This window comes from Equus caballus, chromosome 12, assembly GCF_041296265.1.
Source record: "Equus caballus isolate H_3958 breed thoroughbred chromosome 12, TB-T2T, whole genome shotgun sequence".
NCBI classification, from domain to species: domain Eukaryota; kingdom Metazoa; phylum Chordata; class Mammalia; order Perissodactyla; family Equidae; genus Equus; species Equus caballus.
The window spans coordinates 18,707,248-18,779,085 of NC_091695.1; the positions used below are offsets into that span (position 1 = coordinate 18,707,248).

Consider the following 71,838-nt stretch of genomic DNA (forward strand, 5'->3'; position numbering starts at 1 on the left):
TCTAACATTATAAAATTTTATAAAATACTAAGTGTGATATTCTTAATTCACGACAGTTTAAGGAAAAGAAAAATGATCAAAATCCAGTGCGAAAAATACAAGGGAAGAGTCAAAAGAGTTATTTCAGAAAAGGAAACTAAAAGTATGACAAAGATCCTACTCAAAGCTTTGTGCTTTCTTTGTCACCCCTGAAACTTTAAGCTCGTTTGAGAAAAGCACTTCCAGAGTGTAAAGTTAATTACTTTTGGTGCTGTGTTAAAGACTTTAGAATACGAACTGTTTCTTAATTCATCAGCATAATAACATATTTTTATAATACTAATGACCTTTCTGAAAATGCATATATAATCCTCAGAATCTGGTTACTAATTTCATAGTTCAGTAAAATGTTTGGAATACAAACACAAGCACAGTGACCATCAGAAGAACACCTCCTCTAATTGAAGAAAATGTCCTTAGTGTGCAATGCTTTCTAAGCTCACTAGAACACACCTGATAGTTTTCTTTTATCTTTCCAGTAGTGATTAAATCAATTCAAATACTAATAGAATTTACATTTCACAAAAACAAGTTTTAAACATTTGTGGATTATTTTAAAGTATTATAACCATTAAAATCTTTCCCCCCATAGCAAATGGAGAAAAGTCAGAAAACAATGATAAACAGTAGGGGAAAAAGTATTTTAAAATACAACTTTCCAGAAATGACCACTACTAAGAGATGCATATTTTATGATGCAAGGAGTTTTGATTGACAGGGAAAACACTTAATGGCAAAAAGCCAACATGGGGAATTAACTATCGGGTTTTAATAATTGTTCCTCTACCACTAACTTGTTCTATAACTTCAGGAAATATATTTTATCTCTTTGAACCTTCATCTACAAAATAAATGTTTTGGGGCCAGCCCAGTGGCATAGTGGTTAAGTTTGTGCACTCCACTTCGGTGGCTCGGGGTGTGCAGGTTCAGATCCCAGACGTGGACCTAGCACCACTTGTCAAGTCACACTGTGGCAGCATCCCACATAAAACAGGGGAAGATTGGCACAGATGTTAGCTCAGGGCCAATCGTTCGGACAAAAAGGTAAATAAATAAATGAATAAATGCTTTAAACCAGGTAATTTCTAACGTCCCTTCCAGCCATACATGACTCTAAAATGACTGATGTACAGATTACTGTCTCTGATTATATAGTCAAAAAAGCAATGGACCAGAAACTAGAAAACTTTGGACTTCAATCCTTTCTCTGCTTCTTCCAAGTTGTGGGCTCTTAAGCAAGTCACTTAACCTCTTTGAGCCTCTCACTGTCTTCATCCACAAAATGGCTAAATTGTTCTGGGATTAAAGTAGAATAACATATGTCAAAGTATGTGGAAATAATAAAACAATACATATTTTTAGGCACTGCTGTTGAAGTATATTGTTACTGACTATGCTTTGCTATTATCTTTTGATCTTACACCCATAGAATCATTTTGACAGAAGAGGGGTAATAGAAACTGGCTCATTAATCCTTTCATTCATCTTTCTAGTTGTCCCTGGTGAATGCTATAGTAGCTGAAGGGTAAACATTAGTGAGAAACATTAGGTATATTTTATATAGTTTATTTATATTTCAACTTCATCCCTACTTTACTATAAGAAAGATTAATAAAGCAAGAGTATAAAGGAATAATATTAATGAATATAAGACAATGCATATATTGTTTTAGTACTAACTGATTAGGAAATAATTACTTTGTGATATAGCTTTTACTGGACACAAATATACAATTTTAATCTTTACACCATTATTATCCAGTTCATCTAATTATTAGAAAACACAATATAGTGACATCTGGACCCTGCGTGTAATACAGACACTGAGTGAAATATTGTAAAGCTCATAAAGATTCTTAAAATTGAAAGAAACTAGCAGATAGTTACATAATTTTCCCATGAGTAGAGATCAGTAAAAATACATTCAACATACAGTTATTCAAATATTCAGATAATTCATGAAAAGATATGACCATTGTATAGAATCAATATATCATGAATTTGTTAACTGACAAAAAACATACATTAAATGCACAACTAACAGAGAAGAACAACAAAGACCCAGGAAGTGCTACTCAGCAGACTATATACTGTTGCTCTTCTCTAGGGCTTGCATCATGTCGGGGTCCAGGGCAATACTGACAAGCAATTCCATGTAGCTTTTAAAGGTTTCCTTCATCGTTCTTGTGTTCAAAAAATGAGTGACAAAGGGAGATGGAGGATCAAATGCTGGGAAGGAGAAAGGATGAAATGTTAAATATCCCTTGCTGACAACTTAAGAACACTTTTACCTATAACAAGAGCCTATAAACAGATTAAAGATTGTAGATAAAATTTCTTCAGATGCAAGGTTCTCCCCTCTGCCTTTAAACACCCCAAGTGAGACACTCTCAAAGCTTGTTTGCACATCACAATCACTGGAGATCTTTTAAAAAAAACCACATTGATGCACTTAGTACGACACAATCTTGTTTGGGGGGGGCGGGTAGTGGTGATGAAGCTTGCACATATACTTCAAAAAAGGTTCCCAGCTAACCCTAACCCTAAGCAACCCTAACCCTAACCCCAACCCCTAACCCCTAACCCTAACCCTACCTTAAGCCTAACTCTCATCCTGACCCTAACACAACCCTAACCCTACCCCTACACCTAACCCTAACCCACAACACTAACCCCAAACCCCTAACCCCTAACTGTAGCCCTAGCCCTAAATCCTAAGCCCTAGCCATAGCCCTAACCCTCACCCTCACCCTGGCCCTGACCATGACCCTGACCCTAACACTCACCTTAACCCCTAACCCTACCTCTAATCCTAACCCCTAAACCCTAACCCTAACCCTAAACCTAATTCCCTAACCCTAACGACAAACATCACCATACCTTTAGCCCTAATCCTAATCCCAACCCAGAACCTGTACCCAAACCTCGAACCTTAACCCGTATCTTGTATCCTTAACCCCCAACCCGTAAATTCGCCTTCACCCTTACTCTCACCCTCACCACGCTCTTCTCACCCCTTGCCTCTAATTCCAGACCCCATCTTAAACCCTAACCCTTTGCCTAAACCCTAAACCCTGACACCGACCCCAACCCCTACCCTAACCACATCCCTGACGCCAGCCCTAACCCTAACCCTTTAGCCGCAAATACTCCATAATTAATCTACCACTGAAAACTGGGTGAGTTACTATAGGGCAGCTGTGGGGACTAGCCTGGGGCCTTTCTCCCCAAGGCAGCAAGGGCACCAAAGAAGGGGGTCACAGAGTGGCTACATAGGGTCTTGGAACAAATGGCATCCGCCACATATGACAGGGATGTCCCTTCACTTGTCACCAGAGGCTTTGCTGACACCGCAGGTCAGTGAACACAGCGGGTGGGAGGTCTCAGGAAGCCGGGTCGGCACTCAATCCTGAGTTTAGGGGGAGATGGTTTTCCTTCCAGAAACGGCGATGTGGGGACGCTGCGTCCCCATCCTTACAGATCGCTCCTGTCTTGGCGACACAGTCAACGTTTAAAACGGATGCACGCGCACCCCACACGCCAGGCCCCTTCGGGAAAACCAGTGCCGGTCGAGTTCGTTTCAACCCAAATGGCTCCCTCGGGCTCTCGTCCACCCTGTTGCTTGTCACGTATCCATGAAGCCTACAGCCCTGATCCTGAGGCCGATCTCTGACCCAGGCCCCACTCCACTGTCCCCCCCCCCCGGGCCACAGGCCCAGACTTTCACCAGGACCGCGCTGCACCTACCCTGGCACACAGTTCTCCGTGAGCTGCAATTTCAGAACAGACACAGCCACCGCCCAGCGCACACGAGCACCTCCCGCGGGCTGAGCCTGAACTGAGACTAACACATCCGGGCAGGGAGCCGGGGGTCGACGGAAAGAACCGACAATCGCAGAACCCTGGCGGAGATGGAAACAACTGACAGCTGGCCGATGGCGCGGAGCTTGTCCGAGTCACAGAGTCCTGAAGGAAAGAGCAGAGGGGAGACAGAAAGGGCCGCGAGTGTCTGAGGGGCAGAGCTTCTACCGAGCCAGGTGGGGAAGGGAGGGCCAAGTGTCTACGGAAAGGACCGAGCGCCGACGACAGGGCGGAGAATCCAGGGAAAGAGCCACTGTTGGGCGGGGAGGGCTGAGGAATGAGGGAAAGAGCCGAGGGCCTAAGGGGAGGGCGGAGGGGCCATGTGGAGCGAGGAGGCGCTGAGGGAGCAGAGGCGGGGCGACTGAGAGCGCTGGAAGGCGAGGGGCGGGCGGGTGGGTGGCGGCCATAGGGGCGGGGCCGCACGTGGAGCCAGAGTGAAGTAGGGACTCAGGGACACGGGGATCCGGGGTCTCTCCGCAGAGGCCCAGGAGCCCCCGCGCCCCCGGCGGGCAGGTAGCATCCAGGGTCTCAAGGCCGCACGCCGGGATGGACGCGACCCTGGAAGAGGCGATGGGGTGGGGGTGGGGGCGCGTCTGGACCGTCGCGTGGCTGTGGACGGCGAGTGGCTGCCCTGTGCTCGCCCGCCGGCGTCGTGCGTGCTGCGTCTGCTGAGACGGGACCGTGTGCGGCGCTCCGCAGCGTCCGCTCTGCGCGGTGCTTCCCGTCGGGCGGCCAGGGCTGCGGACCGTTCGCGTTCACGTACCTTCGCCTTTGTTGGCGTTCCTTTGCGTTCTGGCGGCTGCTGCTTCCTGTGGGTCCTGGGCCCCCAAGGGGGCGCTGCCGTCACCCGGGCTTGGGGGATGGCAGGCGCGGGTTGTCCGCAGGGTGCCACTGGCTTCCCTCAGGAGCACCGGCTGACGCGCGCGTGAGGACGGAGCCCGAGCAGTATGGCCCTGGCTACGCTCCTGGCCCCACAGTCCCTCGCCGGAGGGGAGGGCGGCCCGGGTCCTGAGTGCCCGTCGACGGGGGAGGCGGAGGCCCACGCGGACCGCCGGAGCGGGTGGGCCGTGAGACGGGCAGGTGAGCACAGCCGCGCCATCCCCTCCCTGCATCCCTCGGGGCGCGGTGGGCCCCGCCTGGGCCCGACTGTCCGCGCTCCTGGCGGCGGCCTCCCTCGGGCCCACCCTTCCCGCCCTTGCGCCAGCCCTGCAGTTGCGCGGCCCCTGGTCCTGCCGGGACCGCTCTTCCTGGCGCACAGTCTGTGTCTCCCAGGGTCTCGCTGGGAGGAGGCCCTGCGCGCCGGCTCAGTCAGACAAGGGGTCCCTTCCCTGCGTCTACACCACAAGCGGCAGCCCGGCGCCCGGGGCGGGGGCGGGAGGACAGGAGCTCCATGCAGAAGGGAAGCAGAGGTGGCAGCCCTGTTCCTCCCTGGTGGCACTAAATGCGAACCGCGCCCTAGACCCGGCCGTCCTCACTGTCTCTACCCCAGCCATAACTCGATCCTGACCCTGACCATGAGCAGCCTGCCCTGGCGACTGTCCCACCTGCTAGATACGCAGATATCTAGGGGAAAAAGTAAAGCACTATGAGGCATGGAGAGCACAGCTGTGCTGTGATTCGAGTCTTATGGCCTATTGTAGCAGGCATCAAATGGAAAGAAATTGAGATTACAAGGTTTCTCTTTTGGAAAACTTTTCATAGTTGTTTTTGTAACAGCCAAGTAGGGTGTGAAAGAAGAGAAGCCCTGGGTGGGTGGCCAGTGCATGGAGTGGAGGAGGATGTGCCAGGATGGAGGAGGGCAGCTCCAGCCACACACAAGAGCCTGCAGAGCTGAGCTTGGCCTTTCTAGAAGCTCCTGTAGTCCACACTACAGCATAGGCCACATACTCATTCTGTGCATCGCTCCGTTTCCTCCTGTGTTCTGTAAGCAAAGGATGTAAGTATACTCACAGTCAGGGTCAGGCTCCTGACAACTCAGATATCAAACACTACCTGTCAGTTTGCTTCTCAAACTGTTTTAAGAGCAGTATAATTTATCCTGGTAAAGCAATTTCACAGACATAGGGAGTCTACTTAGTTTCACAGCAGTGTTGTTGAAGATGATATGAAGGAGATGTAGGTATTTTCCAGGAAAATGGGATAAAGTAGGCTTTAAGAATTCGTTACCAAAAAAGATGACAGGGGCCGGCCCCCTGGTAGAGTGGTTAAGTTCGCATGCTCTGCTTCGGCTGCCCAGGGCTTCACCAGTTCGAATCCTGGGCACGGACGTGGCACCACTCATCAGGCCATGCTGAGGAGGCATCCTACATGCCACAACTAGAAGGACCCACAACTAAAAATGCACAACTGTGTACCACGGGGCTTTGGAGAGAAAAAGAAAAAATTAAAAAATATTAAAAGAAAAAAAGATGATAAACTTAACCATTTTCAGATGTTTTACAAGTATGACATACCCTGATTAAGTGTTCAGAGGTTTATATCCCCTCCCCAGTGCAGCGTGTAGGGTTTGCTTTGCGACATACCAGGGAGAGATCAAAAGGGAGGGAGACCTCAGGGTGGGAGGGAGGAGTCACCACATATCCATAAATGACAGGCATCCTTGTGCGGGCAAAGTGAACTCTGCCAACATGAGGACCCTGTCCCCGAGTTTCTGCTCTGCTGCCCTCCAGCGGCTTCCATGGTCAAGTCACCTCCCAGCCCACGGCTGAGGGCGCCGACCATCACATGTCTGCTCCACAGCTGCAGCGAGACGAGATGGCAGTGAAGGGGTTGCTGCCTCCCTCCCAGATCCTTCCCGGAAATCGCACGCAGCCCTTCTACTCGAAACTTAGTCTAGTGAGCACCCCAGAGTGCAGGGCTGCCCCGGGTGCACGCCTGCTCTGTATGGAAGAGGAAGGCAAGGGCATGCGTTAAGATGGCGGCAGCTGCTGTGACAGTGTCATCCGACTGGAACTCACGTGGAATCCCGAAGGTGACCTGACCTGTGGCCAGTCCTCCCAGCCACTGCTGGATCTAGGGACTCAGGCTCTTTGTCTTAGAGATCTGCCCCCCTCCATGCCCCCCGCTGTGTCCCCTGGCCTGCTTTCACAGAGTGACCACAGGAGGACCCTGAGCCATTCTGGCCGTAGCTTTCTAAATGTTTTTTAGTTTAGTTTTTGGTACTCATGCAGATTTGTGTGGGTGAGGCGTCATTCTCAGACAGCCCCACACCCTGTTCATCCAGACCCATTGTCCTGGTCCCTGGTGTGACCCCTTCCCTTTCTTGGACTCTCACCACTCACACACCCCATCCAGCATGCAGCTCACTCCCCACAACTCAGGGCTCCATGTATGGTCCTGGATGACCAGGTATCCGGTGGGAGAAGCTGTCAGAGAAAAGGGGCGCTTGCATCTCCAGGGTCTGAGGTGTGTTTACAGTCACCATGGAAACCCCAGGGCAGGGTTTCGCAGGAACAAAGCTGCAGCTTTGGGAGTGACCAGACCACACCACATGGCCATGGCACCTCTCCTCTCCCCCCACCCCCACCCTAGGGTTTGTGTGTTCATGCGCCCTGGTCTCCTGGAGACAGCGGTGCAGTGAGACTGGGCCTGCAGGCCCCTTACGTATTTCCCACGTAGTGGACATACTCGTGGGCAAGTCGCTGCCTCCAAACTCAATCATTCAGTGTGTTGAACCAAGGCTCTGGGATGGGGTGAGGGGGCCGGGGCTGGAGGAGAGGAGAGTCATGGGACAGGTCTTCCCGCACAGAGGCCCAGGAGGGGCGGACTGAGGGGGCCCCCCAGGGATAGGGTCACTGAGAGTGAACTTTTGGGGACACTTTGTGACCTGCCTGGAGTGGGGGAGCACATGGTGAGTATAAATGGCCAGTGCCCAGGGCCTGATGCCAACAGAGGGGCTGACCAGGGGGGCATCACCACCTCCTGGGCCTGTTCTCTGGGCATCAGCACTCCCTCCAGAGAAGGAAAGCCAGGTCTCTGCACAGGTGGAAGGGCCGGGTCCAGGGCTGAGGAGGAGCAGGGGATCCTGGGCCAGGCAGCCCTACAGTATCAGGGCTCTTGCCCATCGTGGAGGCCACACCTGCCAGCAGGGTCCAGAGCTGAGTTCCAAGATGACTCAGTGTGTGAGGCCCTAGGACCTTTACCTATGACTGCCTTGCCCTGCAGTGTATGACATGGGGGCCGTTTTCTTTGGGCGAGTTCACAAAAAACAGGTGGACCTGGAGTTGGCAAATTTATCACCAGTAATGAAACAAATAGGTAAAACTTGTTCATCATTTGATGAAAAGCTTAAGTGTTGCAAAAATAGCTTTTAAATCTTCTAGGAAGGAAACTATCGATCATCCATGGCATGGTGCCTTGGCCTTTTCTCTGCACTCAGAATGCTGATGGAGAAATTCAAACATTGCTGAAAAGTCCACTGGGTGACTCGGGGCAACTGGGTTTAAAGACCGCGCTGGATGACCTGGTTCCACTGGGCACGTTACAATAAGGGGGAGTTTCGACCAAGTCCTGGGGCAAATCGGGCTCTTAAGGAGCTTGAGAGTCGAGGGAAGCCCTTGCCTGAACCCTTCCCAGCTAAGGGGGAGTTTGAGGTTACAGAGGTGCTGAGGGCATGCGAGGTGGTGGATGGGTTCTCTCAGGGACACTGAGGTCTGACTCTGTCACTCACCCAGAACCCTGACACATGTGTCCCCTAACTCGCAGCTGTGACCCTCACCAGGAATTCTCTAAGGCTAAGATCTGCAAACAGTAAACTATACAGCATTGCAGAAACCTCATGACCCCTGTAAACCCTGCAGCCCTCGCCTGAGACCCCACCCTAACCACAAACCCCAACCTGGGATTTGCCCAGGGCTGAACCCCAAACATAAGCTGCCCCAACCCTGACCCTAATCCCTACAAGTCAGTCTCTCTCTCCCTGTGGTTCCCAGGCAGAAACAGGCGTCACCCGGAGCAGCTGCCCTGCAGGGAAGCGCATGGGATCCGACGCAGGTGTGCGGCTCCCACAGAAACACCAGGGGCCAGGGCTGAGCAACAGGCCGGGTGGGGGGGGCTTGGAGAGGGTGGTCTGGGCAGGGGCAGGCTCTCGCTGGAGGATGGAGCCCACGCCCTGCGGCTCCTTGAGGTCAGAGGCTCCTGGGAACACTGGTCTCAGGGGCGGGAGCTGGAGGCCACATGGAGCTCTTGGAGTTTGAGACACTTCTGAGGTTCAGCAGGATCTGCAAGTTCTGGGCTCCTGCTAACATCTCTCTTTCCAATGTGAAATGGAAAGTCCCCTATCCCGATCTCCCCATGGTGCTTTTGCATCTGTGTAGCCTACTTCCTTTGAGTGGACTCGAGTCAAAATTAGATGAAGGATGGGTCTCTGCCTGGATCACAGGTGGCTTTGAACTCCGTGAGGTCTATATAAGAATTCTGAATAAATACATTCTTTGGCTGGAATGAAGGAGAAGTATCCCAGTGCATCTGAACTACGGTGACAGTCACTAGACTGTGTAGATGGGGACTGGAAAGTCTGAGTGTTATTCTCCTCCTGGGTGGGTCTGGTCACCGCCGTCTACCTGTTGTTAACTTGACCCTCAACAGTGCTGGAGGTGAGGAGGAACCACCCAGCTTCTGAGAATTCACCTTAATAAATGTCGTAGGAGCTGCTCGCCTCCGGAGAACTCACACAGCACTCGTGGCCCCTCCCCATCCTGAACGGTTCATGTGTCAACTCGTTTAGGACGCAGAGCAAACCAGTGAGGAAGGCACTATTGTGGGACATAGGCAGTGAGGGCAGAGGGTTCAGGTTTAGAAAATAGATGTATGTGATATATACGTATGAGCGTGTGTATACGAGGGGGTGACTTCTACCCACCGCACAGCACTGTTCTGAGGATCACACTGGACAACAGGTAGATTTATGTACATACACACAAACGTATATAAAGTCTCCATTTCTTGATAACTTGCCCAAGAACTCACGGCCAGTCTGTGGCAAAATTTAGATGTAGACCTGGGCATCATGGCTCAAACCTGTGCCCACTGAGCCCCTGTCCTTTTGACCCCAGGCTGCCCCTGGGGCTCCGGACTCCTGCACCAGCTCAGCTTCCCATCCAGCCGACACACTCCCTCGGGCTCATGCCCTGATTTGCTCTGTGGAGCCCATGGGGAGGCTCAGGCTGCCAGGCCCCCGAGGCCCAGGGGAAGAGAAGCCCGGCAGGCGCCGCCCTGGGAGCACATGGGTCTTCAGGTTTGTGGAGGCTCTGCTGACCTCTGACCTGTGAGGCCCTGCAGTGACCTTGCCTTCTGTCTCCATGAGTCTGAGCTGCCACTGGAGGGCGTTGGTGGCCCTTCTGCCTCCCTGGTGTTGTCATCAGTGACATAGCAGGGGCTCCATCCTTCCTGGGGTGATGGAGTAGGGGCTCCATCCTTCTTGGAGGGGCCCTGCCAGTGCAGGCATGCTAGTCCCAGGGTCCTCTGCTCCAGGGGCCTGGGAACCCGGGTGGGGGGCACATGCCCGGGCAGACCACCCTGTGGAAGGGGGTCGGCATTCACAACCAGAGCTGCTGCTGCCTCAGATCGTCCTCATGACGACAGCAAATGGACCCCGCGCCCTGGTGTGCTGGGCCCACCCTAAGCACCTTCAAGCCCACAAGAGCCCTATGGTGTAGACCATGTTGCGATCCCATTTTGAGACAGACAAAGGAGGCTTAGAGACATTTGATAACTTGTCCAAGGAATGACAGATAATTGGCAGAGGCAAGATTTGAACAAAAGAGGCAGTCTGCCTCCAGAATCCAGCTAGCCACCACGCTTCACTGATTTCTGCTAGAAATCACTGGAAAGAGAACTGCAAGACCGGGGAGCAGACAGAACGGGAAGGATTGAAATGCGGAGAGGAGTTGGGAACGGAAGAGGAAGAGTGGCTCCACCAGGGTGGCTGGAGTGGGAGGGGAGGATGGGAGACAAGAGGAGGGGGACCCACCCAAGGAGATTGGACCTAGGGCACAGCCTGAGCAGGAAGAAGGATGAGCCTGGGGTAGAGGATGAGGGGCAGAGAGGAGGGCCCAGGGTTCAGAGGGGTATTGGAGCCCTGGCCACCAGGAGCCAGCATGTTCCCTGGGGCAGTGGGAGCCCACTGCCCGTTCTGGCCCAGGCTCCAGAGAGCTCTGAGGCGGCCAGCTCCCCAGAGGAGATCGGGCAGGGCTCCGGGGTCTCACGCTGCCCTCCAGCGCCTGCCTTGAGGACTCAGACTCCCCTATTCCAACAGCAGTATTCCGGAGTCCTTGGGGGTGACTCTGAGGTGCACACACTCCCCCTGCCCTCTGACCCCTCCCTGGCCCACAGGCCCTGACTCCCCTCGGCCACCATGTGAGGCACGTCAGGCTGAGCCCATGCTGAGCAGAATCTGATCAGCAAAGGTGTGTCAGGGATTCCATCTGGACTGCGGGCTCCGCTTCAGGTGGCTGGGAGTGGAAGGACAGGGTGGGGCTCTCAGGGTTCTTTTTTGGGGGGGGGGATGGTGGGCAAGGAGTACCCTCAGGACTGCTGCCCCTTCTTGCGGTGTCGGTGTCAGCTGGCATTCCTCCTCTGGGCGGGTGTCTCCCCCAACCCCTCGTGAAGCTGACTCGGGCACTGTGCAGGGGCTGCTCGTCCACCTTCTCTCTGGCACACTGGGCCCGTGTGAGGCGAAGAGTCACCTCAGCCCAAGCAGCCAATGAGGAGCACATGGTTCTGACAATTCCTGTCCCCCGAGAGCATATTCTGGGCCAGGTCCCGGCTGCCTCGGTCACTGAAGAGACACACCAGCAGCCACAGCCTGTCCATCCCCTGACAGTCCCACGGGTGGGAGAGGAGACCAGGTCCCTCTGGGACACGACTCGGGAAGAGCAGCCACATCTACTTGGAAGGAGGAGATGGCTGGGAACTCTGGGACGGAATGACCACGGAGGTGTCGAGTGTGTTGGGTATGGATGACAAGACCAACCCAGCAAGGACATGGGAGGTCCCCTGCAGAAGCTGAGGTCTCTCACTCAGAAGTCAGGGGAAGTGGGAGGGTCAAAGAATATTCTGGAAAGACGGAACTGGACACACAAAGGTTGGAGGTGAGAGCATGGACGGCAAGTGACCAGACAGTCACTGCTGTTGGGAGAGTGGTGTGGGGAGGGTGTAGGCAGAGAAGCTGAGGGGCAGCCAGGGTGGGCTGTGTTCTCAGGGCCACAGAGGTACCGAAGGACATGGAGTGGGGAATGGCCATGAGGATCCGTCTCCTACAAGTGTCACTCTGGCTGATCCGTGGAGGATGGCGGAGGCATGAGGCGGGAGGCAGGGAGATCATGGGAAACTGGCGCAGTCGTCCTGGAGACGATGGCGGCCCGGCCTAGGAGAGTGCTGGGGACTGGGAGGGAAACGGCTGCTGTCAGTGATGCGGTCGGGAACTGGTGACAAGTGGGATGCTGGGGCCTGGGAGATGGAGGAGTCAAGGACTCCAAGGCTTCAGGCTTGCACCCTGCAGTGGGTTGAATGGTGGCCCCCCAAAAACATATGTTCGTGTCCTCATCTTCAGAACTTGTGAATATTATGGGATATGGTGATAAAAGATGTGACTAAGTTAGGGATCTTGAGGCGTTTATCCTGAGTAACCTGGGTGGTTCCTAAACGCCATCACAGAGATCCTTATAAGAGAGAGACAGAGGGAGAACAGAGACACTGAGAGACACAGAGGAGCCATGTGAGGACAGAGAGAGACAGGAGGGAGGCAGCCACCAGCCCAGGGACGCCTGGAGCCCCAGACGCTGGAAGAGGGAGGAGGGACCCTCCCCTGGAGCCTCCAGAGGGAGCACGGCCCTGCGACCCTTAACCTCAGACTCCTGGTCTCCAGGACGAGGGAGGATGTATTTTGAGGGACCCAGTTTGTGGTAACTTGTTGCAGCTACCTCAGGAAACTCACACACCCCTCCTGGGTGATGGTCTATCATCAGCTCCGGGGAGCAGGGTTTGGCCTGGAGAACCTGAGGAACTGGACAGCTTGGAGCTAACTCCACCTGGGTGGAGGTTCTGACAAATAAAAATGGCAAGTAATAGGATATATTGGAGTATATGAGGAAGCCATTTTGTGTAAACCTAATTTGGCCTGACCTTGTCTTTCCAAAAGGGCCTGACCAAGGCCATTGAGCATGCATTGTATATCTGCTTTAGAGATTCCCTATGGCAAGAGCAAAAGGCCCTTGAGATAAAGGTGCCACTTCTCTCTCCCTCCCAACGTTGGCATCTCCTTAAAGATTAAGTATCTTTCTTTAGGCTGGGAACCGATTGCAGCGCTCATCTGTGACTGCCCAGCCCGAGGCAACACACCTGCCACCCCGCGGCATTCACTAAGACAGCAGACCTATCTGCCGTTTCCATCAATTGCTGTGCTGACAGAGCAGCCCCATGACTTTTGTAAAAGGGACATTCCAATCATATGTGAAACATACTCTTTGAGGGTATATAACCACCTCATGTACCCCCACTTCTTTGGAGTGCTCTGTTCCTTTGTGGAAAGACTCTCCCGGGTTATAATCCTAAGATTTAAGCTCAGAATTAATTCACCCAAATTTTCACTTATAGATTGGTTATGGGTTATTTTTTGTTGACAGTTCCCACAGAGCACAGGCCCTTGGCTCAGAGCAGACTTGGGGTGGAGAGGGTGTCCAGGCACGGAGATGGTGCTTGAGGCTGTAAGAGAGAAGGAAGCATCAGGATAGTGTGTCCACTGAGGAGGCACAAAGAAAGCCAGGCTGGAAGAAAAGGTGTCGCTGATGGGATGAGGTGGAAGTTGAGGGGACCCCTGGGCAGTAGCTTCCAGCTGCTGGTGTGTCTAGAGCTGGTCGCCCATTTCCTCCATCTGTAAAATGAGGACCACTCAGGACTCCACCAGGAGAGCTGGGGTGGCAGGGAGACATGAGACAGAAGAAGGGGAAGGATTTTCTCAGGACGGGCTGGAAGGAACAGGGGACAGACAGAGTCACATGGAGGGGCCAAGGGGGCAAGGTTCATGTGACCCACCTGCAGGGAGATGGGTCAGGCGAGGGGAGGAAAGGCCTCTTACATGGTCATTGATGCGTGGTGGGTGAGCTGAGGAGTCAAAAGAAAGATTTCTTGGACTCTCTAGATCTGGCAGTAGTGCTCTTTTATTATTAATAGTGTGGAATAGCATGGGGACAGGACCCATGGGCAGTCAGGCTGCTGCGTGGGGACAGGGCCCACAGGCAGGAGGAGCCGCTGCTGCTGCCACTTCTGCTGCCCCCGCTGGCATGGGGACAGGGCCCATGGGCAGGCAGAGCCGCTGCTGCTGCCCCGAGTTGAGGGTTAGGGCTAATTTTATAAGGCATGGGTATGTGAGTTATCTCTTTACAAGACAAAGGAAAGAACATGACAAAAAGTTAAAATGGTATCAGTGCAGGTGGGGTCTGCTCATTGGGTGATCCCATGACTTTTAGACAAGAATTAAATCGGATTAAGTAAAGGTCAGAAGCCACCCTAAATCAGTTACATGAGATTGCCAGACAGCAACCAACTTAAGTTCTTGCCTTCCCCATTAAGAGTTTCTAGTGACAAATAAAAATGGCAAGTAATAGGATATATTGGAATATATGAGAAAGCCATTTGGTGTAAACCTAATTCGGCCTGACCTTGTCTTTCCAAAAGGGCCTGACCGAGGCCATTGAGCATGCATTGTATATCTGCTTTAGAGATTCCCTATGGCAAGAGCAAAAGGTCCTTGAGATAAAGGTGCAACATCCCTACCCCTCCCAACGTTGGTGTCTCCTTAAGGATTAAGTATCTTTCCTTAGGCTAGAAACCGATTGCTGAGCTCACCCGTGACCGCCCAGCTGGAGACAATAGACTTGCCTCCTGCTACGCCCACCAAGATAGCAGACCCACTACCTGCTGTGTCCATCAAGTGCTGTGCCGACAGGGCAATCTTGTGACTATTGTGGGAGGGACATTTCAATCATATGTGAAACACCCTCTTTGAGGGTATATAACCACCCTTATACCCCCACTTCTTTGAAGGGCTCTGTTCCTTTGTGGAAAAGCTCTCCCGGGTTATAATCCTAAAATTTAAGCTCAGAATAAACTCACCCAAATTTTCATTTATAGATTGGTTATGGATTATTTTCGTTGACACTAGGGACAAGGTAATCTCTCTTCTTCTTCCTGGTACAGAGAGGGACGCAGCTTTTACAGGTAGAGATTTACCTTACAAATGTAAATGTGTCCCAACAAGGGCAAGTTCCATTCCCCAGAGCCTCCTTCCCTGTCCCAGTTTATTGAAAGCAATCAGCCCCAAACAATCCGGATGCCAAAGAGACATATCCTGGGGTGGCCAATTTCAGGTCCCTACAAGGTCATCCCCCTTTCCTTAACAAATGCAAATATCTCTCAAAGAGCAAGCAAATTCCAGTCCTCGGAGCCTGCTTCTCATCTGCAGTTTTAAAAGTAACCAGCCTAAAATCCTCATCAGTCATGAAACCAAACAAGTCTGGACACAAGGGGCGGCTCTGTCTCCCCGAGTTTTCTTTCCCTAATGCACCCCGCCTTGACTCTGCTGAGCTCACGGCCTTGCCCAGCTCTCTGACCTCTGACCCCTGCCCCCTTTCTCTGCTCCTCTCAGCTATAGGCTGCCCCGGTCCAGACCACAAATCTCCAGATGTCCCCTGCTTTCTGACTGTGCTGCACCTCCCTCGGTGCACACTTCTCTGCGAGCTGCGATTTCAGAACAGACGCAGCCACCGCCCAGCGCACAGGAGTGCTTCCCGAGGGCTGAGCCTGAACCTAGATGCCTGCATCCAGGTGGGGAGCTGAGAGGCGATGGAAACAACCCATGGCTGGCTGAGCTAGCCAAGATTGTCTGAGTCATAGAGTCCTGACCAGGGAGCCAAGGGGCGACGGAAACAACCAACAGCTGGCCGAGCGAGCCGAGATTGTCCGAATCGCAGAGTCATGAAGGAAAGAGCTGAGGGGAGACGGAAAGGGCCAAGGGTGTCTGAGGGGCAGAGCTTGTACCAAGGGCCCCATGGGGGAGGGGAGGGCCGAGTGCCCATGGAGACAGTGAGGAGTGGCGGAAAGGGCAGAGGGTGTCTGAGAAGCACGGTATTGATGAAGAGAGCCGGGTGGGCAGGGGAGGGCCAAGTGTCTACGGAAAGGACCCAGCGCGGACTACAGGGCATGGGATCCAGGGAAAGAGCCACTGTTGGGCGGGGAGGGCCGAGGAATGAGAGAAAGAGCCGAGGGCCTAAGGGGAGGGTGGAGGGGCCATGTGGAGCGAGGAGGCACTGAGGGAGCAGAGGCGGGGCGACTGAGAGCGCTGGGAGGCGAGGGGCGGGTGGGCGGCGGCCATAGGGGCGGGGCCGCACGTGGAGCCAGAGTGAAGTGGGGACTCGGGGACACGGGGATCCGGGGTCTCTCCCCAAAGGCCCGGGAGCCCCCCCACCCTCGGCGGGCAGGTAGCATCTGGGGTCTTGAGGCCACACGCCGGGACGGACTCGACCCTGGAAGAGGCAGCGGGGCGTTGGCGGGGGCGCGTCTGGACCGTCGCGTGTCTGTGGACTGTATGTGGCTGCCCTGTGCTCGCCCGCCGGCGTCGTGCGTGCGGCGTCTGCTGAGACGGGACTGTGTGGGGCGCTCTGCCGCGTCCGCTCTGCACGGCGCGTCCCGTCGCGCGGCCAGGGCTGCGGACCGTTCGCGTTCACATACCTTCACCTTCGTTGGCGGTTCCTTTGCGTTCTGGCGGCTGCTGCTTCCTGCGGGTTGCGGGCCCCAAGGGGGCGCTGCTGTCACCCAGGGTGGGGGGATGGCGGGCGCGGGTTGTCCCCAGGGCGCCGTCAGGAGCACCGGCTGACGTGCAGGGCTTGAGGATGGAGCCCCAGCACGTTTGGCCCTGGCTACACCCCTGGCCACGCCCCTGGCCCCACAGTCCCTCGCGGGGGGTGGGTGAGGGTGGCCCGTGTCCCGAGTTTCCCCACTGGGGGAGGCGGAGACCCTCGCGGACCGCCCAGAGGGTGGGCCGTGAGATGGGGCTCGTGAGTGCAGCCGCACCGTCCCCTCCCTGCGTCCCTCGGGGTGCGGTGGGCCCCGTCTGGGCCCGACTGCCTGCGCTCCAGGCAGCGGCCTCCCTCGGGCCCAACCCTCCCGTCCTCTCGCCCGCCCTGCAGAGGAGCGACCGCTGGATCGCTCCCAGGCTGCTCTTCCCTGGGCATGGTCTGTGTCTCCGAGGGTCTCGCTGGGAGGAGGCCCTGTGCGCCTGCTCAGTCAGACCCGGGGTACCCTCCCTGCGTCTACATCACAGGCGGCAGCCTGGCGCCTGGGGCGGGGGGCGGGGAGGACAGGAGCTCCGTGTGCTGTTTGTTCCGCTGCGAGGAACAGATATTAGCTCAGGGCCAATCATGAAATAAATAAAAGAACAACAACAGAAAAAACAGAAAGTAGGACCCCACCCGGCATCAGAGAATAGAAGGTGAAAGATGAGTGAAGCTCTTCCTCAAGCTCCACATACCCAGGTGCATACCATATGTTCAGTTGTGCCTTGAGGCATCTCAGGAATGTCAGGCTGCACTGGAGTGGCAGAGGTTCCCTTTCCTCTGTTTCCTGAGAAAGAAAGAAAAAATGGAAGGGTTAAGTTTGGTCTCTTCATTGTAAGACTTTCACCCAGGCAAATAAAATGTTGAGGCCCTTCTATGTGGTTGGCACTGTGTTAGGTGATGGGGATATGGAGGTAGATCAGAAAGTTCTCTTGGCCCATTTTAAGAAGAGGGTAACTTCCATGCCATGGTCCTCTCACATTGCCTTGATTCGGCAGGAAGTAGCCAGATTGAACACGATGGCCCTATTCCCTACACCAGCATATGATTATGCGGGGCGTATAACTGACAGAGGGCAATTGATAGCAGCTCAAAACAAGGTTGACATAAGGGAACCCATATTGTAAAAAAGAAACCATATTATAACTTTAAATAAGGTCTGACTAACTAGCCCAGACCTGTTCTGTAGATTTTGTGGCCCCTCCCAGCTGCTTTAAGATGATAACTTTGTTCTTTTGAGTTCCTTAGGAATGCCATGACCCCCAGGCAGAGAGACTATGCTGATAGCTATCCTCAATGACAACTGAAAGGACAGGGTATAGGGCAGTTGCTCCATTCTCTGATGCATTTCCAGTAAAACAAAGGACTATCAAGAGCTGAGACCAGATGCCTGCCCCACCCAGAGACCAGCCACCTCCCCAACCTGGAGACTGGCCCTGGATACATAACTGGCCTGCAATCTTTGTTCTGAAAGATGGTTCTTTCAGACATGAGTCAGCCATCTTCTCTCTTGCTGGTGTAGGGACCTGAAATTGGTCACCCCAGGATATGTCTCTTTGGCATCAGGATTATTTGAGGCTGATTGCTTTTGATAAACTGGGGCAGGGAAGGAGGCTCAGAGGAATGGAACTTGCCCTTGTTAGGACACGTTTACATTTGTAAGGTAAATCTCTATCTGTAAAAGCTGCCTCCCTCTCTGTACCAGGAAGAAGAAAGGAGATGACCTTCTCTCTAGAAACTCTTAATCAATGCCAAAGGCAAGGACTTAAATCTGCATTTTATTGTGCTTCTCTGGTAACCTCCTGTAATTGACTTCGCTCCTCCTCCCAACGTTGGAATCTCCTTAAAGATTAAGCATCTTTCTTTAGGCTGGGAACCGATTGCGGCGCTCATCTGTGACCCCCCAGCCCAAGGCAACACACCTGCCACCCCTCGGCGTTCACTGAGATAGCAGACCTATCTGCTGTGTCCATCAAGCGCTGTGCTGACAGGGCAATCTTGTGACTATAGTGGGAGGAACTTTCAATCATATGTGAAACACCCTGTTTGGGGCTATATAACCACTCTGTGCACCCCACTTCTTCGGTGCCCTTTCTTCCTTTGGGAAGAAAGGCCCTGGGCCATGGTTCCTCATAAAGCTTTGTTTAATTTTCTCTTGCTATTCTCTCTCATGTGAATTTAATTCGTTCTCCGGCCAGACGAACCCACATTTGGGAAGAGGAAATGTCTTCCTCTCCTACACTGGCAAGCTGCAATGAAGTCCTTTCTCTCCTACCACCTTGCCTCCTGACTACTGACATATCTTGAGGTGAGAAGACAAGCCCACTTGGGGGGTAACGATAAGAAGAACCTCTTTAATATGGACTTCATTTTACAGTTTACAAAGAATTTTCAAATCTCATTGGACACTTTCTCAGATTTGGGAGGTATGTTTTCATATTATCAGTCCTATTTTATAGATGAGGAAACAGGCTCAGTGAATATAAGTGACTGGCTCTCAGGACTCAGCAATTAGTGAAGTCTGGACTTGAATCTTCTGGTAAAATGAACAAATAAACAAACCAACAAAACAACAAGCAAAACTTCATGCTCTTCCTGGTATGTCGTGGGAGTTTGGGATAGTGGGACCAATAGAACTGGTTTTAAGTTATGGTTCAACTTTCCACGGGTTGTTATTTTATCATTTTGAGCTTGGCTCAAAGACACACTAATCCCTTCAGCATATGGTCGATGTGAGGAGTTAGTGATGCAGTGTATGTAAAGTCCAGACCCATGCAGAGAATGTCCTTGAGGGCTCTCCTTGCATTCTGCCTCTTTGAATTCTAAACCATTTTCTATCTAGCTTTTAGTTCACTGGGAAAATTGCAAAACTACTATTCCCCCAAACATTTATCCCAACCACTCTTCTTTTAGAAAACATGGTCAGTTACTCATAGTCATTGCTTATTCCTTCCCCTCAAGGGTATTTTCTTGACAATCTCCATTAGAGAATAAGCACAGAGTAGTTTCCAAGAAACACTAATTTGATGATGGATGGTCTGCCTTCAGCCTCCTGGATGATGAACGCCCTGGCCTACATATTTCCTCTCACATAATAAAGAACAGTGATTCATCAGTGGGCACAGTAGGTATCATCTGCTCAGTGTCTAGAATAGGGCCGTGGTGGTCTGCTAAATACTGTGGTTAATAAACCAACAAATTGACCTCAGTTATCCTCTTTCATCATTAAAGATAGTTATAGATGTTCCTAGATCTCACTGACACATTCCTTGGGTGTTGAGGAACTAACAAATTTCATTGAAACAGAGAAAACAGGCATAAATATTGAAGAGGCGATGAGAAAAAGGCATTTCATATGAGCTGGAATCTGCCTTCAAAGTCAACAAAACTCTGTTTTTCCTTAGGACAGTCCCCTAGTCTTTGGGGAGTCTCTTAGCAACTGAGTTTATGATCTGTCATCTGTCATCATTGCAACTCAGCATTTGTTTCTTTGGAAGTGTCTTTTCTCTCCACTCAACTTCTTTTTTATTTCATTTTTGTTTGTAACACAATCGTCAGCCTCATAGTCCTGCTATTAATAGCTAGGCTCATGATTATTTCAATAAGCTTTTGATCTCCTTTTTTCTAGTATCTTCCCTGTATTATCCATCTCAGCTTTCATTGTGTCCTCTGGTTGAGCCTTTGGTGGACGCTGGGTAGAGAATTAGGGCCCATCCTACCCCTCAGGATTCACAGAAGGGTCTCAACTTCACTGTCTGATCCAACATGAAGTCCAGTCCTGTCTTGCTCACTCTCTTCCCCATCACACTCATTCGCGTCCTCTAACCTTTACAGAAGATGGTTTCGAACTTGGAATTCCAACCCAGGTATCCAAAGTCTACCTCTCCTCAAGGCTCAGCTCCAGCTTTCTCTTCCATGGAACCCTCCCTAAGTACCCAGCTCACACTAGGTGATGAGCTTCTTTTCGTCTCTTCTCTCTTTCCTTTGGACTTTTGAACTCTCATTGTATCTTCAATTATAACACTGTATTACATGCTGTTTTTTTTTTTTTTAATTCTGCTGGTGTTGAATTATTGCCAGTCTTTGTATCTTACATAAAATCTCCCTAGGGTCAGAGGACATGTTTCATCCTTTCTGGGTTTCCTCCTGATCCAGACTCTAGCACAGTCTGGGCTCATAGCAGATGCTTAATAAATGATTTTCTAATTCAGCTAGATGAATTGTCCTTTTGAAATTTTTATCTTCCCCTCTCTTTGATATAATTATTAGAAGTCCTTGGGTATTCTAAGGCAGTTATACGTCATGTGGTCTAGAATTAAGTTGCTTTGGAAATTGAAAATCAAAATGAAACAAAAACAGAGAGAATGAAAAGACAAGCATTGCTACTGTTATATGATTACTTCTAGAGTGTACCAATATGCACATTAACTCCTTTTTAAATGAGATGTAATCGACATATAACATTGTGTCAGTTTAACGTGTACAATGTGATTCGATACATGTATATGTTGTAAAATTTCTACCATAATGAGGTTAGTTAACACATCCTTTACCTCACATAATTACCATTTTGTTGTTGTTATCATTGTTATGATGAGAAGACTAAAGCTCTATTCTCATAGCAACTTTTGAGTACAAAATACAGTATTGTTAACTAGCCTCACCATGCTGTACACTAGATCCTCAGAACTTATTCATCTGAAAACTGAGAGTTTGTACCCTTTAAACATCTCCCTGTGTCCCCTGAAAACCACCACTCTTATCTCTGTTTCTACAAGTTTTGTGTTTCCAGAGCCACATAGGGGACACTGAGTCTTCACGAACCACAGCGTGTGATTAAGTACAATTTCAGCCCATGTACTTTTGTATGTGCTCCTCCCTTCTGCAGGCCTCTGACCTGGTTCGGGATTACATTCTCTCTCAATTGGACACTCCGATAGCCTCCTTCCTCCTTTTCCTGCTTTCAATTTCTCCTTCATTCTGCACAGAAACACCAACTTTCTGGAGTACAACTTGATCATACCACTCCCCTGCTTAGAAACCCTCACTACTACTCACTATCTTTGAATGAAATCTTCATCTCCGGATCTGGCATCTAAGATCCTCCTGGATCTTGTCCCATCCTCTATCATTTGATGTTCTTCTTAATAGTCCTTACATTTTATACAAGGCAAACTCCTTGCCTTGAGCTTCATACATAACACTTTGCTTGGCTAACCTGCACCTTTGCCAGAGAGGGCGGTCTATTTCATTCCTTTGTATATAAACTGCCCTTGATCTCTAATGATCAGTCCCATATTACCAGAGACTTCCTGATCACCTTATGAGAAGGAACCTCCTTTCTCTGAATGCCCACGTAGCACACCCTGATGGCATTTATCACCTCCCATCTTGGATTTAGTTATTTATGTACATTTATTTATTATTGCCTCAAAAAAAGTGTTGAACAGAATTGTACAAGATGCTGGGGATAAAGAGAGAATATACACTACTGGTGAGATAGTAATAAGCCCTCAAATGAAAAAATACAATATATTAAATATGATACTGGATGTTAATGAACTCTAAGTGATCAGATAAAGGTTGGCCTAGATCTGTCTGTGGAGTCTCAGAGGAGTGGAGTGGAGTTCCAATGTAAAATATGTTTAGGCATTAATTAGCCAGTTGGACAAGACGGGGAGTTGGGAGGGGGTGAGCTAGGTAAAGGAGAGGTGGACAGCTCAGATGGAGGGCATGGCCACAGGAGAAATCACATTTGAGGAAGGCACGTTGTTGACTCTGACAGGATAGGGTATGCTGAGAGAATAGCGACTGAAGGAGAAGACACTGGTCAGGTAAACAAGGATCAGGTTTTGCTTTGCTAAGATGTTTGGAGTTCAGTCTATTAGCAAGCATACTGAAAATGTCAATCAGGGGAATTGCAAGATTGGACTGTGGGTTAGACCCAGGTGGTGAAGTGGATTCCTCCAGAGACACAGAGAAACTTTAAGCAACCTGGTGGAGGTTACACATCTGATCCATCTTTGTATTCCCTGACTGTGCCCAGCACAGTGCCAGGCACGTGGGTTATATACAAATTGTATTTGTTAACAAGTGAAAGAAAATGAGATCTCCACTTTCAGACTAAAACACAAACAGAAGTATATTAGCTTTAAGCTTCACACTTCACCTGCATTATTCAGATCACACAAGTATAGGGCATCTTCTAGCTTCCTGAACCTTTTGATCCATGTCTCCTGTTCTTCAAACTCATTCTTCATCACTGAGTTCAGGAAAGGCCTTGAGACTGGCCTGATTTTCAAAGAGCTTGGGGGATCTTTGGGGGCTGAAGTCTCAGCAGTAGGATTTTCTGGGGGCAGATCCTCTTCTAGAGTTTTCTACCAAAACATCACAACTATCTCACTGGCAACACATTCACCACCTAGATCTTCTCCAGTCTCTTGGCCAAAGATGAGGCCGTACAAGTAGCGAGATTTATTGTAATGTCCGGCTTTGTAAAGCTTGGAGGATGAGTTTCAAGTCCTGAGTGCTATAGGGCTACATCTGTGAAGCCTTCCAGGATGTAAATTACTGTGTTGAAAGCTTTCCATTTTTTTAAGAGAAGGGTGAAATCATGAATTTAATCAGTTTGCATTTCTGATTTGCACACAGAAAAGGCTTTTGTAACTGGCTGAGACTTTTCTTGATGTTCTATACTAGTGGGATCCATGAAGGAGGGGCTTCAGGAATTGCTTATCACTTCTCCATGGGAAAACCTCTGGACAGTGAGACTGAGGTTCTTGACAAAGAGTGACTGGAAGAATAGTGACATTGTCTTAGGCTCATGGGCTCCTTGTAGTGGACCATAAAAAACTTCTAGTTCTGTCTGTCCTGTTAATTTAACTAAGGAAGATGAGGCCCAGAGAGTGGAAGTGACTTACTGAGATCAGGCAGTGAATGGTAGACACAGAACTATAAGGAGATGTAGAGGTTATGTCTAGCTCAGTTTGGTATCCTAATCTCATGTCTACTGCAAAATAGAGATGTTTTTAGAATAATGGACAACATAGTCCCGACAGCCATGACAGGCATTCTGTCACCTATCATGTACAGAGTGGCATCTATTGTTTGATCTTCACAACCTCACTTTTCCAGGAATTTTCCCTCCTGCTGAGCAATATGGTTAGGGAGAGAACAGCCATATCTACGTGTACAGTGCAGGACTGGGTATCTAATGCAAAGGGACCAATGCACTCATTGTTCAGTGATTTTGGAACGATTTGTGAGAGATGAAGACAGAGGGATATACAAACGGAGATCATTCTGTGTGAGAGGTAGGAACTCTCACAGGTTTTACACACTGTATACTGGAAATGAGAAAAGGCTGATCTGACCCAGAAAGATAGAGACAGAGAGAGAGAGAGAGAGAATGAAGCTAATAGCAGAGAGAAGAGAAAAGATATAGGAAGTCATGATGAAGTTCAAGTCCCTGATTTTACTTCACTGTTACTTGTTACATTTCTAACCTTAGGTAGCATAATATGCTTCTCTCTCCTCCCAATAAATTTAGTAGAGTTTCTTATCTTAATTTCAATCCAAATAATGTTAACTAACTCACCATAGAATTATGACTCTAACTTTTGAAAATCATCTGTGCTTCCCCCAACTTTCCAAATACCTGTATTTCTCCAATATAGTACCTTTGTCTCAAACTTCTCACATAGAAAGTATGAAAATCCCATAGGTCTAAAGAACAGGAATTGAGATTAGATGTCCAGTTTTTAGTTGGTTAACAATCATGGATTAACCTGCTTCTGGGAAATGTGAAGAATTGTTTTGTTTGAAATAATAGAATGGTACACGATATGGTACCCACATGGATAAAAAGCAACCAGTAAATTTTAAGAGATTAATATAAAAGAATTCTACTTGGATAAAATCAACTTTGGGAAGGGCTGAAAGTTTTCATAAAATAAACAGAGTAGTGATTCTTATACTTTTTAGAGCTTTAGATCACTTGAGAAATCCAACGAAGGCTTTAGATAATCTACCCAGGCAAATACACATTTGCATGCAGGATGACTTTAGACAGTTCAAAGAGGTCCTTGGATCTGAAAAAGTGATTTTAGTAATTTTATATTTCTTCAGATATATACTTCAACACTCTCTTTGACCACTAAAGACAGGGAAAGGGGGAATTTGTATGAACCTGAATTAGGCTGAACTAAGTAAGTGAGTGAGTAGTAACTAACTAACACACTCTAAACTGTTTTGGTCCCACTGTGTCAGGAGGAAGTCCACGTTCCGTGATTGGCATGTAAGACTGTTCGAGTTCTTGTTCTTGCCTATCTTCTTTCAATCCCACATATGCATCTTTTTCTCCAACCACATAAAACCAGAAAACACGAAGCTGTTTTGTGCCTTGTGCATGCTGCTTCCTCTGCACTAAAAGCCCTTCTTGCCACTCAGGCCTTGGATGGTTGGGGTCCTACTCAGTCTTCAAGATTCGACTCATATTCCACTTCTTGTGGGAAGCCTTCTCTTACAGACAAGCTGGCTGAGGGGCGATTCTTTGTGGCCCCTTTATCCACCTCAGCACTTATCGTGGAAGGTTGTAATCATTTATTAGAATGACTCTCTTTTCTACCAGAGATCTGGAGACTGGCCTGTGAGATAGTCATTTATGTATCCTCAAGGTCTGGTTAGTGGCCAGGGCATAGCTGGTTCTCAAGACATGTTTACTGAATGAACAAGTGAATGAATGAGTGATTTTCTCTGGGATCATAAGATAGTTGCTTTACCACACCTCTGCTTCAATTCCCCTTTCTAAAAAGTGGGACAATGAATGCTCCTTATGCAGGAATGTGACACAAATCAATTACTGCAGAGATGCCATAAAATCCTCAAAACAGAGGCAAAATAAAAGAGCAAGGTGTACTTTTTTATAATCTTATTCACAATAGATGATACTCAAGGAGAAAAGCATTTGCTGTTGTTTCTGGCATGGCAAGAAGCTTGCCAAAATTGACATGATTTTCTAAAATATTTTGAAGTGTGAAGTGCATGAAGAGGCCTCCTGCCATTTTGAGATGAATTATGGTCTAATCTGGGCATTTAAATAAAAACAACGACAGAGAAACTCAGGATGCTTTTCAATTCTGTCTGCATCTTTTCCTGGCAAAGTGCTGGGAATATTAAAATGTAATTTAACTGCTTGCCAGATTTTGTTTGCAAAATCAAAGAGCCCATTACATTTTAAAATGTGGTGTCTGGGGAAAAGGTTGCCCTCAGTCTCTGGAAGCTGAATTTAAGATGTTGAAATAAGGGGCTGGCCCCGTGGCCTAGTGGTTAAGTTTGTGCGCTCCGCTGCAGGCGGCCCAGTGTTTCGTTGGTTCGAACCCTGGGCGCAGACATGGCACTGCTCATCAAACCATGCTGAGGCAGCATCCCACATGCCGCATCTAGAAGGACTCACAAGTAAAAGATACAACTATGTACCGGGGGGCTTTGAGGAGAAAATGGAAAAAAATAAAATCTTAAAAAAATGTTGAAATAGGTCTCAGAACCACCCTTTATTTTGATGGCAGTGGGAGGATTGGTCACAGGCTTCAGAACCAGTGCACATGCTACAGGTCCAACTTCTTGCGACAGGTGCCAAGCCCATCACCAGGTGGTGGAGAGAGGTTTCTGCAGCGATATCAGTTAAGGCAGGAACCACCCCACACTTGAAGAGGTTTCTACCTCCCTTCTCTGCCAGAGAAGACTCTCAAAGTCAAAGAGAGTCTGACATCACGGTGGTGCGTGGAAATCAAAAACCAAGAAGGGGGGGTTAGCCCTGTGGCTGAATGGTTAAGTTCACATGCTCTGCTTCAGCAGCCCAGGGCTTCACCAGTTCAGATCCTGGGAATGGATCTCATCAAGCCATGCTGAAGCAGCATCCACATAGCAGAAGCAGAAGGACCTACAAGTAGAATATAAAACTATGTACTAGGGGACTTTTGGGAGAAGAACAAAAAATTGGCAACAGATATTAGCTCAGGTCCAATCATTAAATAAATAAAAGAACAACAACAACAATAAAAACAGAAAGGAGACCCCACCCAGCATCAGAGAATAGAAGGTGAAAGATGAGTGAAGCTCTTCCTCAAGCTCCACATACCCAGGTGCATACCATATGTTCAGTTGTGCCTTGAGGCATCTCAGGAATGTCAGGCTGCACTGGAGTGGCAGAGGTTCCCTTTCCTCTGTTTCCTGAGAAAGAAAGAAAAAATGGAAGGGTTAAGTTTGGTCTCTTCATTGTAAGACTTTCACCCAGGCAAATAAAATGTTGAGGCCCTTCTATGTGGTTGGTACTGTGTTAGGTGATGGGGATATGGAGGTAGATCAGAAAGATCTGGTTCCTGCCCTGATGGAGCTGACAAAGGGGAGGTAGGTGCTAAACAATTACTCAAAATTATTATTTAGTTACAAACTACCATAAACACAACAAAAGAAGATGTGAAAATATTTTGTTTTAGGGTAGGGGTGGGAGTGGTGGAGAACCAGAGGAGGCTTCTTGGAGGAAGTGACACTTGAACTGTGGATCCAAAGGATGAATAGGAATTTCCAGTCAAAGGTGATGGTGGGTGTTCACAAGGAGCAGAGAGTTCCAGATAAGCAGAGACAAGAGCCTGTAGAACTGCCCTGAATCAGGAGGACTTGCACAGTTTGAGGAGTGGGCAGCAGCTTCCTCCCATGGCCCTACCTCTTAACAGAAAACCAGGCATTTCTGCCCCCTTTCTCCACACAGGTGTATGCCTCAAAGATCAGGCAAAACCTCTCTCTTCCACTTTCCCTTTCCTATCAATAGTCAGAGGTTCTGAATGGGATGAGGTTTGAACAGCATCTCTAACCCAGTATCCCCACAATTGGCTTCGGTTGTATTCATAGCATTTACCACTATTTACATCATTTTATGTGAAGGAAAAGCTTTCTGTTTACTGCAGGTGAAAAAGTTTCAAGCTGCTCCGAGTCATAGAGTTTGAGAGTTAAGGGGATTCTAGAAACAGTATATAGTATACAGGCAGGAAGATGAACTTTGGTGTCAGCCCTGAATGCTAATCTTGAGTCTTCCCTTTCCCAGCTGCAAGCTTTCAGATCCTAATTTTGCCAGTTGTGACAGGGGAGAAAACCAGTGATTTACAGTAATGTTGTAGAGATAAAAAATTACCTACCTAAAATACTTAACACAGGGAAGATGCTCAAAAACGGATTCATTGTTTGTTGTTGTGTCATTATTATCATAACACCTTAGGCAAGTCTAGTTTGCTTAATTGAAGACTAATTACGATGGGCCAGGAATTGTTCTGGGCACTGTTCACATGCATCATCCCTGTTAGTATAAGATCTAGATCCTAGACCCTGTCCCAGGCCAGTTTCTCTGCACTTTTAAAAGTTTCTTTAGAAGAAAATACACACTAGTCTCCCTGGCCTTTAAGCTTCCCTTTCTCCCCCCCAACATCTACAAACATGGAAACAGGTCATGGTTTGCACATGTAAAAATCATTTGAGAAATCTGAAGCAGAGCTGATGTTTTTTCTTTCTAACACAGTGGGAAGGATCATCTGTGTAGTCTGCCATTTGAAGGTTTGTACTGGAGAAAATAAGCCAAGCTGGCTTCTAGAGATTTCCAGGTGTTGGAAGGGTCAGGTTTTACAATGCTTCCATGAGTCTGAGAGTTACACATCCAGCCCTGCCATCAGCCCACCAATGACTAGAAATTAGTGGTCTTGAGCACTGGCTGCATATTAGACCCAGCTGGGGAGCTTTAAAAATTCCCAATGATTAGGCGTCACACCAGGGCAATTAAATAAGAGACTCAGGGTGAGAACCAAGCTCAGCACCTGTGAAGAATTCCCTCAGTAATCCTAAAGTGACACCAGGGTCGATAACAACTGGTCTAAATAAAGGATTCTGGCCTCATTGGGTCCACTGAATGAAGCTTTGTGAGAATATATATATATATATCAATATACATATTTGTGAGAATAATATATATTAAAGATCTGTACATGCCAGACATTTCCCACACATTTTCTTACTTGAAGAATAATGCTCTGTGGTAGAAAGCATCTCCATTTGACAGATAAGGTAACAGAGGCAATAAAGGCTTCAGTTCCCTGCTTAAGATTACAGAGGTGGGGTTAGGTCTTGGATTCTAACTCATTCATTCATTCAACAAACATTTGTTTAATGCTTACTACATGCTGGGCACTGTTTTAGGCACCATGATACAACAATGAGTAAGAGAGAATCTTCTCATGGAGAGTGCATTCCAGTGGTAAGGGCAAAGAGAGACATAAAATAATGTCAAATAGTGATAAATGCTATAAACACAACCAAAGCCAATTATGGGGGTAGATAGAAATGCAGTTGCTATTTTTGATAGTGAATTCACCAAAGGCCTCTCTGAAGTGACATTTAAATAGAGCCGTGAATAGAGAAACAAGGGAGAAAGCCAAGCAAATGTCTGAGGAAAGAGCATTCCGGGATAAAGCTCTGGCAAGAGCAAAGACCTCAAGGGCGGGGTGTTTGGTGCATTCAAGCAACAGCTAAGAAGAGAGCAAAGCTAACCCAGGATGAAAAGGGAAGAGAAGTGGGTCGTGTCATGCCCTGTGATTTGAGTTGATTTTTTTTTGGCTTCCAGCATTTGTTCCTCCTCTGGTGATTACCCACTTCTAGTGTTAGCAACTATATTTTGCTTTGTGGAGACAATTCCTCACCCATCCCAGTGCTGTGGTTTGGTAGGATTAACCCCCAATTCCAACTCTAAACTTGGTCTCTGCTTAGTTAAAGACTAACGTGGTATCTCAATCACGATCTTGGTTCAAAGATGGGCATAAGACTCAATCTGAGCCTCAGAGGTGAGAGGAGTTAGCTGCTATAATTTCTTAGCTAGTAATGTTCTCTCCTTCCTGGAAGGACCTACCAAAAGAGGGAGCTATACAGATATGATGACATAGCTGCCATGGCTATTTTGCTATTGCAGAGGAGTGCCCACCTGGAGAAGTTGGAGGACTACCACGTAGAGCCTAGAGATTATGCCAACACCAAGTAAAGCAGAACAGAGAGCCAGAATGAAAGCAGATCCTTGATTTTGACACCTGAATGGTTAGATCAACCCACACCTGTAAGGCTTGCTGCTGCCAGACTTTGCAGTTACATAAAACAAAATCTCTTCATTGCCTATACCGAGTTTGGTTTTCTGTCCCTCTGTATAAGTAGTTCTAAGTAAGAATTACTATAGGTATTTTTTTTTCCTTGATAAAAGGGAAGCCAAACTCTTAGCCATTTTTCTGCCAAATCTTGAGTTACAGGTCTTCAAGAAATGTTTGAGGGGATCCATGAGCCTCTGAGGCTACCTTCCTTCCCTCCTAATTATCCCCCATCAGCAGCCATGCTATAGCCCTGCTCCATGGTTGCTGCTTCTTCCTCTCCCTCACTCACAGGCCCCACAATGAAGAGATGCAAAGTTGGGCCCACACTTCATTATTGTGAAATACCCCTTTAGACCTTAGACCATACCATGTTTGGTGGGCTCTAAACGTTTTGTATTTGTCCACATGAGAATTTCTTGGATCTGTGGCTTGAAGTCTTTTATAACTTTTGGAAATTTCTCAGCCATAATTGTTTCAGATATTGCTTTAGCTCCCTTCTCTTCCTCCTGTCCTTCTGAAACGGTGATTATATGTGTACTGGGTATTGTCAGCATTTCCCATATGTCTCATATACACTTCTTTTTTAATATTTCGTTCTCTTTTTTCATTCATGCTTATTATTTAAAGCCTCCAAGTTTGTGGTAATTTGCTACAGCAGCCTTAAGAAAATGAATACCCTCATTCTCAGTCGTCCAATCCTGGCATAACCAACCCACAATCCCCTGTTGTAAATTCCCTCTGTTTGAAATACCTGGTAATGTTTCTCTTTCTCCACTGAAATACAAAATGATATACCACCCCCGACTGAAACTCTCAGAAACTTGTATTTGATCCCAAGGGGAATTAGTGAACAGTTCATGTGTGTAGTTAATACCAATGCATATTTTTTTCACCTGTCATACTTAAAACTTGCTAATTGCTAAATATTTTGTGCAATTCACCCTTATAATTTCACTTAATATTACATCTTGGAAATCTTCCAGTATTGGGCCAACCATGTTATTTTACTGCCGAATACTTTTACCAATTGAATATACTGTAATTCAATTAAATGGTCCCTGAAGGATCGTTTTGCTGTTTTCATTTTTAAAAACACTTACCAAAAAAAATTCCTGCACTAAACTTATATGTAAATCTGGGAGGATTTTTTTGTGAGATATCAGTAACATAAGTACCTAGCTTTGGGATTCCTAGATCCAAGGGACTAGGTGACTGAAATTCTAATACATAATACCCACTCTAACTTCTTCTATAAGTGTATCTATCAAAGGGCTATCACCAGAGACTGCTTCATGATATAATAATATTTGGAGACTTATGCCTTTTATGATCCAACTGGCCTAAAAGAACAGCCATCAAGGCAATCATCACTCCTAGTGTTTCTTCACTGGTGAGGCATCTACATTTCTGGGAGTAATGAGATGAAACACAACAAGGAAACCACTGAAGCTAAGCAGCATAGTCAACAATAGTTCTGGGAAATGGGAGTGGTCTCAAAGAGCAAAATAACTGAACTCACCTGTAGGCAAGTCAGAGGAAGCTCTGCTCAATTACTCAAGAAAACTCTGTCATCTGTGCAAGGAAAGGAGCCATAAGATGGGTGAACCATATCATTGCACTGAAAGAATGTGCAATAAAGCTGGAAATTAAATTGATACTGAAGGAGCTTTTTGATACTTGTATCATTCACAGTGCATGCAGGAAACAGAAACTACTTTAAGTATCTCCACTAGAAAGGGCTTTACTATAGGAAATTAGACGTCCACAGAATTATTGCAAGAGCTAGTAGAATGGAGTTTGGTGTCTGCTGCTAGACTCAGGCTCAGGGTCAGGCCTCAGCAGATGTAGTCCAGAGATGGGGGAACTGCAGGAAATTCTGGCTGATGTCTCAACCCCTGACCATGAGGTTGGTGACTAGGCAGTGCAAAGTGCCTTTGGGCCACTGGAAAAACTGATGCCTACCAGGGCCTGGAGTTGCTACTAATGCAGGAAAATAAATATATGAAATGTCCCTGCTGCACTTCACTACCCCTTCTGCCTTTCAAATCTCATGCAACTGCATTACATTGATGGAACTTAAATCAATTCTAAAACCGTGGCATCAAGGGAGTTTTGGAAACGTTCTTTTTAGCCCTCTCAAATATGGGAAGTACTGCAAGACAAGAAAGAACGTAGAAGGGGATAGAAATGGGTGTTGAGTGTAAATAGATGACATTTGGTGAAGTCCCCAAGCAGGAATTTCATTGAACAATACTTGTGCATGTGACAATCAGGGAGTCATGTAATGCTTATGAGTACTTTAGGAATGCTTTGTTAGTGAAAATCACTTATACTTGCTTGTCCAGTATCCTTCCTCCATTTATATATAAATACATTCTTCTCCGGGATCATGGACTACTGTCAATATCCCATACGCTCCCTTAGCCTATGCTGTGGCCACCTTGTTTAATTAACTCTATCACTTTCTCCACCCATCCTTCCCTCCCTTCTTCCCTTCCCCCCACTCTGTGTCTCTGTCTCTGTATCTCTCATTATTTTTGGGTTCTGGTTCTTCCTGAAGTTCCATTTTCCCTCAATTTTATATGTCATTCCATAGCCTTTAAAAATATTTATTTTGCTTATGTTAACAAAAGGCAGTTTCTGTTTCTAGCAACCAGATGGCCACTGGTAAGAATTTCTATCTCCTTCTTACCTATCAAAAGTCAAGCAAGGGGGCCAGCCCCGTGGCTGAGTGGTTAGGTTAGCGTGCTCTGCTGCAGGCAGCCCACTGTTTCATCAGTTCAGATCCTGGGCGCGGACATGGCGCCGCTCATCCATCCACATTGAGGCGGCATCCCACATGCCACAACTGGAAGGACCCACAACTAAGAATATACAACTATGTACCGGGGGGCTTTGGGGAGAAAAAGGAAAAACTAAAATCTTTAAAAACAAAAAAGTCAAGCAAGTTGTGAGATATATGTCCTGGGTTTTCCAGAGGAGTTCTAATGTCATGTGATCTTATTCTCTTCAAATAAAAATGATTGTTAGATTTTTAACTAGTTTGATTTGTTTATACCTCATAAAGCTTTTTCTAAAATGATACCACAAATCAGAAAATACGGCGTCCTGAGCTTCATGTCACTTTGGACATATGAATAGGTAAGGCATAGGTATGCAGGGCCACAAGCTAGGCAGCTGATGACCGTATCAGCTGCTGAAGGCCTAGGCAGGGAAGAGAAATTTGATGAAGCAGCACTCTCAAGAAATATTAATAATTCAATGAAGATCTGATATCAGCCCGAATCTGGAAATGAGCTATAGTAGAAGTAGCTCCTGCCTTCTACACTTTCTGTAATTTCTTTCCAGGCCTTCTTAGGAGAGACAGGCTTATGCCTATGACATCTTCTGACCCTCTGAGAAATGACAATAATGCAACAACAAAGTCCCAGATCCATTGATATTTCCATATTCATAACATTTATTTTTCAGAGCTGCTAGGAGTTACCAAATATGAGATAAAGCCTCTGGACAAAATGACACTAGAAAACCTCTTTCCCCTTCCTGCTTATGTGCTGATAGTAGGGGACCTGTGGATGGCCACTTTCTCACTGTGCTAACATGTTCTTCCCTCTGTGTGAGCGCATCCCTGATGTCTCCCTGTGATTCCAAATTTTCTCCTTTTACAACAACCCCAGTCAGACAGGATTAGGGCTCCACCTTAATGGCCTCATGTAACTTAATCACCACTTTAAAGTCCTTGTCTCCAAATACAATCACCTTCCGAGGTGCTAAGTGTTAGGGCTTCAACATATGAATTTTGGGAGGATACAATTAAGCCCATAATGGTGACAATGATTCAAAGAAGCCCAACTTTTGGTACAACTTACTTAAGGTCTCTGAACCTCAGTATATTCATCTGTGAAGTGGGTATAGAACAACACAACTCCTGGGGCTATTGGTAGTATGAAAAGGGATGAGCCGTGTAGAATGTCTAGCCTGTGCCTGGGACATGTGAAGTGTGTGCATTAAAGCCTTATGCCCCTGAGTCAGGCAGTCATTTTGGTTACCGTTTAACTCAGCTGCTGGGATGCTCATTCAACAGCACCATCTTCCTCTGATTTTACCTTCTTGATCATGAAGCCTAAGTTGTTACCCAAAGCCAGTGCATTTCAGAGCCAGGATTTCCATCTAGGCCTGTGTGATTCCAGGCTCATTCTGCCTTTCTGCATGGACGGGGGCTGAAGGGGTAGGGGAGGTGCTAAACTGGAGAGGAGAAGTTACCTGCAGGCCCTGAGCTTCTTTGGATACAACCTGCCCCTAGAACTTAAAAGTCTCCCCATATTTGCATCTGTATCCCCCACATCTCCTGGGTCCTAGAGGAGAGGGCAGTAGATACTGAGCTTCTCAAATCCAGGACTGTTTTCAGTACCAAGCCAAGGGTGGAGTCAGCTGTGGAACTCAGCAGTGTGCCTAAAGCCCCTGTGCCTCACCACCATCGTACAAGCTTCTGAGTTTCATAGGACTTGCAGGAGCACAGGTATAGAGTATCAAGAGCCAAGACCCCGAAGGCAGAGAGCCTGCATTTTACTCAGCCTTCTCGATGAATTCATTTATCAGCTACACATTGGTTTTAGCCTCTCTCTGGTGCCTCAGTTTCCTCATTTGAAAGAAATAATACCTACCTCATGGGGCACTTGCAAGGATTAAAAGAGTTAATATTTAGAAAGCACTTAGAATATTGCCTGAAATATAGTAAACACTATATAATTGTTAGCTATTAATAATAAAAATAACTTTATTAACAATATTATTATCCTCATTCCATATGAATTCTCACCCCATATGAATTATGGGCTTCTGCAGAAGGATAGCATGCCTGAGGCAAAGTCATCCGTTCCGTTCGAAGCCAAAGAACAAGCGGGTGAGGAAGATGACCCAGGATAAGACATCTGCAGGCCTGGTGGACAGGCTGTGCTAGAGACCGAGGCAGGGTGGAATCCCAATGATCCTGAGGATTGAGGAAAGAGAGGATATTTTCGGGGTCTGTTTCTGAAAGCCATGAAAAGAGTAAGCTGGCCACCCATTAAGTGGCCTGAATTAAGACAGGTCCAATAGGGCCCTGAGGAAAGCCGCCCCCCCACCCCCCCCACATACACACAGTTTGTTCCAGAGGCCTCAGGACTGCCTCAGGCGATACACAAACTGGGACCTGGAGGCCCGGGGCAGTACAGTGACCCCTAATCCGTGTTTCAGATCTCAGAAGTCCTCCAGACACCCATGGGAAACTCCAAAAGTTGGCGATCGGTCCTGCTACCAGTCCTGCACAGCTACGAGTGGCTGCACGGAGGGTGCTCCATAACCAGCTTGAAGCTGAGGATGCAAAGGAAGACAAGAAGATGAAAAGGCAGGCCGCCCTGCTCGCTGTGGCCCGCCAGTCTCCTCAAGGTAACCTGAGGGAGTGGAGGCATATGCCATGGGTGAGTAACCCCGGTCCCCACCGAGGAGCCAGGAGGCCACCAACAACATCGGGGGCTAATCCGTGTGCGGACTGCCAACAGGAAGGGCGTTGGTGGCAGGATTATCCGAACCGTCCCCAGGGAGGGAAGGGATCGAAGAAGACCGAGCCGTGGCAGTTTCCCTTGACCACAGATGAGATGTGATGGGGCTGAGGGACAGCCCCCTCCCCCGGTTGGCTCCAGGAGGCCCCGGTGACCTCGGCAGGAAGGAGGAGAGCAGGCTGAATCTTTGCTCCCTAGTGGAGCCGTGTTCTTGGTGTTGAATGTCCACAAGGGAAACCTTTCTGAAGGAAAGTGTGAACTGAAGGAGGTCTCAGGAAAGGGAGAGACTGGAAGATTTCTGGAGCCCTGGGCCTGTGAAACAGGGTCCAAACTGATGAAGGATTCCTCACTGTGTGTACCAGAATGCCCCGTTCCCCAACCCTTCTAGGGAGGGACATGCTATGTAAGTTAGTGGCCTCCACAGGCCGGGAACAGGAGAAAACCGAGATCCAAGTGCCAAAAATTGGCAGAGGTGAGCTGATGGCCCTCTTGCAGGATACAGCAGCCCCTGAGAAGCGGGAGATTCCCCTACATGATTCAAGCAGGGCTAACTCGGAACTATGGGCCCTGGGACAGGTGGAGTGAGCAGCCGGTGCCACGCCAGGAAAGGTAAAACGGAAGCAGGTAGGTGGCTGGCCCCGGGTAAAACATATGCCCCTTGAAGCCAGAAGCCATAAAGAGGAAGCTTTCCCGGAATCAGTAAGTTTTCAGAACAGGGGAATCTAGCTTTGCTCGAGACCTTAGTGCTCTCAATGCTGTGCGCTCCTGGGGCTATAATAGTAAATGTCTTCCCTTGGTTTCCGGCACCGAGCGCCTAAAAGTCCTGTGATGGCCCATACGAGAGCCACATGGCGCATCTTTGGTTAGGAGAATTACTTTAGGGCTCAGTTCCTGAAACGAGTCCAGAGCCAGAAAGGTGAAGTGGTTTGTCTGGTGTTATTCCTAACAAGCCCCTTTCAACGCCACCTGAACTGGTGTTAACGAGGTGAGTGTTGGAGAAGCCCTAAGGGTGGGGGCTGGGTGCCGGGGAAACCACCTGTGTGATTCGATTCTGGGCTTGGAAGTTTCAGGCCCGTCCCCGCCCCCACCCATGGGGTGGGGGAGGGGGCAAGAGGTGCTGAAGATCGCGTTGAGTAGCCAACGACCAATGACCGTAATCTACCATGCCTAGACGATGGAGTCTCCGTTAGACTCCGAAAGGATGGTGTTCAGACAGCTGCCACGTTGGCGAACACGTGGAGGTTCGGGGAGAGTGGCACACCCAGAGAGGCCCTGGGAGCTCCTCCTCCCTGCCACAGGTTTTGCTCTATGCACCTCTTCCATGTGGCTTTTCAGAAGGGAGAGGTTCTCCTGAGTTGTGTGAGCCGCTCTATCAGAGCCCTCAAACCCAAGGAGGAGGTGGTGGGAACCTGCGGTCTCGCGGCCGGTTTGTCAGGAGCACAGGTCATGACCCGAACTTGCAATTGGCATCGAAAATGGGGGCGGGAAGAAGTGTAATCCTGCGGGTTGTGATTCTATCCCCAGGAGGACAGAGTCAGCTTGAGTTAAGTATGTTCAGCATTTTAACCAGTAACGGATATGAGGTGTCTAAAGGGATGACTGTGTGTTTTCTTCTTTGGATTCTTTACATTGGATGCATGGCTATCAGTCCCTCTGATAAACTATGGGGACCAGAAACGGACACTTTGAATGGGGTAAGATAGATACCGTGGTGAAAGGATAGCCCCCATGCTTGAGAGCTGTAGCTGTCACCTGCTTGTTAATCAAGAAAGCAAAAATAATTGGCTATGGGCCTACCTATGAGGGTTTGGACCCCTTCATCAATTCTCTAGTCTACCAGTGACTGATGACGCCTCTGGCTATCCCAAAATAGAATACTGCACTATCAAGATATGATGCTAGATTCCCTTCAGATTTCTTTAAAATCCTGTCATATCTTAAACTCTGCTGCCCTTCTCCTTGATTCCAATGGGTCTTTAAGCCATGCTTGCCCAGAAGTGACCTCCAGCCACAGAGGTCTCCAGAGTGAATCATGGACGTTAAACATGGGCCAGAGATGCTTAAACTGCTAGAAGTGGTACAGGTCCCCAAGAAAGTAGCTGGGATCCATGGTAAAGCCCATCAAAGTGAGGAATCAGATTCCACAAAAGGACATAAAGTGGCAGCTGCAGCTGCAAAAATGGCCGCTCCATCAGGAGAGCTTCTCTAGTTACCATTAATTTCCACACTGCCCTTGTGTGAACTGACACCTTCTGTGAACTTACTACAGATGAAGTGAGGGAAGCTACTACACAGCATTATCAGTGGTCCCCAATAGTCAGGGGCTGGATGACAAACAAACGAGGCAAGGTTTATGTCCTCAAATAGCTTTAGTGTGCTCATGCCAACTTAACTCGCAAGGATTCAACCCACTTTGATTTTGGTAACACCATGACCTCACAGAGACCACCTCTGACCTCATAGAGGCCCCTTCTGTCCTCACTGAGAGAGATCTCAGCTGACCTAACAGAGACAACCCCTGACACTTTAGACACTCCCCCTGACCACACAGAGACATCCCATGCCCACACAGAGACTTGTCTGACCACCCAGAGAGCTCCACTGACCTCATAGTGAACCACTCATAGTGAACTTCCCTCAAGGTGAGGTCTCCTGATTTCATAGAGAACTCCCTGAACACACAAAGAACTCCCATGACCTCCAAGAAACCTCTAGTGACATTATAGAGAGCCCCCTCTGACCTCACCGAGACCTGATGTCACAGAGGTCAACCATTACTTCAACAAGACCCCCTACAACACAGTGAGAACTCCACTAATTTCATGGAAACCTCAAGTGACTCTCACCAGATCTAGTATCTCACGGAAATAAAGAGAGGATGGTGGGTGCACCTTCCCCTCCCCAACTGACTGACAAATTCCATGCATCTTATTGACTGTTAGCACTCTGGAAGCCCAGTTCCATGGAGGGAAAACCCTTCTATCTATGCATGCACAGCAAAGGTGACTGGTTTCAGAAAGGCCCTTGGGCTTGCTGAGCGACAGGTCCTTGTGGCACTGAAAGTGTAGGGGAGCCCACTGGTGGTGGCCGGGTGCAGCTGCTGGTGAACTGGGATTCCCAACTTCTACAACTGTGTCTCACATCCCCTTCTCCCCTTCTGCTCAGGTCCCACTCCCATCCTTTGAAAATAGCTTTCTGCCCCTCTTGCCCATCAGGGACCAGGGGGCAGGGCAAGGCTATCCCTCCTGCATTCTGATCATCTGGGGCCTCCTTTATTGTTTGACAGAACAAGGCCTCCCATCAGGAAGGAGCTTTTCAACACAGGGAGCAGTAAATGTTTGACAAGTCAAAACGGCTCAGGAACGCTAGCCAAAGGAGTGTGGCCACACTAGGCATGCCACACCCCCTGTGGAAATAATGGGGAAATTGGCAGGAGTGCCCTTCCAGGGGCAGGCACCTCCCTTCACTCTGGAGTCACTAAAGCCATGCCCTCCTGCTGCCCAGAGCTCCACTCTTGAGAGAAATCCATGACTAAGGTCCAAGGCAGGCCTTCCCCTGGCCATCTCCCTGGGTGCACTGTGGCAGGGCACAGGGAGAGGTGTTTCCTCTGGAGGAGAATATGGTCTTCATGCCCCTGCCTCAGGGTAATTCCTCTTGCCCCACGACTCCTATCAGACCCAATCCCAACATGCCCAGGTCCAGATTTGCTACCACAGTGGTGAACTTGGAACCTACTTCTTACTTCCCTGTCCAGCCTACTGCGGTGGTGTTCTGGGTGGTTGGGGAAATGGCACTGGCGGTGGCTGCAGTGGTAAAGGCCATGGTGGCAGCTGCTTCCCAGACCTCTGGCATCTTGGGGACCCGAGGAGTGCATCGTTGGTGCACCCACACCCTCCTCAGCCCCCCATCTCTCCCATCCGTCCTAGTGACTCACCACTCCAGGAGCCCTGCTTTCCTCACTTACAGCCATCTCTTTGACTGCACTTGTTTAAATTACATGGCCTTGAAACCTCCCTCCATAAGCTATTCAGATCAAAATCCTCCCTGGAACCTTCTGAGTTGGCTGACAACAGAGCAGCAAAGTCCACAACATTCTCCGAAGTTAGAGGCAAGATTTTCATCTTGAACTTCCTGGGCACACCCCTGGGCTCCTAAGCAGGCTTCATCTGACCTTAATTATGGATTTCAGGCCATCCCCTTCTGTCTGTTTGAATCTGGTCTGCCTACCAGTATTTCATGTTCTGGAGAATATCTTGGGTATTTTCCAGGTGAAACTTCAGTGTTTCCTCATGGCTTTACTGCCTCAGTTGGTCCAACAGCTTATGGAGGTTGGCCTCCTGGGCCCACGTGACTTCACATATGTTAAATCACTTTGAACCTGTGAGTGAAACATGTCACACTAGTTCTATTCAATGGGTTCTTCCCCAATGTGAGATTTCTGCTTATTGGAGGAGCTAAGAGGCACTTAAAAGACTGCCCACAGACGTTCATTTGTTCTTTTCTCTATGTATGAATTCTAGGCTAATCAGTCAGTCATAGTTCCTGGTTAAAAACCTTCCCCATGTAAGTTACATATGCATGGTGTGTTACTCTCTTGCATGCATTAAGATTTTTTTTTTTGAGGAAGATTAGCCCTGAGCTAACATCTGCTGCCAATCCTCTTTTTGCTATGGAAGACTGGCCTTGAGCTAACATCTGTGTCCATCTTCCTTTACTTTATATGTGGGACGTCTGCTATAGAATGCCCTGCCAAGTGGTCCCATGTCTGCACCCGGGATCCAAACTGGTGAAGCCTGGGCCACTGAAGTGGAATGTGTGAACTTAACTGTTGTGACGCTGGAGCAGCCCAGAGATTTCTTCTTTATAACACCTCAACTGTACAGTTGGTTAATTTTGTAACTTCATTGTGTTTCATAGACTAGGTATTTGAGCCGTGTTTATACAATTGCCCTTTTATAAGAACTCAGGTTGTAGCTCTGAGCTCAGGTCAATATCTTTCCTAAATTAAAATTATGCAAAACTTTCTGCTGCGGTGGCACTCTCAACTCAAATTATAGTCCCATTATTGTGCTTTACTAGTAATCAACCTGTTCCCAGACCTCTAATGTAGGGGACAATGGTTCAACCCCAGAAACTTACCATCACTGTGCAGTTACATGGATCCTTCCTGCAGATATCTGGTATAGGTACCATTTCTTGGTTTTAAAGGTTCCTTCTCCTTCCTAAAGTAAATTAAAAAATGAATTTCTCAAGAGGCATTAGGGAACCAAAGTGCTGTACAGCATGCAAGGCAAATATTGACCCTTACACAGGACAAGAATGTGAAATGGAGCAATGCACTAGTGTCTAGAAACATGTTTTAGGGCACTGTCAATTACAAAATGTTTTCAAGATTGAAGAGAAAACTAAGACGGATTTTGGTAAGGTTATGAGAGAAGAAATCATCAAGGGGAAGGGATGAGGGCAAAGTTCACAATATGAAAGTTTTGATCTAAAGAGGACATAAACTATAAATAAAAGACATTGATAAATGCTAGGAATAATGACAACATTGAGAATTTTCCTCCACTGGATTCTCATACTTTCCTGAAAAGACCATTGACTTAAGGAAATCTGCAGTTGGCATTACCAAGGTCCTGATCCCTCACTGACTAGGCTTCTCCTCATCATGAACACACATGCCTGGAGCTTACCCAGCCTCAGGCCTTGTGGGAATCCCCTTTCTTCCCTCCACAACGCCTCTCCTTGCTCCAGTGGGAAATTGTGTCTTATTTACAGAGCTGCCACCCTGTTCATGGGAAAAAGCCACTTGAATTTTGAACTGTGTTTTAAGAACCATACGTATTCCTCAAGTCAAGGACAGGATCTCAATGAACAACTAAGTGAGCATTGAAGAAAACCTTGTAAGTCCTTGAGCAGAGCAGGAGGAACACCATGACACCAAGCCAAAAACATTGAGGAACTCGTGGATGTGCACGAGCAAGCTCACAGAGTAAAGATTCCCAGTGTTTTCAACAAGGGAGGAATTAAATGTTTCTAGTTAATCCAGAATAACCTAAATTTATGTTGCCTGGTATTTTTTCTACTGTGGTCTCAAACTCTGGGATTGCTGCTTAGAACAGAATAATTACCTAGGAATTGTTTAATCTTACTGTTTAGTTATTTAAAAAAATCCATTGAGTTTTCAGCACTGTTCTGGGTGCTGGCAATAGAGCAGCAACAAAGACATAAAATTGTGGTCAAGAAGACTATATTCTAGTGAAGGGACAAATTACATGTCATTAAATCAATAAATAAACAGAATTACCTTCTCATGGTTGTGTTATGAAAGAATAAAAATGAGAGCTGAGAGGGGAGCATGATATGTGGAAACTTCTCTGGATACTTGTTGAGTAAATAAGTCCTTATTGACAGACTCAACAACAGAGAGAAGATGAGTGATGTTCTCCAGCATCACATCTCTGTATAGCTTTTGCCGGGATGCGCCCACCAAGGCCTATTCTTCCTGGGTGAAGTCCACAACCACATCCATGAAGATCGCTGATTCCTAAAACATTGTGGACATTCTGTTTCAGACAGGGACATCTCTACCAGAGTCCAGGGGCAGAAAGTTGACATGATAGAGTTGGGGAAGTGAGGCTGTAGGTTTAGAAAGCTCAAGTCCTCTTTGGGGTTCTAGCCAAACGCTTCCCTGTGCTGATCTGGCATGTGTTATTCATGCATAACTACAAATGTATATACAGTCTGTACACAGCCTTAATACATACTAGCTTCATTATAAAGGAATATCACATGATGTGCAATGTGAAGTAAACTGGACATTTCCCAAAAATATGGTAAATCTCATTTACAGACTGGTGCGTTTAATATAGTTTATTGGTTGTCAACTTAAGAATACATAACTAGACTCTCCTCACCAATTTAAAGTAAATCAGAGACTCATCACATAGCAGGCAATATCAATTGCCTGTGACACACAACTGTGAATATGTGTAAACACTTCCCCTATAGGAACCTTACCTTTCTCCTTTGTGAAATGGTTTAACAACCTCTTACAAATGTTGACAGATTCAATGAGCTAATTTGTAAAGCACTTCCTTTATATCAAACACTCAATACACATAAGTAATAGGTATGTTATTTGAATGAAGCCATACTGACCATTCTGCAAAATGGAACAGACTTAGAGAACACGGATCGGCAGGTGCAGCCTCTGTCTCTTATCTGTACACATTCCCTGTGTTCACTACAAGGTAGAAGGACAGATGGTCCAGAAACACAACCCAAGGTTCCCTGATAATTCTATACAGAAGGATGGCCCTAGCCTGCCCCACCTACAGTGACGATTCCATTGTCAATTTTCTCTGGGACCTCCAAGCATCTGTTATCATTGTAGTTTAGTCCTATGCATCTGATAACAGGTAACAGAAGCCTCTCAATTGTATATGGTCACAGGAGCCCCCAAATGGCCACAGAACCCTCCACCCCATCCCCCACCCTGCCCCTCATCCCCTGCCTGCTGAGCTGTGCTCACCCCACCCCAGCTCTGACCCCCCCAAAGTGAGTCCGCCCCACCTGAAGAGTCCACAGCCGCCCCATAGAGACAGCAGCCGAGCCTGAGACCAAGTCTAAGTCTGAGCGTGACAGCGGTGCCTGCCTAAGACTTGGATGCCTTTGTGGTGGCAGGAACACCCTCTTCAGGCCTCACGCAGGCTGAAGGCCCCGCCCCAAAGATTCATGGCAAGAGCAAGTTGCAGCGGCAGGCCTGCTGCTCCATGGCCTGAGGGCTGAAATGAGTCGCAGTCACTGCTGCTTATAGCGCTTAGGAAAGCACCGGTGTATCAACCCTTTCCTCCATCATGCCCGTCGCCACGCACATCACGCTGTGCCTTCCTCCACGCCCTCTCCCCTAACACCCCTCCCCACGCCCACCACGCTCTGCGCTCCATCACGGCCCTCTCCTTCCTCCTTCACGACCCTCCCCTTCCTCCTGGTGTCCTCCACGCTCTGACCCTGCAACCATGCTGCCGGGCTAAAGCGGGTTTAATTAATGGTGCCTGAGGCCAGCTCCTGAGGGCTCCTGAGGCAGCTTGAAACCCAGCAGAAGCTCCCTGCCTGATAAAAGTTCAGTGGCTAAAATGGAAATACTGGGACCTGGGTAGGTGGAACTTACGTTTTCAAAGCCATCTTTCCCTCCATCCCCTCCATCTGGTCGGGCTGCTGGAACCCTCACAGTGGAGAACTCCCGGCTGAGGGTTCTACACTTTGGTCATGCCTCATAGCAGAACAGTCCCAGCCATAGCATTAAAAGGAGGAAACATCACAGCGGACAGCTCTAATTCCTGCACTATAGACAGGAAACGCAGAAGCCCAGTAAGTGACCCCCTAAGCTCCTTCTCTGAGGCCCCACTCAGTGGGTCCACAAGACCTCCTTACCCACCATGGGCCTCTTGGTCTAGTTAACACAGGCAACAGGACCAGAAGTTCCCAGTGTTTTTTCCCAAAATGTTAGCGTGGTTTTATCTAGGTCACTGTATTTTGGGATCTCTTTGTTAGAACAGCTTAACCTACACCTTAGCTAATATACCCTTCCCCAGGTCATCTGACTGATAAATCAGATGGAACTCTTCATTGTTACACAACATTGACCGTGTTCCAGATGCTTGTCACTTTCAATTTCACTGTTACTTAATACTTATTAGAAGTTTTTGGGTGAAAAGTAAAATTCACAGAGCCCAGCGTATGAAGAGTGTGCTGTTAAATGATTCCTCCAGAATCTCCAGATGTTCTTTTTGGATTAAGACAGGCCACCAGAGAATTGCACACCTGGCTGTCTTGATCTGGTTCCTTGGAGAATTGCTCTGTGGATCTGAGCCTTGGCCCCACACCATTGGCCCACACTGAGGAGTGCCGCAAACAACCCTGTGAGACCCACTGCTTCATTGCCTGGAGGATGTGGTTTGCTGCCCTTTGTGTGGACCCAAGAAAGAAGTTTCTTTGACACCTTGTACCAGGAATAGTCGTGCTTCTCCTGAGCAACTGGCTTGTTTTGTTTTTGTGAACACGCTAAATTGTGTAACTGTCCGTGTCTTTCAAAGAAACTAAAATCCTTTGGGAACAAGGCAGGGTATAAAATAAAGCTATACAGAGTTTAGACAAAGCTGCCTATTTAACACATTATATTCCTTTTGGAAAAGTCGCTTCATTTGGCTGACTTTCTTTGCTCGTAAGTTAGAGATAATGAGTTCTTCCTGTGAACAGAGTGTAAATTAATATTTTTAAAGCACTCAGAGTGCCCTCAATGCAAGTCATCATGGAAACTAACACTAATATTTAATTTCTTTACATCTCTGCTATTTTGTAACTCCCTCTCTTTTTATGTCATTCCTGAACTTTGGTTGCTCATTCATTTACTTGGCAAATTTGAGGATGTAACAGTGCACCAAACACCTTGGAAGGATACAGATTAAAAAGCCTGGATTGTGCTTTCCAGGAGCATGAAGAGTTGAGGATGTGTTTTCCACTAAATTAGAGATTTAAATAACAAGAAAGCAATAAATGAATAAGTAAATAAATATCTTACTTATAAAATTCTGTGGTTGCAGTGAAGAAAAGAAATAGGGAACAGTGGGAAAGGATGATAGTTCTTGAGGTGGAGATGGAAGGTGCCTGTAAGAAGACAACTTTCAAGCAAAGCCCTGGAGAATAAAAAGGAACAACTGTGCTAAGACCTGAGGAAATAAGTATTAAGGCATGAGAGGGTTTGGCAGGGTGATGGATGTGAAAACAGACAGTAGTATGACAGTAAGCAAGGACAAAGGAGGAGTTTGGAGAGAAGGTCAGGGACCAGGCCATTTAGGGCCTTAAAGGCCAGAGCATGGGGCCTGTATGTTCTCTTACCTTCCATAGGATGCCTCTTGAAGCACTTTATGGGCCAGAGTGACGTGGTATGAATGAGGTTTTAAGGAGATAATTTTGTTTGTATCTCTAGTGTGAGATAATTTCATGTAATGAGGGAAATGTTGAGGCGAGGTAAGCACTGAGGGTAGGATAGGGGAACACAGAGGAGGCGTCCTCTGGGAGTTTTCAATTTGGTTGTTGAGCAAGACTTCCTGAAGTATATGGTGACTGAGCTGAGATGTGGAGAAATGAGTAAGAGTTCGCCAAGGGAAGGGAAAGAAGGGTGAACTAGACAGTGAGCTACATGACTGAATGTACAGTGATATGTGACAGCACGGTAAGGATGCTGCTGTATTTAAGCATCAAGTAAAACAGAGTATGAGGGGAGATGAAGCTGGAGGGGAGGCTAAAGATTGGACCATGGAGTAGCTTGAGTGTCTAACACTTTCTTCCCCATTCCATGGCTGGCAGGTGGGAGGGAGCTGGGTCCCATCTCCTAACATTTTTTATGAGAATTACTTGCGAAAATAATTGCTGCAACCTCTTAAATAAAAGCTTACTTCCCCCATACTTTCTTTGAAATAAGGCCCCTTGGAGTACAGGTGGCCATGAGCAACTCTTCTGCAACCTGAGATGAAGCAGTTGGAAGAAGGTTAGTCATCTTCACCTTTGCCTGTACCTTGTCACCTCTTCTCACCACCTGCTCCTTTCCCTGGCTCTTGTCATCTCCAGACCTCTGCAGGGGGAGTTGCTGGTGGGTGCCCATCCCACTTCCTAATGAATGTAGGTGTGTTTAGTAAAATGCTGACAGATATGATGTGTTATGATAAGTGCTAATGGCACTAGATTTAGAGTCAAAGCTGTCCTAGGCCTTCTGCTTAGTAGATGAGTGACCTTGAGCAGGTCACAATTTCTGGGAGCCATTTCCTCACATATATATAAAGGGGGAAGTATCTACCTCCCTGAGTTGTGAGGATTCAATGAAAAGTTGAATATATGCAAAGCGCTTACACAGTGCCTGCTTAGTAAATTATAGGTGTTATTGTTGTTCATAGTAGGGAAATAATAATCAAAAGCGAAAGCAGACTCAACATTCTTTTCTGAACACTGATCATGGAAGACTAGGAAATGGAGAAGCTACTGAAAAAAATAAGGTAATTGACCTTGGTTAAATCACTTAACTCGTTTCCTCATTCAAACTGTGGGGATTACAATTTCCCTTTTGTGTCATGTATTGGATATTTATAAGGAATAGATGTTATTATAGATGCAAAAATTTTTTGAAAACTGAGTATTTTCTTGTTTTGCTTACAATGTTAATCTGGATCCTCTAAGAGATGACAAGGATTTTGGTGGGGAAATATTTCAGAGAGAAATTGTGGTGGAAGTTAGAGAAGCTGGCAGGGCTGTCAGACTGTGATGGAGGTCTGACTTGGGGAAAGGAAAGTTTGGCAAGGGGGGACAACCTTGAACCAAAGTCAACCATAGAGGAATCCTGCAGCTCACATCTTGCAGGAAGAGGGCAGCCAAGCTATCCTGCTGAGCTCAGTAATGGGCTGGGAAGAGCTTGTGGGAGGCGTGGCCTCAGCACAAAGAAGTGATGGATTTCAGAGCAGCAGCTGGGGCCATTGGTCAGTTCTGCTGCCTGTAGCTGGTATGATCTTGTGGCCACCACATTTACTATGAGGAAGAATCTATTTCTTACCAGGAGGATATATCATTTTGCAGCTAAGACTATTTATTCTGATCCCCCTTCATATGTAGGAGAACTCATCCCGGCAAGCCCACTGCAGCCATTCTTCCAGTGAAGGTCAACAAATAGCGTGCAGTGCTCTGATAATGAGCTAAAGGAACTTGTGGGCATGGGCACTGCTTTTATCTTAAGCGCGTTCTTGAAAGAGCCAACGGGGAAGGTGTTCGTGTTCTTAGAGCTGGTACTTTTTCTTTCTTGATACAAAATAGCATTTATTAATAATTTCCTCTGTATCCACTGACTTTTTTTATCCAGTCAGCCACCCTATGCCTTTCAATTGGAGCATTTAGTCCATTGACATTTAAAGTAGCTATTGATAAGAATGTACTTATTGCCATTTCGTTGCTTTTCTTCTGAGTGTTTTAGAAATTCTTCTCAGTTCCTTTCTTCTCTTGCTCTCTTCCCTTATAGTTTGATGGCTTTCTTTAGTATTATGTTTGGGTTCCTTTCTATTAATTATTCATGTATTATAGGTTTCTGGTTTGTCATTAGCACGAGGTACATATATTATAGCCTACATGTATCATGATCAATATTGAGTTGCTGGTCTCTTTAGTTTGGCCTCTTGCTGAAATCTCTACTCTCTTGTGTGTGTGTGAGGAAGATTAGCCCTGAGCTAACATCTGCTGCCAATCCTCCTCTCTTTTTCTGAGGAAGTCTGGCCCTGAGCTAACTTCCATGCCCATCTTCCTCTACTTTATATGAGGGACGCCTGCCACACATGGCTTGACAAGTGGTGCATGGGTCCACACCTGGTACCTGAACTGGCAAACCCCGGGCCACTGAAGCAGCACATGTGAACTTAACCACTGCACCACTGGGCTGGCCCTAAAAGCTCTGCTCTTTTACTCCCCTCATCTCACATTTTCTGTTTTTGATATCATATCTAACCTCTTTTTTTCTGCATGTGTATCCATTACCCTCTTATAATGGAAATAGATAATTTTAATACTTTTGTCTTTTGACCTTCATATTAGCTGCTACATTTATTGTATATTTGCCTTTACCAGTGATGTTATTGTTTTCTTAAAAAATAATTTTCTTATTCCTATTTGTGGTCTTATCTTTTCCATTTAAGCAAGTCCCTTTAGCATTTCTTGTAAAGCTAGTTTCTTCGTGATAAACTCCTTTAGTTTTTGCTTGTCTGGGAAACTCTCTCTCCTTCCATTCTGAGTGATAAGCTTGCTGGATAGAGTATTCTTGGCTGTAGGTTTTTTCCTTTCAACACTTTAAATATATCATGCCACTCCTTTCTAGCCTGTAAAGTTTCTGCTGAGAAGTCAGCAGATAGCATTATAGAGTTTCCTCTGTATGTAACTTGTTGCGCTTCTCTTGTGGCTTTTAAGATTCTCTCTCATCTTTAATTCTTGACCTTTCAATTATAATGTGTCTTGGTGTGCACCTCCTTGGTTTTCTCTTATTTGGTGCTCTCTGTGCTTCCTGTACTTGGATGTCTGTTTCCTTCCTTAGGTTAGGAAAGTTTTCAACTATGATTTCTTCAAATAGATTCTCTGCCCCTTTGTCTCTCTCTTCTCCTCCTAGGACACCTATAACACAGATATCAGGTGCTAGATGCTGTCCCAAAGGTCCCTTAGACTGCCGTCATTCTTTTTAAATTTTTTTTATTTTATCTGTTCAGCTTGTGTGATTTCCTCCAGTCTTTCGTCCAGCTTGCTGATCCATTCTTCTGTATCTACTCTGCTATTGAGTCCCTCTAGTGAAGGTTTCATTTCTAGTATTGTATTCTTTATTTCTGATAGATTCTTTTTAAAATTAAATTATTATTTTTTTAAAGATTCTTTTCCTTTTTCTTCCCAAAGCCCCCCAGTACATAGTTGTATATTCTTCATTGTGGGTCCTTCTAGTTGTGGCATGGGGGACACTGCCTCAGTGTGGTTTGATGAGCAGTGCCATGTCCGCGCCCAGGATTCGAACCAAAGAAACACTGGGCCACCTGCAGCAGAGTGTGTGAACTTAACCATTTTGCCATGGGGCCAGCCCCTGATTGGTTCTTTTTTATATTTTCCAATTCTTTGTTGATGTTCTCACTGAGTTCTTCTCCCAAGATCAACGAGCATCCTTATGACTCTTTGTTTGAGCTCTTTGTCAGGTAGATAGTTTATTTCTGTTTCATTTAGTTCTTTTTCTGGGGTTTTATCCTGTTTCCTTACTTGGAATGTATTCCTTGATCTCTTCATTTTGCCTCTTTCTCTGTGCTTATATCTATGTATCGTGTATGCCAGCTACATCTCCTGATCTTGGAGAGGTGGGCTTATATAAGAGATGTCTTATGAGGTCCAGCAGTTTGCTTCCTTCTCATCACCAGTTCCAAATGTTCCAGGAGTGTCCCCTGTGTGCGCTATATGTGCCCTTCTGTTCATGTTGCTCTTGCTGCAGGTGCCTGGGGAGGCTAGGCTTAAGGTTGCTCCCAGCTGGCCGTGAAGCATCTCTGCTAGAAGGTGGTCTTTTTCTCTCCAGAAAGGAATTTCTGTCTGTTCCACCTCAGTCAGCCCTGTCCCTTTTTGTGGGGGTTCTTTTTATCCAGTTTTCAGTTCTCTCTTAGGGGTATTTTTTCCAAGGGTAGTTGTAGATTTGTTGTGTCCATGGGAGGAAGTGAGTTCAGAGTCTGCCTACACCACCATCTTGACCTAGTGGTAACTTTGAGTAAAATTGGGCTGGGAAGTCCTTTCAGGCTGCATCTCAGAGTGCTAATACTCCTGTATCTGGGATGATTCCTTGCCAATATCCATGTACAAACATGCCCTAATGTGTGTTAAACAGGCAGGCCTCCTTTGACCCCAGATTCCTCTCCATTTCCCATTCTGTTTCTCTGCTCCATTCAAGCTGCCTCTCCTCAGGTTCTCTCCTGAACCAATTCTATCCCAGTTTTCTCCACACCACTTCACTGAAATGGCTATTTCCAGGTCACCAATGATTTCCATTTTGCTAAATTCAAGGTTTTTTTGCTCTCATCTCATTCAACCTTTCAGCTGCATTTGACACAGATTATACAATTGAACACTCCCTCCTTCTTGAAACACTTTCCTCAGGATTTCCAGACACCCCTTCTCTCCTGAATTCCCTCCCCCTATCTCTCCCTCCTCCTGCTCCTGCTCCTCCACCACATCTCTAGTAATACTCCCTTCTCGTTCCTGTGTGCTCTCTCTTCTCAGAACAGTAAATATTTTTCCTATTATCTTAGTGGCTACCCTACTTTATCAAGGTCTAACATTAATTAGTATTTATACCTTCTTCCCAGAGAGTGCAAGAATCCCATTTACCTCTTTCTGACTTCTAGATTATTATTGTTGTGTATTTAAATTATCATATAACTATAAAACTATAAATGTAATATATGAAAATATATATTTGAAGCCTATCACATATTATCTTTGTTTTATAGATTATTTATTTGGAGCTACCCACATATTTATTAATTTTGCTGTTCTTAAGTTGTTCCTACTTCTCCATCCTGAGATTTCCTCCCTTTCTCTCAAAAAATATCCTTCACTATTATCCTTCAGTTTGATATTTTAGGGGAGCAAGAAATTCTCCTCTTTCCTCTTTGTTCTTCTGGCTGGTCTAAAAATTAAATTGACATGAGAAAGAATAACAGGAGAAAATCAAAGAAAGTTAAGAACATGTATACATGGGAGAAGCCCAGGAAAACTGAGTAATTCCTGAAAATGGCTGGAGCCACCACCTTAAATACCTTAAATACTTCAGCTAAAGACAAAAGAGGGTTTTGAGGGTAGTGGTTTAAGACTTCAAAGGGGAGGGAGTCAATTCACTAAGAGAAGGAAAAGTAAATGTTTGGTCAACAAATGTTTGCCATGTTTGGCAGAGAGTGTGGGACATGAGGAGGGTTTTGATCAAAAGGGCCTTGCTAGGCTCCTACCTGTCTGCCACACCTAATACATATTACACTATAGTTAGCTATGGTGAGAGCTCCTTCCTGGAACAGGCCTTCTATCTTAAATTCCTTTAGGAAGTTAGGAGGAAAGTCAAAGGATCTTCTTGGTCTTTTGTTCTTAAAAATAATCAAGCCAAGGGGCTGGCCCCATGGCCGAGTGGTTAAGTTTGCACACTCCGCTGCAGGTGTCCCAGTGTTTCATTGGTTCGAATCCTGGGCGCGGACATGGCACTGGTCATCAAACCACGCTGAGGCAGTGTCCCCCATGCCACAACTAGAAGGACCCACAACGAAGAATATGCAACTATGTACTGGGGGTTTTGGAGAGAAAAAGGAAAAGAATAAAATATCTTTAAAAAATTAAGCCAAAAATACACATTTCAGGGTAGCAAATTCTGCTCCCCCACAACATATTAATGATAAATTTCAGTTTTTGTTTTTCTAGAAATGTTTTTATTTTCTATTATTTTCCAAAAGATATTTTTGTTTTCTTTACAGTTCTTGGGTTTGTCATTGTATTGTTTCAGCACATTAAAGCTATTTTTTTCCCACTGTGATCAAGCTTCCACTTTTGCTGTTGAAAAATGAGATATCGGTTGAATTTGTTCTTTCTCTCTTTCCTTATTTCCTCCTCTCCTTCCTGTTTTTGCCCCCTCCTGACTGCTTTCAGATTTTCTCTTTGTCTTTTCATTCCTTTCTTTTTTGTGATTTTATTATACTCACTGTAGATGTGGAATTTGTTTTTTGTTGTGCTTGTGATCCACTGAGCTTGTTGTCTCTATGGAGTAGTCATTCATTAGTTTAAAAATGCTTAGTAATTTTCAGTTCAATATTGCTGCTGCCCATGTGTCCCTTTAACCTGTGGTAATAGCTGAATGCATTTTAGAATTATTTCTATTTCATTCTCATGGTCTCTCTCTCTCGTCTTCAAAATTTTGCCTCTTTGGGCTTTATTCTGGATTTCTTTCCAACCATTTATCCTGCTTATTAATTTTTCCTTAGCTGTCTCTAAGATGTGTACTTTCAAGCACATCAATTGAGTTCTTAATATTATTTTACTTGTCAGTTTTAGAATTTTTATTTTCATTTCCCCAAATTTACTTTGTCTTTTTTAAAGTTTATGTTCCACTTATCCACCAGAATTTTTTTTTAAAGATTTTGTTTTTTTCCTTTTTCTCCCCAAAGCCCCCTGGTACATAGTTGTATATTCTTTGTTGTGAGGCCTTCTAGTTGTGGCATGTGGGATGCTGCCTCAGTGTGGTTTGATGACCAGTGCCATGTCCGGGCCCAGGATTTGAACCAACGAAACACTGGGCCACCTGCAGCAGAGCACGTGAACTTAACCACTCAGCCACGGGGCCAGCCCCTCCAACAGAATATTTAAACTTGTCTTTTATCCTCCTGAATCTTGTAACACAATTATATAAAGATAGCGTCAGGAGATCAGCTGGGCTGAGAGAGAGACAGCTGAACTGCCAGGTGTCAGAGTGAATGATTAAAAAACAAACGCACAATGAAGGAGTTAAGCCTTTAATCACTTACTGTGATGGTATAAGCAAGAAACTAGAACTGGAATTTTAGTCTCCTCCTATTTAATTTTCTCCCATGGAATGGCTCACTGGTTGAGGGTCATGTGGATCAGCACAGATATGGGGGTCATCTCACTGTTTGGAGAGCCCCAGACAAAAGGCTTCATTTTTTTTTCTGGATGCTGGGGGCTGGGAGGGATGAGATAGGAGTGGAGAAGTGTGGGGTACTGAGTCAGAGAGGGAAAAAGTGTCTTCAAGTTTTTCCTCTTCCCTTCATAGGAAATGTCTAGCAGAGGTGCGTGAGGAAGAACTCTGTTGGTGGCCTCAGAGAAAGAGACCTGGGAATTGAGGTGTCAGGGCTAGGAATGCAAATATGGGAAGTGCTGCGTGTTCATGAAGCACCATGTTGAGTGCTCCCCAAGCACTTTGCTGAGTGCTCCACAGGCAGGTAGTCTGCTGAGTGCTGACCAGGTACTGTGCTGGGTGCTCACCTGACAGGCAATATCCTGAGTCCTCACCAGATAGGAACTGTGCTTACTGCTCACCAGCCTCTTTGCTGAATGCTCACAATGTAGGCATTATGCTGAGTACTCACCTGGCTGTCACTGTGCTGGATGCTCACCAGGCAGACACTGTGCTTATCACTCACCTGGTATGAACTTTGTGAATGTTCACCAGGCACTGTGCTGAGAGCTCACCAGGAAGGCACTAGGCTGAATGAGCACCATGCACAGTGCTGAGTTCTCACAGGTGTCAACGAAAATAATCCATAACCAATCTATAAGTGAAAATTTGGGTGAGTTTATTCTGAGCTAAAATGTGAGGACCATGGCCTGGGGCCCTTCTTCCCAAAGGAAGAAAGGGCACCAAAGAAGTGGGGTGCACAGAGTGGTTATATACCCCCAAACGGGATGTTTCACATAGGATTGAAACGTCCTTTTACAACAGTCGTGAGACTGCTCTGTCGGCACAATGATTGATGGAAACAGCAGGTAGGTCTGCTGTCTCAGTGAACACAGCAGGGTGGCAGGCCTGCTGTCTAGAGCTAGGTGGTCACAGCTGAGCTGGGTGGTCAAAGGTGAGCACAACAATCAGTTCCTAGCCTAAGGAAAGATGCTTATCCCTAAGGAAATGCCAATGTGGAGGGAAGTTGCACCTTTATCTTAATTAAGGCCATTTGTTCTTGCCATAGTAAATGTTTTAAAACAGATATACAATGTGTGCTCAATGGCTGTGCTCAGGCCCTTTTGGAAAAAAACAAAGTCAGGCCGAATTAGGTTTACACCAAATGGCTTCCTCATATTCTCCAATATATCCTATTGCTTGCCATTTCTATTTGTCACAGGAAGGCACAGTGCTGAGTGCTCAACATGCAGGCGTTATGCTGAGTGCTCACCAACCACTGTGCTGAATGCTCAAATGGACAGCACTCTGCTGAGTGCTAAACAGGCAGACATTGTGTTGTGCTCCCAAGGCATTGTGCTGAGGCAGTGAGCCTTCTGGGCTCTTGACTGCTCATCCTCCTTGCTCATGTCATCTCCATAACTGTACACAAATATCCATCACAGCCCTGCCCAGAGATCCTTGGGGATGAAGCCAGGGCTCCAGCTTTGAGGAGGCAGAACTGAATTCAGACCTCTTTTTTTCTACCAGTTCTGTGTCCTGGAAAATCCGTTGTGCCTCTCAGGGCTTCCCCACTCTCCCAACCTGCACAATGGTGATGATGCTCAAAACTACTACCTAGGCACATGGTCAGGTGTATATGAGATGACATCTACAACACCTGTGGGCTAGCATCACATGTGTCTGATGCACAAACTTACAGATGAAATAATTACAGGAAAGCGTGGGATATACCATGGACTATCTCTCAAAGCTGGCCTGGGTTTCAGCCGTGTGATCTTGGGAAATTCACTGCCCCTCCAGGCCTCACATTCTGGCCTGCATCTTTAAATGGTTGAAATTAAATGTAATTCAGATATTCATCTAATATCCTCCACTGGCATTAAACCTTCCAGGGTCTCCTGTTTTATGGAACCAAGTATGTTGGCCTATGTGTTCTTCACAATGGCTCCCAATGTTCCCTGCCTCCTGGTGTGCATATCCTCATGTAACCATGATGTGGTTAGTTACTGGCTTCTGAACAACTTAATACAGCCAAGGTGATGGGATCATGTCCAAGTTTTTTGTTTTTTTAAGAATGGCACCTGAGTTAACATCTGTTGCCAATCTTTTTTTTTTTTCTGCTTATTCTCCAAAAGTCCTCTGGTACATAGTAAATGTTTTTGGGTGTGTATGTTCAATAGTTTCTATGCAGGTATTATATTTTTCAAACAGATAAGATAGGCTATTGAATATACCAAGAAAATGGATAAGTTGATCAAATTTTTTCAATGTGTGAAGTCTTTAGAGAGCAAATACCATGATTAGGAGCATAGAAAATGGAGCAAACATCTCATGCTCAAATTCTAGCACAGCCACTTACTAGATATGTGTATTGGGCAAATTGCTATGTCATTGGTGCCTCAGTTTCTTCATCTGTCAGTTGGCAATAATGATAAGCATACCCACTTTGTAAAGTCATGGAGAGTATTAAAGGAGTTAATGTCTGTAAAATGCTTGGAACACCTATCATATCATAAGCACTGTATCTATGCATTATAAATAAAATTTAAAAAATCTTCTGACACTGTTCATAAGCTCCAGAGGGTGAGGCTAGTGCCCGGATGTATGTAGGAAGCACTCCATGACATACAATGAATAAAAGAATGAACAACACTGTTGAATGCTTTACCACTGTCACATATGTCATACTACAGGCATTCCCAAGCAGAATCACACCCAAACCTATGTGTTCTGTCCTTAAGCGTCTTCTTTGATTCTATCCAGGAGTCACTGGGGCTTCTTGGACCCTAGTGACGATACCCTCTAAAGGTTCTCTTCTCTCTGTCACAAATCCCACTCCTTGTCCTAATTGCTGCTGCTCACAGGGTCTGCACTCTGATCCTTTTCTTCACACTAAGGAGAAGTGTCATCCCCAGATCTGGGCATGCACAGAACATGAGCCTTGTAGAAACGTTTCCCTGGCCTGTGGCAGGTAGAAGCATGCAGTGACACGGTGGGATTTGTGTAAAACTCTCCAGGTGTTGTCAGAGGGGTGGAGTCAGCGGAGTTGTCAGCAAGGACTGGTCCTGCTGGTGGGCCTTGATAGTTAAACTGTGTGTGGGGCGGGGATGGCTGTTTCATAGGTCCTAGCATAATACCTGCAATATTATGGTTCGTGAAGTCAGAATCATCCTAATGAGGTCCAAATTAATCCAATGTCATCTGTTCCCTGACCAATTTGCTAATCCAGTAGTGATTTATAGTAGTGATGTTTGTATTCTATCATCTCCTTTTCATTGATTGGCTAGTGTAATTCAATTATTCTTTACATATCTTGTACACATTTACATAGTAAAGAAAAAGTGAGTTTTAAAAGAACTCTCCTTCAAAGAGTCTCCCTAGCATATTGAATTAATAACAGAAGCCTTTGATGGAAAATTCACAAAAAAATTTTGACCCTTAGTCTCTGGTTTTAGATCTTCCTAATTGGTAAATTATCTTGATTTCTGGTTACTTTCTTGAGATTAGTCCATTTAGGACTATGTAGGAGTGCAGCTTCATGCCACTTGAGCAGTAGTGGTGGGACTCTAGGATGACATTTGTGTCATTTTGTGTGTGTGTGTGTGTGTGTGAATGAGAGTGTTTACTGCCTCTTGCAGTGTGGGCCAGAGTACACTACTTTCCTTGGGAAAAATGTCCCCTAACCACTTTTTTTGAAGAAGAAGATTAGCCCTGAGCTAACTACTGCCAATCCTCCTCTTTTCGCTGAGGAAAAGTGGCCCTGAGCTAACATCCATGCCCATCTTCCTCTACTTTATACATGGGATGACTACCAGAGCATGGCTTTTGCAGATCGGTGTCATGTCCACACCCGGGTACCAAACCGGTGAACCCCAGGCTGCCAAGAAGCGGAACGTGCAAACTTAACCGCTGCACCACCGAGCAGGCCCCCCAACCACTTTCTCTGTGCTTTATTTTCACTCATGCCTTGACCGGTGCTGTCCAATAGTAGCATTAACACTCTATAACATAAAATCAAAACTTTTTAGTGGCCACATTTAAGAAAATAATAACAAACAGCTGAACCTAATTTTAATAGTATATTTTAACCCATTATAACCATATTATCACTCGTGCATGCAATCTATATAAAAATTAATAATGAGAGAGTTTACATTCTGGGTTTTTTTTTATTGGTTCCACAAGTCCAGTTTGTACCTTCCAGCTGTAGCATAATCTCCATCCGTAACTTGAGTTTTTTCAGATATACATTCTATGTATTGAGATAACGTTGACAGTTGTAACATAAGATTCACATCTCTAAGTTGTTTCAAACATACTTAAAAGATTTCCATTTAAGGATCACGTAGGATGAATATTGAAAAGTTTCTGTTGGGTCTAGTAAGAAAGGAGTCAGTGTGGCCTTACCAAGGGAATCACCCATAGAGTAGTGAAGGCAGAAGGAGTGTGGGGGGTCTGAGGAGGTGGTGGGACAGAGACACATAATATATATGATCTTTTCTCAATGGTTCACCACTACAGAAAAGGAGTTATAGACAGCAATTTCTCTGTGAAATGTGAGGCAAGTTAAGTGACTTTGAATATGTATGAAGGAATAAGGAAAGTGGGGAATATTAAAAAGAGGCTGTAAATTACTGACACATAAAAGGAAAGTAAAATTTCCAGGCTTTATGGATGCTTCCCAGTTGAGGTAGATGATATTGGATATACAGTGGTACCAACATATGTTATGTGCTTTTCTTAGCAGTTAACATAAGACCAGCAGCAGGTAAGGCATGGCAGATAACCAGGATCTTCTGGGTTTGAAGTTTTACAAGACAGATATGAGCAGTAAGAAAGTTTGGATCATTCCAAGGGAATTATTGAGATCATAGCCCATGGAATCCTGGGATGATAGGAGAAGAGAATGAAGAGGAGAAGAGAAATGAAGGTGAGGATGTGGTGATCTGGCATTATTTCCAATCTTGAGGAAAGTGTATCTATTGTATGAGCATTTTAGAAAAAACTGGAAATCAGGAATTGGTGGTGGGTGGATATGTTTTCTGAGTTATTTATTTTTGCACATGACCATTTGGGTTGACGGAAATATCTGGGATGTGGGAGTGAGTCACTAAGAGTCAGGTAGATAATTTCACTATTAATTTAAGCTCTAAAGGAGCTCTGCGTACCAAGTGGTCAATGGGAGAAAACATTTGCAAAACACATTCCTAGCAAAGCATATGTATTTATAATATATAAAGAGCTCTTACAACCCAATAGTAAGAAGACAAGCAACACTTCCCTGCTTGCCAGGAGACAGCAGATCCGGCGTGTGATGAGCACCATGAATCCTGCCAAGCAAATGAGAACGATGGTCTAGAAGGGGAGATATGGGCAGACAATTGCTCCTGTGAGCCACCTCCTGTAATTCCCCCAGGGCTGCTGTTGTCCCCTCACTGTGTTGCAACACTCCTTGACATGGGTTGGCCAACTTTCATCGTCACCCAAGACCCTGTTTGCATGGTTATCTTTCATGGGTCAGAGCATCAAGATATTCCCTCCCCACCCTGGACTGGGGCTTCCTTGAGGTTGACTAGAACTCTCAGTCAAGGCACCATTTCTGTTGGGAGAATACCCTGGAAGTGAATGGAATGGAGAATGCATGTGTGTTTTACCTTTTTAAATAAAACTTTTCAAACACAGAAAAGTAGAACAATATCAGAAACATCCATCACCTAGATTTAACAATGTATATTTTAGCCAATTAAAACAATATTTCTTCCAATGTGTAAATTATTAACACTTGCCACCCTTGCTTCAATGAAAATGGATATTTTCATTGAAATATTAAAGTCAAGTAGACATCGTGATGTTTCAACCCCATTTTGCACCTCTGAAAAATCAGGGAATTTTGCTACATATTCAAGGTCATTATTGCACGACAAGAGAGTAACAAATTAAATCAAATTTATACCTCTGGGCACGGAGAACTGAAATTGGGCTGGGCCATCTTACGATGGTCGCAGGCAGAATGGGTCATCATAACTGGCAAGCCCATGGGATCTCTCTAAATTTGTAAATTTTCACTTGAACCCTTTCTTCTCTGCCTAGAAAAATATTCATCCCCTTCTCCTTTACTGAGTTGTTTTATACTCATTTTTAAGGCTTCTCTTATAACGTAATTTCCTCCAAGTAGCCTTCTCAGATTACCACTCCCAATCATGGATTGGTTCACATCACATAATTTATAATTTTCAATCACCTATCATTGTTGTTACCAACTACAACATAAACTCCAGGAGAGTTTGGACACACAGCACCTGTTGTGCATGGGGGGAGGGTTTCAGGTCCCTGTACTTGTGCAACCTCTCTCCAGCCAAATTCTTATAGATGTGTTGTCCAATGTGGAGTTGCAGCAAGTGCCTTTTAAAATCAAAATTAAATTTAATTAAGTAAAATTAAAAATCTGGTACATCAGTACCTTTAGAAATCAGTAACCATAAATCCTAGTCACAATAATGTAACTTCAAGTACTCGATAGCCACAGGTAGTTATGCACTGGACAGCACAGATATAGAACATTTCCATCTTTGCAGAAAGCTCTAGTGCATGGTGCTGATCTAGAGCAGGACTTGGCAAACTACAGCCTGTGGGCCAAGTCAGGCTCGTTCCTATTTTTATACAGCCTATGGATGTGGAAACAGGTCCACCCTGCCACACTTGTCAATGCTGGTTCACACACAGCTAGAGGCCCTCACTGACCATCTGGTCAAGTGACTTTCAGTGCAGAAATGAGGAAACAGAGTCCAGAGAGGGGAGGTGACCAGCCTGAGCTCACAGAGCTGTCTAGGAGAAGGCCTCTTATATTCCACTGGGTCTCCTTTTCTCTCCCTCAATGGTGGGTAAAGCCTGGGGGACTATGCCACCTCCCACTAGCCTGAGAAGTTTCCGTGCTCTCTCAGCTCCAGTCCTCCAGATTCCTAAGAACAACCCCAGGTGTAGAAGTTGGAAACCTACTCCTGTCCCAGTGACCAGGGAGCCTTCCCATCCACAAAGACACTGATCTTCTCCAGGGTAAGGCTCTGCAGCTGGGTACCATTCTGAGTCAGTCACAGGAACTCCTCACAGATGGCAACTCTGTGCAGTCTCCACATCAATGGTGAGAAGTTACACATAAGGTCCCCCAGTGTGGTTACTGTGGGGACAGAGCTAGAAGGGCGCAAGGGATGCACAAGGGTGTCTGGAATTCTACCCTGATTCTAGGTCCTGTTCAAGAGAACTTTCTGTAAGGATGTGAACATTTGTCTGCCCTACCCAATACAGTCATTATTAGTCCTGTGTTGTTATTGAGCAGTTAAAATGTGCCTACTGGGCGTGAACGAGGAGCTAAATTTCTCATATATTTTAATTTAATGTAATTGATTTATGAATAATTAGTCACAGGGAAATGTTGCAGAAAGGATTTCTGAAAATACAAAAAAAAATGAGAAGACTGGTCAAAATGGTCAAAATCAATATTTTCAGAAGTCTAGAAATGAACCAAAGGCTTACAGCAATCTGAGGACTGTTTGGTTAAGAAAAACTTGATTCTTGGTGAAGCAAGTAAGCTCTGTGGCATTATAACTTGCAATATTCCCATCCTGCTCTCACAATATTCTCAATAACTTTGAAAACCATAAGTCTCAGAACCATGGTAGCTCTGAAAACCAACATCTTAGCAGCCATAATGGATTTGGAGCTCCCAAAAGACCCATCCCCACTGAATTGTCACTTTTTGACCTGTCTGGCAGCTCCTTGAAAAAGCCTCACTCTCAGGGCTTCTCTTCAGTTGACTCAGAGCTTGCTCAGTGAGGAAAGCTTTTCCCCAGAGCACTTGAAGAAGAAACATCAGTGGTAAGTGTTTTACATTTCAGAGGCCTGAGTGAGCTATACCAGTTGAGGCAGGCAAGAGCTGAGCAGAAACATAAAAGAAAAATTGTGGGAATTAAATGTCCATAGGGGGCTTTGGAAAGCTCCAGTGGATTTGTGGTTATCTAGAAGGCTGTAAGTGTTCAGGGCTCTGTGCATAACCAGGAAAGACTTGAGAAGGTCTTAATCCCTCACCTTTAGCTGAAAGTTTGGTTTATCTGAAAAATTGATTAAGGTAATATGCTGTATTAATAGAGTAAAGGACAAATACCACATAATCTTAATACACACGGAATATAGATTTCACAAAATACAAATCCTTCAGGATTAAAAAAGAAATCACTCAACACATTAGGAATAGAAAGAAATGTTCTCAACCTGATAAGTATCATCCTTGAAAAGACCACAGCTAACAACATACTCAATGGTGAAAGACTGAAAATTTCCCCCTAAGACCAGGGACAAGAGAGCAATGTCTGTCCTCATCTCATGTGGCAACCACATTGTACTAGAGGTTCTAATCAGGGCAGTTAGGTAAGAAAAAGAAATAAAAGGCATCCAGGTTGGAAAGGAAGGTGTAAAACTATTTCCTTTTGCAGATGACATATCATATATAGAAAATCCTAAGAGATAAGCAGATGAACACACGGTATGTCAACCCTATCACAACAGGTGTATAAAAACTTAAATTGCCTCATGTGGTTAGTGGATACACTACTGAACAGCACAGTTAGACTGCTGGATCCTAAGTCAACTGGTTCTAGGCCCCCATCTTCCATGAATCTTGACTAAGGCATGATTCCTACACACTATATTCCATGGCTCCCAGCACTAGGTACCTCCATGACTTCTGAGTTTACACAGGCTTCCTTGAGGTTCTAAACCTGTTGGGCTCACTGGTTTAGGAAGAAGCTGGATTTTAGGTAACAGTTCTATATTCCAAGGATTCTCTTCCATAACAGCTGGAACTGAAAGACTATGGAATGGGAATACTTTTACAGAAGGAGAACTTTCCAGAGTCATTAAGTCCCGAGTTGAAACTCAGCTGAATGCTAAAACTTGACAGTCAGAAAAATAACTCCTGCCACTGCTGTTTCAGAAGAGCTGGTTGAGCTGAAAGACACGGCAATATTTCCGAGGTCAGAATCCCAGGCTCCGTGGCCTCTGAGAGTTTTCAGCTACTGAATGAACTTCCCCATTTATTTTTTCTTGTCTCAATGAACACTAGACCAGGTATGTGTACCAAAGGATGTCTTGTTCCAGGCTATGACTTAGCTACGTGACCCTGGGCCAGCTATTGAAACTCTCAGTGCCTATTTCTTAATTTTTAAAGCAGGAGTAAGAACCTGTCCCCATGAATTGTTAAGAAAAGTCAAACTCTGACCACCCAGTGTCCATAGGTCAGTTCTTACATGAGAACAGAGTGGCCAAGCAACTCCATTCTCACCGCATCCTCAATACTTCTCTTGTTCTATTGGTGTTTGGTGGTGCTTGGCTGGGTTATGTCCTGGGAATAGAGTAGGTTGGTGACAGTGAAATTCAGCTGGAAATTCTGGGGACTGGGATCGCTTCTTGGCTTCTCTGTCAGTAGATGAAATGATGCCTCCACTCCTAGAATAAACAGAAAGTATAAAATTCCTCCATCAGGAGAAGATTTTAACAAAGACGTCATTCCAGCCGGGTCCACTTATTCCTGGCAACATGACCTGAGGTTGTTTTTTTTTTTTAAAAAAAAAAAGATTTTATTTTTCCTTTTTCTCCCAAAGCCCCCAAGTAAATAGTTGTGTATTTTTAGTTGTGGGTCCTTCTAGCTGTGGCATGTGGGATGCCTCCCCACATGGCCCAATGAGCAGTGCCATGCCTGCGCCCAGGACCCGAACTAGTGAAATCCCTGGCCGCCAAATCAGAGCATGCGAACCCAACCACTCGGCCACGGGGCCGGCCCCTGAGCTGGGTTTTTTAAGCTGGGCTGCAGAAGACCCTTGATCTCCCTGTCCACATTGAATCCGTTCATATGTCTACCTGTCCAACTCCCAACCAAGAATTATGAGAGTTCACTAGGATGGGGGAAGAGGAGATTGGGACTCTTGGGGGGCATAGTCAGCAAGTGCAGGTGCCGGTCACCCCAGTGGGCATCTGTCACATACCTTTTCTGACCTAGGTTCCTAATGGGGCTTTCTGCCTCTGGTCGTCTTCCCCCTCCCAATCCATTCTCCAAACATCACCTAGAGGATGATCTTTCTAAAGCAGGACTCTGAATGTGTAGTGTCCCCCTCATGAACCATTCCAGTGCCCAAAGACCCTGCCCACATCTTTAACCTCAACTATCACCTCTTCTGTGTCAAAATGTATGGTTCAGCCTCACCAAACTTCTAACAGCTTCCCCAAATATGCCCTGATCTTTCTCTCTAGGTTATAGACACATGCAGCACCACTCCCCATCTCTTCCCCCTTTCTAGGTCCTGTTTCCCATCACATCTCTGTTTCCTCATCACTTCCTCAGAAAACTTTTCAAGACATGGCTGTGTGTCCCTCTTGAGGTTCCCACAGGCACTTGAAATTCTCTGATTATAGCAACCATCAAAATGTACCATCAGTGCCTATTTACTTCCCTTAAGTATTTGTTGAATAAATGAATGAGAATGCAACAATGCATGACTCATAACTAAGGGGCCTAAGAAGTCAACTCAGGATCCTTCATGTTTTGAGCTGGAAAAATTGATGTGTAATAATAACCATTCCCTTGGGTGCAGTTGCTTGATGTCGTCTTCCTGCCTCCTGTTGGATGGCACACTTCCATGGGTATCTAGATAGACCCCCTTTCACCTCCAGAGCCTCCATCCATTACATTGCTACTGATCAAACCCATCCTTCCTCACAGCTCCATCTCTTCGAGCCATGAAACCAGACCCCATGTTGCACCTGTCACATGCACATCAACCACCAGTTAAGTTGCACCCAGGCAGTGGGATGAGGCATTCAGGATGTTGTCTAAAAGCACTTGCTTCACCATGAGGTGGTCCAGATTGGAGGAGAACAGTGCCTGGATGGTGGCCAACATGTAGTCCACACTAGATACAGAGACCAAGGGAACTCCTGAGATCCTGCTTTATACAGCCAGAGACCTACGGACAAGCAGTGCGGGCTTATCTGGCTTTCTCTTCTCCCAGGCTAGGAAAGAGACCCTGACCAGAAAGAAAAGGCTTCCTGGAGTTGGGAATAGAAGCAATAACACTGACAATAATGAACATCTATTGAGCACTTCTGAGAAGGGACTTACACATTCCCTCACCATTACTGTGGTGGAAAGTATTATTATACTTATCCCCATGTTAAAGACAAAGGAACTGAAGTTTAGAAAGATTCAAAGATAGCACTGTGTCCCATGATCCCCCTCTTCCCCTGTGTGGATGTCCTAGTTTCTCCACCCATCCCTCAGAGACCTGGATTCAAACCCATGTGCACTTCTTGGCCAGTTTGCTTCACTTCTCTGAGCCTCAGTTGCCCCATCTGGACAACAGGAATGTTCATTTTATCCACCTCATGGAGGCTTCCATGGGATTTAAATGAGGTGATCATGAATGAAAGTGCTCAGCAGGGAGCTTGGCCATGGTCAATGTCATTATTGGGCTGATATTTGCCAAAAGTGCCAGGAAGAGTTGAAGGAGGTGGATGTTGGGCTTAATGCTTTTCCCACCCCTGAAACCTATGGAAGAAGATGGCAGGATTAGGGATGTAGGGGAGAATGGGAAGCATGTCAGTGACTTCCAGATCAAGGATGAGCCACAGGAGCTCATCAGAGACACCAGCCACTGGCTCAGCCAATGTTTCCAATCTCTTCAACACACATCAAGTCAGGGAGTGGGATACTTCCAGCTTTGCTTTTTGTTCTCAGGATTCCCTTGGCTGTTTGGAGTCTTGTTGTGCCATACAAATTTTAGGATTGTTTGTTCTATTTCTGTGACAAGTGTCATTGGAACTATGATGGAGACGGCATTGAATCTGTAGATTGCTTTAGGGAGTATGGACATTCTAGCTGTGTTAATTATCCCAATCCAAGAGCATGGAATACCATTCCATTTCTTTGTGTCTTCTATTTCTCTGAACAATATTTTATCATTTTCAGTATAAAAGTCTTTTACGTCTTTGGTTCAGTTTCTTCCCAGGTATTTTATTCTTTCTGCTTCAGTTGTAAATGGGATTTATTTCTTAATTTCTCTTTCTGCTACTTCCTTGTTAGTGTATAAAAAAGCAACTGATTTCTGCATGTTAATTTTGTATCCTACAACTTTACCATATCCATTTCTTATTTATTTATTTTATTCAGTCATTCATTATTGTGGTAACGTTGGTTTACACCATTATGCAAATTTGAGGTGTAAATCAGTATATTTCGATTTCTGTGTAGAGTATATCATGCTCACCACCCAAAGGCTAATTACAATCCATCACCATACACATGTGCCTCATCACTCCTTTCACCATCCTTCCTCCCTCCTTACCCTCTGGTGACCACCAATCCAATCTCTGTCTCTATGTGTTTGTTTATTGTTTTTTATTTATGAATGAGATCATACAATATTTGACTTCCATACTATGACTTATTCCACTTAGCACAGTGGACCCTCAAGTTCCATCCATGTTGTCACAAATGGCCAGATTTCATCCTTTTTTATGGTGAACAGTATTCCATTGTGTATATATACCACATCTCCTTTTTTTTATTTTAACGATTTTATTTTTCCTTTTTCTCCCCAAAGCCCCCAGGTACATAGTTGTGCATTAGTTGTGTGTCCGTCTAGTTGTATACCACATCTTCTTTACCAATTGGCCCTTGATGGAAACCTTGTTTGCTTCAAAGTCTTGGCTATTGTGAATGATGCTGCCATGAAGATAGGGGTGCATATATATTTACATGTTCATGTTTTCATCTTCTTTGGGTAAATACCCTTCATTGGAATAGCTGGGCCACATAGTAGTTCTACTCATAATTATTTTGAGGAATCTCCAAACTGTTTTCCATAGTGGCTGCACCAGTTGGCACTCCCACCAGCTGTGTATGAGAGTTCTCTTTTCTCCACATCTTCTCCAACACTTATTTCCTGTCTTGCTAATTATAGCCATTTTGACTGGCATGAGGTGATATCTCATAGTAGTTTTCATTTGCATTTCCCTGATAATTAGTCACATTGAACATCTTTTCATGTGCCTGTGGCCATGTGTATATCTTCTTTGGAGAAATGTCTTTTGCCCATTTTTTTATTGGGCTTTTCAATTTTTTCTAGCTGATATGTATGAGTTCTTTATAGATTTTGCATATTAACCTGTTATCGGATATATGGTTTGCCAATATATTCTAGCGATTGTTAGGTTGTCTTTCTGTTTTGTTGGTGGTTTCCTTTGCTGTGCAGAAGCTTTTTAGTTTGATGTAGTCCCATCTGTTTATTTTTTTTACTGTTTCCCTTGCCCGGTCAGACATAGTACTTGAAAATATACTGCTAAGACCGATGTGAAAGATGGTACTACTTTTATTTTCTTCTAGAATTTTCATGGTTTCAGGTCTTACATTCAAGTCTATAATCCATTTTGAGTTAATTTTTGTGTACGGTGTGAGACAATGGTCTACTTTCATTCTTTTGCAAGTGGCTCTCCAGTTTTCCCAACACCATTTATTGAAGAGGCTTTCCTTTGTCCATTGTATGTTCTTTGCTCCCTTGTCAAAAACTAGCTGTCCATAGATGTGTGGGTTTATTTTTGCCCTCGTGATTCTGCTCCATTGATCTATGTGTCTGTTTTTGTGCTAGTACAGTGCTGTTTTGATTACTATAGCTCTGTAGTATATTTTGTAATCAGGAAGTGTGGTATCTCCAGCTTTGTTCTTTTTTCTCAGGATTCCTTTGGCTCTTTGGGGTCTCTTGTTGTGCCATACAAATTTTAGGATTCTTTGTTCTATTTCTGTGACAAATGTCATTGGAACTTTGGTAGGGATTACATTGAACCTGTAGATTGCTTTAAGAAGTATGGACATTTTAACTATGTTAATTCTCTCAATCCAAGAGCGTGGAATATCATTACATTTCTTTGCGTCTTCCATTTCTTTCAACAATGTTTTAACTTTTTGAGTGCAAAGTTCTTTCACCTCATTGGAGAAGTTTCTTCCCAGGTGGCTTATTCCTTTTGCTGCAATTGTAAATGGGATTGCATTTGCAATTTCTCTTTCAGCAAATTCCTTGTTATTGTATAGAAACCCAACATATGTCTTCATGTTGATTTGTATCCTGCAACTTTACCATATTCATTCCTTTTTTATTTATTTGTTGCAGTAACATTGGTTTATAACATTATATAAATTTCAAGTGTACATGATTATCCTTCGATTTTGGTGTAAGCTACATCATATTCACCACCCAAAGGCTAATTACAATGAATCACCATACCCAAGTGTGTAATTACCCCATTTACCCTCCTGTCTCCCTCCTAACCTCTGGTAACGACCAATCCAATCTCTGTCTCTATGTCTTTGTTCTCATTTTTATCTTCTATATAGGAATGAGATCATACGGTATTTGACTTTCTCACTGTGACTTATTTCACTTAGCATAATACCCTCAAGTTCCATCCATGTTGTCACAAATTACCAGATTTCATTCTCTTTCATGGCTGAGTAGTATTCTATTGTGGAGTAGAATTCCATAGTGTATATATAACACATCTTCTTTATCCATTCATCTCTTTTTTTCGTTTGAGGAAGATTAGCCCTGAGCTAACATCTACCACCAATCTTCCTCTTTTTGCTGAGGAAGAATGGCCCTAAGCTAACATCCATGCCCATCTTCCTCTACTTTATATGTGGGATGCCTACCACAACATGGCTTGCCAAGCAGTGCCATGTCTGCACCTGGGATCCTAACTGCTGAACGCCAGGCCACCAAAGTGGAATGTGTGAACTTAACTGCTGGCCCCCATTCATCTCTTAACGGGCACCTAAATGCTTCCAAGTTTTGGCTACTCTGAATGAAGCTACCATGAACATAAGGGTGAATATGTCTTTACCTATTCATGTTCCTTGCAAAAATACCCAGCAGTGGACTAGCTGGATCATACTGAAGTACTATACTTAATTTTTTGAGGTATCTCTATGGTGTTTTCCATAGTGGCTACACTCCCACCAGCTGGATATGAGAGTTCCCTTTTCTCCAGATCCTCCCGAATACTTCTTATTTCCTTTTTTGTTAATTATAGCCATTCTGATGGGTGTAAGTTGGTATCTCATGATAGTTTTCATTTGCATTTCCCTGATAATTAGTGATGGTGAACATCTTTTCTTGTCCTTGCTGGCCATCTGTATATCTTCATTGGAGAAATGTCTTTTGCCCATTTTTGAGTTGCGTTTTTAGTTTATTTGTTGTTGAGATGTATGAGTTCTTTATAAATTTTGTATATGAACTGCTCATACCGTATATGTGATGAGCACGAGTTTGAAAATATCTTCTCCCAATTTTCAGGTTGGCTTTTCTTTTTGTTGATGGTTTCCTTTGCTGTATAGAAGCTTTTTCGTTTGATGTACTCTCCTTTGTTTATTTTCTCTTTTGTTTCCCTTGCCTGGCCAGACATGGTACTTGAAAAAACACTGCTAAGACCGATGTTGAAGAGGATAGTGCCTCTGTTTTCCTCTAGAAGTGTTATGGTTTCAGGTCTTACATTCAAGTCCTTTAATCCGTTTTGAGTTAATTTTTGTGTATGATGTAAGATAATGGTCTTTCATCCTTTTGCAGGTAGCTGTCCAGTTTTCCCCATACCATTTATTGAAGAGACTTTCCTTTGTCCATTGTGTGTTCTTTGCTCCCTAGTCAAAAGTTAGTTGTCCATAGATATGTGGGTTTATTTACCTTGCTCTCAATTCTGTTCCATTGGTCTGTGTGTCTGTTTTTCTGCCACTACAGTGCTGTTTTGATTATTATAGCTTTGTAGTGTATTTTGAAATCAGGGATTGTGGTCCCTCCAGCTTTTTTATTTTATTCTCAGGATTCCCCTTTTTACCAAACCAATGTGGGTTTGCTCCTGGTGAGTTAAATCAGGCTCTCCATCAGAAGTAGCTATCTCACAAAGTAAGGCATATTTGCAGCAAATAGGAGACCATGAGAAATCATCTCCCAAGTCATGGCCTCCCTGAACAAAGGGAAGAAGGGATGTTTATTTCAGATAAGAAATGAATATTCAAAAGGGTGAGGTGGGTATTTCCTTGCACAGGCTCAGTTTGAAAACATGCTTTCACATACACTGTAGGTTATGGTAATAAGGCCTAAGCTCCTCCTGGAGAGATCTTAGCGTTAAAAATAAGGCAAAGGTCATAGGCATTGCTCTTGTGATGAGGCTTGGTCTGATTCAGAGAGCTTGGTGATTGCATCTCCTTAACATAAGGAACAATAACAACTTGGAAAAACAGTTAAAATATCTATACCCACCCTTGAGTTTCTCGGGGTAACTAGTCGGTGACACAAATCCTTCCTCTGGTTTTATCCTGCGCCTTGTTCTTGAGGGGCACAGGTCGAAGGTCCATGTTCTGTGACTGCTGAGCATGGGCATTGTCATAGGGACCAGAAGAGGAGCTGAATTTCCAGCTAATCTCAAATAGGTTTGTGGTTCACCACAGTCATTGCCCCAAGTTGTTCATAACAACAACCTGTAATTTTATACCCTCAATGTGTTTAGTATATGTTTAGGATCTGGGCATACTTGCCCTCGATTCCACCAGCTCTTTATAGTCTAGAAACTGAGTTGTCTATCCTTCTCTGATGGACCTAGTCTTGCTGCCCAGGAACATGCCACCCCCTTAGAAGCATACCATCCCTAATTGGTGTGGGTTTGTTAGGATCCAGGGAAGAGCCTGGGGTGAATAGGGAGTCATTACTAATCTGTATAGTGTCACCAAAGCGAGAGTTTCAAAACAGAGAGTGGTTTGCAGGAAAACTCCGAGTCATCAAGTGTCTGTGATGACCTCTCTTGATGTTCAGGCATGGGCGCCTTTTTAACTCCTGTGTGGTGGATCCAAGGGGTGACTCCTTAGTTTAGGGAAGAGTGTGTGATTAGTAACACCAAGCGAGGCCCTACCCAAATAGGACATAGTAGATCTTGGGACAAACAGTTTTTCCAAGTTTTAAGGAAGACCCAATCTCCTGGCTCATATGGGTGGAGTTTGACCTCCATGGACAAGGGAAGTCAGAAGTTTCCATATTTATTGAGTTCTTCTACCACCTACTTCAGATTGGTTATGTGTTTGATTGCCATGGAAACCTCTTTGTCTGGGTTTGTAGCGAATCTGAGTCCTTAAGGAACAGCCTCCCATGGGTGATTTCCAAGCGGCTAAGCTTCAGTTTGCCTTTTGAAACTACCCTTATCTGAGTGAGGGCTATTGGCAGTAATTTAGCCAATTTTCCTGCATCTTTTGGCACAATTTTGCTAATGTTCTGTTTAAAGTTTGATTAGCCCACTCAGTTTTTCCAGAAGTTGTGGTCTCTTTGCAGCATGTAGCCGTCCGTTTAATTTTTAAAACTCTGGCTACTTTGGAGGTTATTTTTGATATAAAAGTTGGCCTGTTGTCACTCTGAATTGATCTAGGCAACCCCAAATGGGCAATTATTTCTTTTAACATTTTTGTTACCAAATTCGCCCTTTCTGACCTACAAGGAAGGGCTTCAATGCATCCAGTAAATTTATCCACAAACACCAAGAGGAATTTGTACCCTCCAGGGGCCATGGACATAATAGTAAAATCAGCTTGCCATCTTCCCACACTAAAGTTCCCCGAATTTGCATTGCTTTGGCCAGGGGAGGTATAGGAGGCCTAGTTTATGCATTATTCTTCTGGTGATAAATGCACTGTCCAGTTATTGTTTTCAATAAGTTCTTTTATACCTGGGGTGCTTATGACCTTTGTCAGCCATAGGTATATAAGGTTTCTTTTCCATGATGGGTAGAATCATGAGCACTCTTAAGGAGCCCCCAAGCTGTTTGGGGACCCAAATCTTCCCTCATGGGTTTATCATCCAGCCCTTGACTACTGGAGGCCACTGATAACCCTGTGTAGTGGTTTCCCTGACTTCATCAGGGGAATTTACACTGGTTTAAATTCATAGAAGGGTAGAATGGGAATTAATGATAATTGGAGAAGCTCTCCTGATATAGCAGCCCTTTTTGCAGCTGCAGCTGCCAAATCATTCCCCTTTATATGCTCTGATTCTCCTCTTCGATGGCCTTTACAACGGCCACAGCTAGTTCCTTGGGGCCGTGCACCAGAGGATCTCTGGCTCAAGTTTGATTTCTCTTACTGCTGCCATTACAAAGCCCTCTTTCTTTACAAATGGCTCCATGAGCATGAATTACAGAGGAAGCATATTTACGGTCTGTGTATACTGTTAGTATTTTTTCTATTCCCAATTCCAAAGCTCTGATTGATGCAATTATTTCTGCCTTTTGGGTCAAAGTGACTGGTGTCAGCCGCTTGTCTTCCATAGTTTCATGCAGAGACACTACTGCATAATCTGCTTTTCCTTGTCTGTTACTCACGAAGGTGCTCCCATCTGCAAATCATACCTCCTCTGCATTAGGCAATAGTTCACCCTGGAGATCTCTCTGGCTAGAGTAAACCTGATCAATCACTTCTGGGCAAGCATGGGTAATAGGCCCCTTGGATTCAGGGAGCAGGGAAGCTTGGTTTAAGGTATGACAAGGTTTTAAAGAAATCTGAGGGGACCCTAACAGCATAGCTTGATATTGTAGTATTCTATTCTTGGATAGCCAGAGATGTCCTTTAGTCTCTAGTAGGCTAGAGACTTGCTGGGGGCTCCACATCAGTCAAAGTTTGGCCCATCATCACTTTTTCTGCATTCTTGATTAAGAGTGACAAATAAAAATGGCAAGCAATACGATATATTGGAGTATATGAGGAAGCCATTTGGTATAAACCTAATTCGACCACAGACTGTTTTTTTCAAAAGGGCCTGACTGTGGCTATTGAGCACGCATTGCATATCTGCTTAGACACTTCCTAGGGCCAGAAGAAAGGCCCTTGAGATAAAGGTGCAACTTCCCCCCACATTAGCATTTCCTTAGGGATAAGCATTTTTCCTTAGGCTAGGAACTGATTGCTGCATTCACCTCCCAGCTCACCTGTGACCACCCAGCTGGAGACAATAGACTGCCACCCTGCTGTGTTCACTGAGACAGAAGACCTACCTGCTGTTTCCATCAATCGCTGTGCCGACAGAGTAGTCTCACGACTATTG

The 71,838-nt window shown here is 45.6% G+C and overlaps 1 protein-coding gene and 1 non-coding gene across 4 annotated transcripts; one reads left to right on the top strand and one right to left on the bottom strand.

Moving 5' to 3' along the window:
• Window positions 1–5,973: 5,973 nt before the first annotated feature.
• On the bottom strand, window positions 5,974–43,999 carry LOC138916399 (WAS/WASL-interacting protein family member 3-like). 3 transcript variants are annotated; one of them, XM_070228667.1, is made up of 6 exons: window positions 43,886–43,999; window positions 40,585–40,667; window positions 26,881–26,960; window positions 17,438–17,517; window positions 16,627–16,673; window positions 15,180–16,528 (listed from the first exon to the last, which is right to left on the bottom strand). In XM_070228667.1, the coding sequence occupies exons 3-6, from the start codon at window positions 26,905–26,907 to the stop codon at window positions 15,768–15,770; spliced, it is 915 nt and encodes a 304-aa protein (XP_070084768.1). In that variant the 5' UTR covers window positions 26,908–26,960; window positions 40,585–40,667; window positions 43,886–43,999; the 3' UTR covers window positions 15,180–15,767. The 3 variants fall into 3 exon arrangements, 2 of the variants coding, with proteins under 2 accessions (XP_070084768.1, XP_070084767.1); XM_070228666.1 differs by having other exon boundaries at window positions 43,619–43,999; XR_011423639.1 differs by lacking the exons at window positions 15,180–16,528; window positions 17,438–17,517; window positions 26,881–26,960; window positions 40,585–40,667; window positions 43,886–43,999 and adding an exon at window positions 5,974–6,261 and having other exon boundaries at window positions 16,627–17,054.
• MIR8938 (microRNA mir-8938) lies at window positions 16,625–16,739 on the top strand. The gene has a single exon (NR_127929.1). It is a non-coding gene; the product is annotated as a microRNA mir-8938 (primary transcript).
• Window positions 44,000–71,838: the final 27,839 nt, after the last annotated feature.

Bases quoted from the DNA above. Each gene is read 5' to 3' on its own strand.
- LOC138916399 (XM_070228667.1), bottom strand. From the start codon at position 26,907: ATGCCTCAAGGCACAACTGAACATATG. The intron at 17,518-26,880 runs GTATGCACCTGG...TTTCTTTCTCAG, and splicing joins AAGGCACAACTGAACATATG to GAAACAGAGGAAAGGGAACC. The intron at 16,674-17,437 runs GTATGCACCTGG...CGCAACCCGCAG, and splicing joins AAGGCACAACTGAACATATG to GAAGCAGCAGCCGCCAGAAC.